The sequence below is a fragment of the Mirounga angustirostris genome, unplaced genomic scaffold (genome assembly GCF_029215605.1).
Source record: "Mirounga angustirostris isolate CCGP_5_RB_7025 unplaced genomic scaffold, mMirAng1.0.hap1 SCAF_2, whole genome shotgun sequence".
Lineage (NCBI taxonomy): Eukaryota > Metazoa > Chordata > Mammalia > Carnivora > Phocidae > Mirounga > Mirounga angustirostris.
The window spans coordinates 145,637,779-145,709,867 of record NW_026991710.1 but is presented as its reverse complement, the minus strand read 5'-3'; the positions used below and the strand labels follow the sequence as shown (position 1 = coordinate 145,709,867).

The 72,089-nt window shown below is 35.9% G+C and overlaps 1 non-coding gene across 1 annotated transcript; it reads left to right on the top strand.

The window, feature by feature from the left end:
- The first annotated feature begins 43,841 nt into the window (after window positions 1–43,841).
- Window positions 43,842–43,951, top strand: LOC135363714 (U6 spliceosomal RNA). The gene has a single exon (XR_010409782.1). It is a non-coding gene; the product is annotated as a U6 spliceosomal RNA (small nuclear RNA).
- The last annotated feature ends 28,138 nt before the right edge of the window (window positions 43,952–72,089 follow it).

Genomic DNA, 72,089 nt, shown 5'->3' with positions numbered 1-72,089 from the left:
TATTTTGAAAAGATATAATCAACAAACTCTTAGCTAGACTAACTAGCACAAAAGGAGAGAAGCTTCAAATAAATAATATAAAAAATGGAAGACAGACATAAAATGGATGACTCAGAAATAAAAAGGATTATAAAGAATTATATGAACAATTATTCACCAACAAACTAGAAGAAATGGATAAATTCCTAGAAATATACAACCTACTAAAACTGAATCAAGAAGAAACACAAAGCATCAACAGATCAATAATAAATAAGGAGACTGAATCAGTAATCAAAAATATCCCAACAAAGAAAAACCCAGAACCAGATAGCCTCACCGGTTAATTCTACTAAATATTCAAGGAAAAATTAATGCCAATCCTTAAAATCTTCCAAAACATAAAGGAGGGAATAATTCCAAACTCTTTATCAGGTCAGCATCACCTTGACACCAAAGTCAGACACAGACATTACAAGGAAGCAAATAAAATAAAACAAAACAACCCTACCAGCCCATATTCCTGATGAACAGGGATGTAAAAATCCTCTATAAAATACTAGCAAAACTGAATTCAATAGCACATTAAAAGGATTATAAAATCATGACCTAGTGAGATTTGTCCCTGGAATGCAAAGTGGGTTTACCATATGTAAATCAGTCACTGTGATATATTAATGAAAGATAAAAACAACATGATCACCTCAACAGACACAGAAAATGCACTTGAAAAAATTCAACATCCATTCATGACAAAAACTCTCAACAAATTATGTATAGAAGGAAATTCCTTCAACACAATGAAGGCCATATATAACAAGCCTACAGCTAACATCATAATCAATGGAGAAAAACTAAACGCTTTTCCTCTAAGACCTGTACAAGGCAAGGATGCCCCCTCTTGCCATTTCTAGTCAGCACAATACTCGATTCCTAGCCAGAGCAATTAGGTAAGAAAAAGAAATAAAATACATCCAAATAAAAAAAAGAAGTTAAAGCATCTCTGCAGATGACATCATCATATATGTAGAAAACCCTACAGACAACAAAAACTGTTGGAACTAAATAAAAATAATTCAGAAAATTTGCAACAAACTAAGTCATCACAAAAATCAATGGCTTTCCTATATGTAAACAGTGAACTATCCCCAAAAATGAAGAAAACAATTCCATTTACAACTGCAACAAAAAGAATAAAATATTAACCATAGGTAAGAGACTTGTACACTGAAAATAACAAAACATTATTGAAAAAAATTAAAGAAGACAGAGTTATATGGAAAGACATATAATTTTCGTGGATTAATATTGTTAAAATATCCATATGACACAAAGTGATCTATAGACTCAATGCAATTGCTATCAAAATCCTAATGTTATTCTTCACAGAAATAGGAAAAAAGAAAAACAAACTAAAATTCATTAAGAACTACAAAAGACTTCAAGTAACCAAAGAAACTTTGAGGAAAAAGAAGAAAATTGGAGACAAGTATTGCACTTTCTGATTTCAAAATAAATAAAAGCTATAGTAATCAAAATAGTATGATACTGGCATAAAAAGAGACCTACCCACCAATGGAACAGAACAGAGAACCCAGAATAAATCCATGCATTTATAGGCAATTGATATTTGGTAAGAGTGCAAAAAACACATAATAAGAAACGAATAGTCTCTTCAATAAATTGTGTTGGGAAAACTGGATATCCACATGAAGAAGAATGAAATTAGACCCTTAACTCACACCATATACAAAGCTTAACTCAAAATGCATTAAAGACTTAAGCATTAAACCTGAAACCATAAAATTCCCAGAAGAAAACATGGAGAAAAAAACTCCTTGACATCGATCTGGGCAATAATTCTTTTGGAAATTACACCAAAAGTATGGACCAAAAAAGCTAAAATAGAAAAGTAAGATTGCATTAATCTAAAAAATTTCTGCAAGGTAAAGGAAACTACAGAGTGAAACTGTAACCAATGGAAAAGGAAAAAGGATTTGCAAACTATATATCTGACATGTTGTTACTATCCAAATTATATAAGGAATTCATAAAACTCAGTAGTTAAGAAAATAATCACCCAATTAAAAAAATGGGTAAAGAATCTTAATAGAGGAACACCTGGGTGGCTTAGTTGGTTAAGCATCTGCCTTCAGCTCAGGTTATGATCCCAGGGTCTTGGGATGGAGTCCTGCATTGGGCTTCCTGCTTAGCGGGGAGCCTGCTTTTCCCTCTGCCTGCCGCTCCCCCTGCTTATGCTCTTTCTCTCTTTCTCTCTGACAAAAAAATAAATAAAATCTTAAAAAAAAAAAAGAATCTGAACAGAAATTTCTTGAAAGAGACATACAAATGGCCAACAGGTATGTGAAAAAATGCTCAGTGTCACTAATCATCAGTGAAAGATAAATCAAAACCATAAGAGATGTCAACTCAGACCTGTCAGAATGAAAGACAAATAGTAAATGTTGATAAGGATACGGAGAAAATGGTATACTTGTGCACTGTTGGGAATGTAAACTACTACAGCCACTATGGAAAACTCTATGGAGTTTCCTTAAAAACATTAAAAATAGAACTACCATATGATCCAGCAATCCCACTTCTGGATATATATCCAAAATAAATGAAGTCAGTATCTCTAAGAAATATCTGTACTCCCAAGTTCATTGTAGCATTATTAACATTAGCTAATATATGGAAACAATTTAATATCCATTGATCAGTGAATGAATAAAAGAGATGTGGTATATATACACAATGGAATAGTCAGCCTTTTAAAGAAGGAAATCCTGCCATTTGTGACAATATGGGTATGCCTACAGGGCATTATGCTGAGTGAAATAAGCCAGGCACAGAAAGCCAAATACTGGATGACCTCACTTATATGTGGAATCTAAAAAAGTGAACTCATGGAAGCTGAGAGAATGATAGTTCTCAGGTGCAGGATGAATAAGTTCTGGAGATCTAATGGACAGCATGGTTACTATAGTTAATAATACTGGTTTTTTTGTTGTTGTTTTTGTTTTTTTAAAGATTTTATTTATTTATTTGAGAGAGAGAATGAGACAGAGAGCATGAGAGAGGGGAGGGTCAGAGGGAGAAGCAGACTCCCTGCCGAGCAGGGAGCCCAATGCGGGACTTGATCCCGGGACTCCAGGATCATGACCTGAGCCGAAGGCAGTCGCTTAACCAACTGAGCCACCCAGGCGCCCCAATAATACTGTTTTATATAGTTGAAATCCCCCCCACACACAAAATAACTATGAGTTGATGACTATATTAATTAGCTTGACTGTGGTAATAAATTCACAATGTATACATATATCAAAACAGTATCTTGTGCATCTTAAATATATACAATTTTTATTTGGCAAAAAAATAAAATAAAAGACCCTAAAGAAGTTTCTCATTCCAAAGGAAATTACTTAAAGCTAAATTACCTCCATATGTACAAAGGAGCATTAATTAGCAAAATATGTTAGAAATTATTTTTGGTTGTGGAAATAAATAATGTTCACTGGTGTGTCAAATCTTTAAAAATATATCCAGTTATTGTCTCATAGAATAAAATATGTGAGACAGAAGGTACTTTGGAGAGCACATGGTCCCAATCTCTACATTACAGAAAAGAATTCTGAAGCAGAGAAGGTAAATGGATCAATGTCATGCCAATTAAAAGTAGAAGCAGGACTATCATGGCGTACTGAGCTGAGAATATATGTTGTGAATTTAGAGTTGTGTTTATATCCCATTTTGATCACTCAAGATTTGTGACCTTGAGCCAAGCTACTTAATTTACTGTGCTTCATATTTCTCATGTGTAAAAGGAAAATAATGATACTGACTTATTTGGGATGTTGTAAGGAGGAAATATAATTTATAAGCATTTAATGGTATGCTATTTTTTTAAATATTCTGACAAGCAAAGAGACTGATAAATTAAATAAAAATTTAATATTTTATTTTAACCAAACATCAAATACAATAAATCAACTTAGGTTCAGCAAATTTTGATTAAGAGAGATCTGAAATAAATAGGGCTCTAAAATATGTGTCTCAGGGTGCCTGGGTGGCTGTCAGTTAAGCATCTGTTTGGCTCAGGTCATGATCCCAGGATCCTGGGATGGAGCCCCATGAGCCCCATGAGCCCCACATTGGGCTCCCTGCTCAGTGGGACTCTGCTTCTCCCTCTCCCTCTGCCCTTCCCCCCGATTCGTGCTCTCTCTCAAATAAATAAAATCTTTTAAAAAAATAAAATAAAGGGCGCCTGGGTGGCTCAGTTGGTTAAGCATCTGCTTTTGGCTCAGGTCATGATCCCAGGGTCCTGGGATCGAGTCCCACATTGGGCTCCTTGCTAAGCAGGAAGGCTGCTTCTCCCTCTCCCTCTGCTGCTCCCCCTGCTGTGCTTGCTCTCTCTCTCTTTCTGACAAATAAATAAAATCCTTAAAAATAAATAAAATATGTGTCTACTTTATATATTTTTATTTTAATAAAATAACTCAGGTAAATTTATTACAAAGAAATGGAATTTTATAGTTAATAAATTATGTGTCCCAGTCTTACAGCTAATACTTGGAGGAATGGGCTATGATCCTGATACCAGACTTTCAAGTATGACATAATATATTACATAGCCACTGTATTGGAATGAAGACAGGTAAAAGGCATCGTGGTGAGTATAGATACCTAGCTATAATTTAAGCAAAGAGAAAGCCACCAAAAAGTCATGATGTTTGGAGCTAACACATTTCACATGCTGCTTTGGATGGACTATGGACATCTATACTCTGCTACCCAAAATAATAGTGACCAAAAATAAAAAGAAAATTTGATTCTTCTATACTACATAATTCTTATCATGCAGTGCCTAAGGAGATTCAAGTTTTTCCTATATAAATAATAAAACTGTCACAGAATTTAAAAAATCATAAAGGCCACTGGTTTTGAAGCATAAATACTGACTTTTATACTGAACATGAAAGCAAATACCATTGAATCATTAATCTGAAAAGTATTTCAAAGGAACATTTAATCTATCTCTTGCCTCAAGAAAGAGCTTCACCAAAATTCTTTCTATGAGATGCTAAATGCCTCCAGAGAAATATTTAATAAACTCTCCAAATATTTCAAGATTTTATCCAACCTGAGAGAAGGCTACACAATATATATTGTATGTGGATCCTGGTCTACCAACTAAGTGTACAAGCATGATTTTTTTTTCTATAATATAATTTTTATGTCCAGCTCAAACTCACTACTATCAGTATGTTTTCCAGGATTTGTGAACTTATTAGCGCAAAGGCATTTGGGGTTTGGGTTGGAATCTGATCCTGGTCTACCAGTCTGAATAGGAATTTGCTGACATGCTCATTTCACTGATTATCATGACATTTTGGCTTCATGGTTCTCTGTTCTTTCACTTAGCTACTTCACTTTCTGATCTTGTCAGAATAGGGACAGCACAGTCATTTCCTATCTGGGTCCTGCCTCCTCTCTGCTGGAGTGTAGAAAGTGAGTATCTCTTTCTTTCTTTTTTTTTTTTTTTTTTTAAGATTTTACTTATTTGACAGAGAGAGACACAGGGAGAGAGGGAACACAAGCAGGGGGAATGGGAGAGGGAGAAGCAGGCTTCCCACGGAGCAGGGAGTCCGATGTGGGGCTCAATCCCAGGACCCTGGGATCATGACCTGAGCCGAAGGCAGACGCTTAAAGACTGAGCCACCCAGGCGCCCCGAGTATCTCTTTCATAGGCATGAATGGATCAGACAATCCTACCAGGATTGAAACTCTTTCCTTTGACATCTCAGATCTGTTTTTCTCTAATTTGCATTCATCCACAGGCAAATTCTTTCCTCATTATCTTCCCTGAAGTTACTGTGGTAGAAAAATCCTCTTTCACAACTGGTTTTCTTCCCCCAGCTTTGTTGGGGTAAAACTGACAAAGAAAAATGATATATATATGGTATACAATATGATGTTTTGATTTATATATACATTGTAGAATTACCACAATCAGGCGGAATAACATATCTCACTTCAGATAGGTTTTTTTGTTGTATTTTTTTTTGTTTGTTTTGGTGACAGCATCTAAGATCTACTCTCTTAGCAAATTCCAAGTATACAGTATTGTTAACTACAGTAAACATTCTATGTTAGATCTCCAGAACTTATTCATTCTCCATAACTGAAAATTTGTACCCTTGACCAACATCTCCCCATTTTCCTCACTCCTCAGCCTGTGGCAACCATCATTCTACTCTTTGTGTCTATAAGTTAAAATCTTTTAGATTCCACTTCTAAGTGAAGTCATGCAGTATTTGCCTTTCTGCAACTGGCTTATTTCACTTAGCATATGTCTTCCAGGTTCAACCATATTGCTACAAATGGCATAATTTAATACTTTTTAGGGCTGAATAGTATCCCATTGTTTGTATGCGTGTGTGTGCGTGTGTGTTTGCATCTGTGTGTATTCTTCAAAAAAAAAAAAAAAAAAAAGAGTAGAACTACTATACCATATGATCCAGCAGTCTCATTTCTGGTTATATATCCAAAGAAAATGAAAGCAGGATCTCAAGAAATATCTGCACTCCCATGTTCTTTGCAACATTATTTGCAATAGCCAAGATATGGAATCAGCCTAAGTTTCCATCAGTAGATGGATAAGGAAAACTTGAAATGGATAAAACATGTAAAGAAAATTAATAAAGACTATAGATATATGGGGCACCTGGGTGGCTCAGTCGATTAAATGTTTGACTCTGGATTTCAGCTCAGGTCATAATCTCAAGGTCATGAGATCCAGTCCTATGTGTGGTTCTGAACTAAGTGAGGAGCCTGCTTAAGATTCTCTCTCTCCCAGTGAGCCTGGGTGGCTCAGTTAGTTAAGCTTCTGCCTTGGGCTCAGGTCAGGATCTCCAGGCCCTGGGATAGAGCCCTGCGTCAGGCTCCCTGTTCAGCGGGGAGTCGGCTTCTCTCTCTCTCAATCTCTCTCTCTCTCTCTCTCGCCCTCTGCCCCTCCTCCCTGGTCATTATCTCTCTCAAGTGAATAAATAAGGTCTTAAAAAAACCCAAAACAATAGATTCTCTCTCTCCCCCTCTCTCTCTGCCCCTCCCCCTGCACTTACGCTCTCTTTCTCTCTCTGAGGGAAAAAAAAAAAAAGAATGAAATCCTGCCCATATGCAACAAAATGATGGACCTTGAGAGGATTAAGTGAAGTCAGACAAAGACAAATAATATAGATCTCACTTACACACAGAATCAAAAAAAAAAACAAAAAACCTCAATTGAGTTGTATGTGCTGCTAGTCTCTCTGGCTTTTGAGTTCTGAAAGCATTTGTCTGTTGGAATACTACTACTGATTATTTAAATAAAATCTAATTCAGTGTTACTTATTAAGTACATAGGCCACTTTTAGTTAAATTTGTTGGAGACAGTTCCTCCAAGTTTATAATTTTTCCTTGAAAGCTTATTTATTTAGCATCAAATATATTTATTTTCATTTTATTATTTTAATATTGGATTTTATAAATATAACTAATACATAAAAATATTTTTAAACTTTACATCTGAACTGGATAATATAAACATTTATAATAGGGAAAGAAAACCTGAAAGTGATGAAGTGAGCATCTACTTTCTAACTGGGTTCAAATTTCTTGACTCTGAAGAATTTTATCCCAAATCTCCAAAGAAAATTGAAATTAACACAATTAATTAATCAAATACCAGTAATCTCAATGAATCCTAGAGAAAAAAGATAAATCAGGCTATTAAATGTAGAAAAATAAATGAGGAAATTAGATAAAAGAGCCATATCCTATAGTAAAGGGAATAAGGAACATCAAACGTACCTTAGTCCACCGTCATCTCTTTCTATGAGAATCTCTGGGAAAATGCAAGCACAAAACAGCTGCTAAGTTAACCAAAGTGTTATTTTATTGCTAAGTGTGGGTTTTGCTTGATTTCTCACTGCAGACAACTCTTGCACACTAGGTTGGGACAAGAAGGACAACATTTGGGCACCTGGGTGGCTCAGATGGTTGAGCGTCTGCCTTCGGCTCAGGTCATGATCTCAGGGTCCTGGGATCGAGTCCCGCATCGGGCTCCCTGCTCCTTGGGAGCCTGCTTCTCCCTCTGCCTCTCTCTCTCTCTCTCTCTGTCTGTCATGAATAAATAAATAAAATCTTAAAAAAAAAAAAGAAGGACATCATTTGCCATATTAAGCTTCTAACAAAATAGTGAGCACAGGACCTTCTCTTTTTCTCCATCCCTCTTTCCCTGTGCTGGAATCTGAGGCCAGAACTGTTTTGCGCTCAAACTGCTTGAATCAGATACAATAGTAAGACCAAAAGAACAGACAAGCAAAATGCAAGGTAAAGGCCAAGCTGAAAAGGCATTCTATCACTCCCTGTCAATGGAAGAAGGGGAATTAAGAGAGAGAAAAATAGTTGTGTTTGTACCCTGTAGGGAGGATTTAAAGAATCTCTGGGGGAGGACATATCAGCAGTGGTGACTTTTATATACATTGTAACTTAGATTTATGAAAACATTGTAATATTTCAAGAAAAACTGAAATAACAAGAAAATATCAGACATAGGAATTGTGTGAGACTGCAAGAGCTTGGATCTTGATAAAAATAGAAGAAAAAAACAAAAAATACTGAGAACTTCCTCTGTACAGAGTTTGTCCTAATTTAGCACTTTATAGGTTGTATCTTTTAATCCTCAAAGCAACCTGAGGTCACTGATACTATTATTGCTTTTATAGATGGAAAACCTGAGGTAACAGAACATGCTATTAAGCAGCTAGTATAGTAATGGTTGCCAAATTAAAGATCAGAGAATTCACTTCAATAAATCTGACTCCCTCTTTTTAAAAAAATTAATGTACAGGTTATTTCTTTTTTTTTTTTCTAGTCATATTTTTGGTAAGGAAGATCTCTGTTTTCCTATCTTAAAGTATTTCTTTTACCACAAGATACAATCCAATGCCTTTATTTTTAAAATAGAAATACTTTCACTTCATGGTGTTATAACTTTTTTTCTGTCTATCTCTGCCTTTCTTTCCCTTTCAATTAATCAATCTTTCTCTCTCACTCCAGCACACTCACATACACATTCACAACGAAAGAAAACTGCTCAGTTACTTAAAATGAAATGATTGCCTTCTAATTGTGAATTATTTTTTAGTCTGAATAATGTGTTTGCTAAAACTCTTCAACCTGTATTTAGTTTAGATGAGCAAAAATACAGGTGAAATAAAATTAAAATTTCTCATTTCACATTTGGATGCAGAAAAATGTTGTTTTAGAAATAGCTACTTTATAATTGATGTCAAATATAAGAATGGATCCTCAAAAGGCAAAAAATAAAGAAAAAAATAAAACAGTTCTTTTCAATGTGATTTATTCTTGTTCCTGTGGCTGAAAGAAAGGAGAGCAAATGCTATTTAACCGACAGTTCAGTAAGTATCCTGGAGTATATTTGTAATAAGCCCATCTCACTCATGTCTGGGACCTAGAAAATTGGAGCAAGTCTTAAGTCTTTTATTAAATTCATCAATTGCTGTGTTAACCTCATTTCTAAAGTAACCATGTGTGAAATGACCAAAACTTAAAGGTGAAAATGAATCATTCCATTGAAAAAATTCACAACGTTATAACAATAATGTGCAATTGTCTTCAAATAACCTCAAATACTTGTTTACAAAGAGATTTCAGTATTTATTTGCAATTGTATTTCTAGCTTTTGGAAGTTTTTCTAAAACAAATACCTGAAAATATTATACCAAAAATAAACTGTAAAGATATTCTTATGAGCACTGTATAAAATAACAATATTATTATCAAACAATACAGTAAGCTCTAGGAGCTTGGTAAAGTAAATTGAGGCTCATCCAAACAATAAAATATACTAATTCAATAAAAATTATGGCCTACAGATATTTATGGGCCTAAAAGATGTCTCTATTATCTTGTTAAATGTACAACGTTTAAATGTACTAGTTACAAACTTAAAGCCAATTTTGCCATAAGTAATGTGTCTGTATGTGTAGGAAAAAATGTTTACACACCAAATTATCAACTACAATTTTCCCTAGATGCAGGTATTAAAGATTATTTTTATTTATTTTATTGACAAGTATTCTTCATTTTTTTCCTCAATCCAATTGTTTGAGGTGTGATAAAGGCTAAATACAGTCACAAGGTTTAGCCTTACAATTGAACACCCCAAGCAGGACTTCACAGTCTTATTTTTTTTATTTACTTTTAATTTAAATTCAATTAAATAACATATATAATGTATTATTTGTTTCAGGGTTACAATTCTGTGATTCACCAGTCTTACACAACACCCTGCACTCACCACAACACACACCCTCCCCGAAGTCACAGTCTTATTTTGAAGACCACAAGAACCCAACTCAAAAATAAATGTCCTTTACCTAGATTAGCTGTTGGTGCTTAAGATTATATCACTGATTTTTCATTCTTCTGAGCATTTGTGAAATCCCACATTAAACCTCAAAAGGGCAATGCTATTAATGAAGTAGAATATAGCATGGGGATATAGGAATTAGGTCTCAGGAAATAGGCATGAACTATGGAAATGAGATAGAAGGAGAAAAAGATAAACTTCATTTTCTTCCAATTTTGCTTAGGCCTTGCAATGACAAAATCACCACTAAAATTTACCTAGGGTCTATTTGTCAGAAAGCATCGTAAAATAGGCATGATATCCACACAGATAACTTTTCAACTCAATTTAGGAATGAATAATTTATATTTCTAAGCAAAGTTTAGAAGCACATTTCAATTGGAAGCCTCAATTTAAAGTTATGATTCTCAAAGATTTAAAAAGTGAATAAGACAGTTCACTGGGCAAATATCAAAACAATCAGCTTTTCTTTTTCTTTGCTGAAGACACAGTGAGATTGAAAGAGAAGACATTTTCTTTGTAAGATAAGTGCATACGCTCATCAAGGAAAGCCTGTAAGATTGATTTAAAAAACATCAATCCTCATACCTATCAAATATATATATATGTGTGTGTGTATATATATATATATATATACACAATTATAAATTCCATTAAAATCAACTTATATTATCTAGAAGCCCATTCACTATTATAGACATTTTAAAGTACTTCTTGTGCTGAGGTACCACATTCATAGATTGCATTCAAGTATTTACAAGTGAACAATAAAGTGAACTATTTATTTTTATTTATTTTAGTTTCCCAACCATTCCCATGGAGTTAACTAGGTTTTACCACTCAGTTCAAAAAATTTTATTCAAATTCATTGCTTCTACCCTATCTATATTTGCTATACCTGTATATCATATCTAGATATGGGGAGAAGTGAGGGGTTTTTGTCAGGAAATTGCATAGTAATTGAAATCAAGTGTGAAATATAAAAAAGCAATGGGGTGGGGTGCCTGGTGGCTCAGTCGTTAAGTCTCTGCCTTCTGCTCATGTCATGATCCCAGGGTCCTGGGATCGAGTCCCACATCGGGCTCCCTGCTCTGCAGGGAGCATGCTTCTCAGTCTCCCACTCCCCCTGCTGTGTTCCCGCTCTCACTGTGTCTCTGTCTGTCAAATAATAAATAAAATCTTAAAAAAAAAAGCAGTGGGGTGCATAATTGTCCCAGAGTGTCTCATTCACAGGGAAGAAATATAATTAGTAGACTGGAATGCCTGAGCTAAAGTGATGTGTAAGACTACATATTTGATAACTTATGCAACAATAGAGTCAACAACAAAAGAAATCCTGCATTTATATGGCAATAACTATATGTCCAATTTAAATGTAACATATTAAATTGAATAACTCAATGTTCATATGCAAGTGTAATACCTCAGCTTTATTTTTTTAAGAAGATAATTCCCTTTGGAATAGAATTTCACATTTTCAGCAATGGGCATACGATTAATAAATCAATAAATGGAGTGTTAGAATTGCTTGCTTACTGGGGCGCGGAGCAAGATGGCGGAGGAGTAGGAGACCTGGATTTCATCTGGTCTCAGGAATTCAGCTAGATAGGGATCAAACCATTCTGAACACCTACAAACTCAACAGGAGATCAAGAAAAGAATAGCAACAACTCTCTGAACAGAAAAGCGACCACTTTCTGGAAGGTAGGACGTGCGGAGAAGTGAATCCAAGGTGATATTCGGGAGGATAGATGGCAGGGGAGGGGGCTTCTGTTGGCCGCTATGGGCAAGTGATGGAGCCGCGGAGCACAAAATCGAAACTTTTAGAAGTCTGCCCCGCTGATGGACATCGCTCCGGTGGCTAAGCAGGGGGTAGAACCGTCATGGGACAGTGCAGTCTCAGGACCCTCAGGGTCACAGAAACACCGGGGGTGCCTGAGTGCGGCAGAGCTCCCAGGTATCGGAGCCGGGAAGCTGGCTGCAGAGACAGAGCAGAGGCGCGGGCTCTCAGCTCGGGGTTGCCATAAACCGTGATCCGTGGCACAGTCAGGCCACTGCTCCTCCATCAGGGACCCAAAAAGCGGCAGATCTGGGGAGACTCGCCTTCCTCCCCAGGGAGGAGCGGCATGGGAGCACACTGCAGGGATCTGCTGGGTTTGGAGACTCCACACTGAGTCGGGTGCCAGAGATAGAAACGCTCGGTCACGGGCCAGGTGAGCACGGAGTGCGGCCGGAGACCGGGGAGACGGGAGTGATTGACTGCTTTTCTCTGGGGGTGCACTGAGGAGCGGGCCCCGAGTTCTCGGCTCTTCTGGGGCGGAGATTGGGAGGCCACCATTTTCACTCTCAGCCTCCAAAGCTGTACCGAAAGCTTGCAGGAAACAAAAGCTCCCAAGAGCAAACCCGAGCAGATTACTTGGCCCTGATGGGGCAAGTGCAGGGCAATTCCACCTCCAGCAAAGACATTTGAGAACCACTGCAACAGGCCCCTCCCCAGCAGATCAGCAAGAACAGCCAGCCAAGACCAAATATACCGATCAATGAAAATGGCAGAACTCCAGCACTAGGGGAATACAGCACACAGAATTCATGGCTTTTTCCCCATGATTCTTTAGTCTTTCAAAGTTAATTTTTTTTAACTTTTTTTTTTGAATTTTTCTTTATCCCTTTTTCAACCAACATCTTATCAATCCCTTTTTTAAAAAAACATATTTGTTTTTCATTTTTGGAGTCATATTCTATCCCTTCATAGTAGTTACCCTTATTTTTGGCATATACATATAAGTAGTTCTCTCTTTAAAATCTTGAGATAGTTTCTTCTAACAGATCAAAATATACCCTAAATCTCTAGTGTATGGTTTTGTTCTACTCTCCTGCCTGATCACATTCTCTCCCTTTTTTTTCCTTTTTTTTTAAATCCTCTTCTTTCTTTTTTCAAACAACTTCTTATCAATTCCTTTTATAAAATTTTTTATAATTTTCATCTTTACAGTCATATTCCATCCCTTCATCATAACAACCCTTATTTTTGTACACATATAAGTTTTTCTTTCTTTAAAACTTTGGGAGGCACTTTCTTCTAACACTGATCTATGCCCCAGCCTGATCATATTTGATCATATTCTGTTTTATTTTTTGTTTTGTCCTGTTTTTGTTTGTTTTTATCTTTTTCTTTTTCTTTTTTCTTTCTTTCCCTTTTTTTCCCACTGCTTCAGGTCTTTTCTGATTTGTTTAGAGTATATTTTCTGGGGACGTTACACTGTTAGCATTTTGTTCTCTCATTAATCTATTCTCCTCTGCACAAAATGACAAGACGGAAGAAATCACCTCAACAAAAAGAACAAGAGGTAGTATTGACTGCCCAGGACCTACTCAATATGGACATTAGTACGATGTGGAATCTAGAGTTCAGAATCATCACTTTAAAGATACTAGCTGGGCTTGAAAAAAGCATGGAAGTTATTAGAGAAACACTTTCTGGAGAAATAAAAGAACTAAAATCTAACCAAGTCGAAATCAAAAAGGCTATTAACAAGATGCAATCAAAAATGGGGCGCTAACTGCTAGGATAAATTAGGCAGAGAGAGAATCAGTGATATAGAAGACCAACTGATGGAAAATAAAGAAGCTGAGAAAAAGAGAGATAAACAACTACTGGATCAGAGGGCAGAACTTGAAAGATAAGCGATACCATAGGACGAAACAACATTAGAATAATTGGGATCCCAGAAGAAGAAGAAAGAGAGAGAGGGGCAGAAGGTATATTGGAGCAAATTATAGCAGAGAACTTCCCTAATTTGGGGAAGGAAACAGGCATCAAAATCCAGGAAGCACAGAGAACCCCTCTCAAAATCAATAAAAATAAGTCAACACCCCGACATCTAATAGTAAAACTTACGAGTCTCAGAGACAAAGAGAAAATCCTGAAAGCAGCTCAGGAGAAGAGATATGTACCTACAATGGTAGAAACATTAGATTGGCAACAGACCTATCCACAGAGACCTGGCAGGCCAGAAAGGACTGGCATGATATATTCAGAGCACTAAATGAGAAAAACATGCAGCCAAGAATACTATATCCAGCTAGGCTGTCACTGAAAATAGAAGGAGAGATAAAAAGCTTCCAGGACAAACAAAAACTAAAGGAATTTGCAAACACGAAAAGAGGTCTACAAGAACTATTGAAAGGGGTCCTCTAAGAAAAGAGAGACCCTAAAAGCAACATACCAGAAAGGAACACAGACAATATGCAGTAACAGTCACTTTACAGGCAATACAATGGCACTAAATTCCTATCTTTCAATAATTACCTTGAATGTAAATGGGCTAAATGGCCCAATCAAAAGACAGGCTATCAGATTGGATTAAAAAACAAGATCCATCAATATGCTGTCTGGAAGAGACTCATTTTAGACACAAAAACACCCGCAGATTGAAAGTGAGGGGGTAGAAAACAATTTACCATGCTAATGGACACCAAAAGAAAGCTGGGGTGGCAATCCTTATATCAGACAAATTAGATTTTAAACCAAAGACTGTAATAAGAGATGAGGAAGGACACTATATCCTACTTAAAGGGTCTATCCAACAAGAAGATCTAACAATTGTAAATATCTATGCCCGTAACATGGGAGCAGCAATTATATAAGGCAATTAATAAGAAAAGCAAAGAAACACATTGACAACAATACAATAATAGTGGGGGACTTTAACACCCCCCTCACTGAAATGGACAGATCATCTAAGCAAAAGATCAACAAGGAAATAAAGACTTTAAATGACACACTGGATCAAATGGACTTCACAGACATATTCAGAACATTCCATCCCAAAGCAATGGAATACACATTCTTCTCCAGTGCCCATGGAACATTCTCCAGAATCGATCACATCCTAGGTCATAAATCAGGTGTCAACCAGTACCAAAAGATTGGGATCATTCCCTGAATATTTTCAGATGACAATGCTTCGAAACTAGAACTCAATCACAAAAGGAAAGTCAGAAAGCACTCAAATACATGGAGGCTAAAGAGCAACCTACTAAAGAATGAATGGGTCAACCAGGAAATTAAAGAAGAATTTAAAAAAAATTCATGGAAACCAATGAAAATGAAAACACAACTGTTCAAAATCTTTGGAATGCAGCAAAGGCAGTCCTAAGAGGAAAGTATATAGTAATACAAGCCTTTCTCAAGAAACAAGAAAGGTCTCAAGTACACAACCTAACCCTACACCTAAAGGAGCTGGAGAAAGAACAGCAAATAAAGCCTAAACTCAGCAGGAGAAGAGAGAGCATAAAGATCAGAGCAGAAATCAATGAAATAGAAACCAAAAGAACAGTAGAACAGATCAACAAAACTAGGAGCTGGTTCTCTGAAAGAATTAACAAGATTGATAAACCCTTGGCCAGACTTATCAAAAAGAAAAGAGAAATGACCCAAATCAACTACACCATGAATGAAAGAGGAGAGATCACAACCAACACCAAAGAAATACAAACAATTACAAGAACATATTATGAGCAACTCTATGCCAGCAAATTAGATAATCTGGAAGAAATGGGTGCATTCCTAGAGATGCATCAACTACCAAAACTGAACCAGGAAGAAATAGAAAACCTGAACAGACCTATAACCACTAAGGAAATTGAAGCAGTCATCAAAAATCTCCCAACAAACCCTGGGCCAGATGGCTTCCCAGGGGAATTCTACCAAACATTTAAAGAAGAATTAATACCTATTCTTCTGAAACTGTTCCAAAAAACAGAAATGGAATGAAAACTTCCAAACTCATTTTATGAGGCCACCATTACCTTGATCCCAAAACCAAAGACCCCATCAAAAGGAGAATTACAGACCAATATCCTTGATGAACATGGGTGCAAAAATTCTCACCAAAATACTAGCCAATAGGACACAACAGTACATTAAAAGGATTATTCACCACGACCAAGTGGGATTTATCCCTGGGCGGCAAGGTTGATTCAACATCCACCAATCAATCAACATGATACAATACATTAACAAAAGAAAGAACAAGAATCATATGATCCTCTCAGTAGATGCAGAAAAAGCATTTGACAAAGTACAGCATCCTTTCTTGATCAAAACTCTTCAGAGTATAGGGATAGAGGGGACATACCTCAATATCATAAAAGCCATCTATGAAAAACCTACAGCGAATATCATTCTCAATGGGGAAAAACTGAGAGCTTTCCCCCTAAGGTCAGGAATGTGGCAGGGATGTCCACTTTTACCACTGCTATTCAACATAGTATTAGAAGTCCTAGCCACAGCAATCTGAAAACAAAAAGAAATAAAAGGCATCCAAATCAACAAAGGAGAAGTCAAATTCTCACTCTTTGTAGATGATATGATACTTTATGTGGAAAACCCCAAAGACTCCACCCCAAAACTGCTAGAACTCATACAGGAATTCAGTCAAGTGGCAGGATATAAAATCAATGCACAGAAATCAGTGGCATTCCTGTACACCAACACAAGACAGAAGAAAGAGAAATGAAGGAGTCGATCCCATTTACAATTGCACACAAAACCATAAGATACCTAGGAATAAATTTAACCAAAGAGGCAAAAAATCTGTACTCAGAAAACTATAAAATACTCATGAAAGAAATTGAGGAACACAAAGAAATGGAAAAACGTTCCATGCTCATGGATTGGAAGAACAAATATTGTGAAGATGTCAATGCTACCTAGAGCAATCTACACATTCAATGCAATCCCTATCAAAATACCATCCACTTTTTTCAAAGAAATGGAACAAATAATCTTAAAATTTGTATGGAACCAGAAAATACCCCCAAATAGCTAGAGGAATGTTGAAAAAGGAAAGCAAAGCTGGCGGCATCACAATTCTGGACTTGAACCTCTATTACAAAGCTGTCATCATTAAGACAGTATGGTACTGGCACAAAAACAGACACACAGATCAATGGAACAGAATAGAGAGCCCAGAAATGGACCCTCAACTCTATGGTCAACTAATCTTTGACAAAGCAGGAAAGAATGTCCAATGGACAAAAGACAGTCTCTTCAACAAATGGTGTTGGGAAAATTGGACAGCCACATGCGGAAGAATGAAACTGGACCATTTTCTTACACCACACACAAAAATAGACTCAAAATGGTTGAAAGACCTAAATTTGAGACAGGAGTCCATCAACATCCTAAAGGAGAACACAGGCAGCAACCTCTTCGACCTCAGCCGAAGCAACTTCTTCCTAGAAACATCGCCAAAGGAAAGGGAAGCAAGGGCTAAAATGAACTACTGGGACTTCATCAAGATAAAAAGCTTTTAAAGGCACAGCAAAAGAAACAGTCAACAAAACCAAAAGAGAACTGACAGAATGGGAGAATATGTTTGCAAATGACATATCAGATAAAGGGCTAGTACCCAAAATCTATAAAGAACTCATCAAACTCAACACCCAAAGAACAAAGAATCCAATCAAGAAATGGGCAGAAGACATGAACAGACATTTTTCCAAAGAAGACATCCAAATGGCCAACAGACACATGAGAAAGTGCTCAACACACTCAGCATCAGGGAAATCCAAATCAAAACCTCAATGAGATACCACCTCAGACCAGTCAGAATGGTTAAAATTAACAAGTCAGGAAATGACAGATGTTGGCGAGGATGCGGAGAAAGGGGAACCCTCCTCCACTGTTGGTGGAAAGGCAAGCTGGTGAAACCACTCTGGAAAATAGTATGGAGGTTCTTCAAAAAGTTGAAAATAGAGCTACCCTACAACCCAGCAATTGCACTACTGGGTATTTACCCCAAAGATACAAATGTAGGGATCCGAAGGGGTACATGCACCCTGTTGTTTATAACAGCAATGTCCACAATAGCCAAACTGTGGAAAGAGCCAAGATGTCCATCAACAGATGAATGGATAAAGAAGAAGTGGTATATATATACAATGGAATATTATGCAGCCATCAAAAGGAATGAGATCTTGCCATTTGCAATGACGTGGATAGAACTGGAGGGTGTTATGCTGAGCGAAATAAGTCAATCAGAGAAAGACATGTATCATATGATTTCACTGATATGAGGAATTCTTAATCTCAGGAAACAAACTGATGGTTGCTGGAGTGGGGGGGGGGTGGGAGGGATGGGGTGGCTGGGTGATAGACACTGGGGAGGGTATGTGCTATGGTGAGCGCTATGAATTGTGCAAGACTGTTGAATCACAGATCTGTACCTCTGAAACAAACAATGCAATATATGTTAAGAAAAAAAAAAAAAAGCAGGAGGGGAAGAATGAAGGGGGGGAATTTGGAGGGGGAGATGAACCATGAGAGGCGATGGACTCTGAAAAACAAACTGAGGGTTCTAGAGGGGAGGGGGGTGGGAGGATGGGTTAGCCTGGTGATGGGTATTAAAGAGGGCACGTTCTGCATGGAGCACTGGGTGTTATGCACAAACAATGAATCATGGAACACTACATCAAAAACTAATGATGTAATGTATGGTGATTAACAATAAAAAATTAAAAAATTAAAAAAAAATAATTGCTTCCTTACTCTTCTAAGTAGTGAAAGAAAGAAAGAAAGAAAGAAAGAAAGAAAGAAAGAAAGAAAGAAAGAGAAAAAGAAAGAAAGGAAAAAAAAAGAAAAGAAAAGAAAAGAAAAGAAAAGAAAAGAGGAAAAAATGGAAGGGGGGGAGGAAGGGTTCCCAATTATCACACTATTTAAGGAGATGCTTAATTTAAATGTTTGAAATATCCTTATGGGTAAAGACATAGATTTTTAAAATGGGAAAATGAGGACTACAACAAATTTAAAAGCTTTTCGCACAGCAAAAGGAACCATCAACAAAACAAAAAGGCAATGTACTGAATAGGAGAACATATTTGCAAATGATAAATCCAATAAGGGGTTAATATCCAAAATACATAAAGAACTTATACAACTTAACACCAAAAACCCCCCAAATGATCCAATTAAAAATAGGCAGATGACCTGATTAAACATTTTTCCAAAGAAGACATGCAGATGACAAACAGACACATGAAAAGATGCTCAACATTACTAATTATCAGGGAAATGCAATTTAAAACTATAATGAGATATCACCTGACATGTGTCAGAAGGGCTAGAATCAAAAAGACAAGAAATAACAAGTGTTGGTGAGAATGTAGAGATAAAGGAACTCTTGTGCAGTACTAGAGGGAATGCAAACTAGTGCAGCCACTGTGGAAAACTGTATGGAGTTTCCTCAAAAAATTAAAAATAGAATTACCATATGATCCAGTAATTTCACCACTGGGTATTTATCCAAATATGAAAACACTAATTCAAAAAGGTATACATACCCCTATGTGTACTGCAGTGTTATTTACAATAGCCAAGATATGGAAGCAATTCAAATGTCCATCAATACCTGAGTGGATAAAGAACATGTGTGTGCTCTTTCAATCACACACACACACATATATACATATGTATATATATAATGGAATATCACTCAGCCATAAAAAACAATGAAATCTTGCCATTTGTGACAACACGGAAAGCCTAAAGGGTATTATGCTAAGTGAAATAAGTGAGACAGAGAAAGACAAATGCCATATGATTTCCCTTATATGTGAAATCTAAGAAAACAAAATAAGTGAATAAACAAACCAAAAAGCAGACACACACCCATAAATCCAGAGAATAAACTGATAGTTGCCAGAGGAGAGTGTGGGGGGGTGGCATTTCTACATTTAAAATGTAGAAAAGGAGAGAGATACAGGTTTCTAGTTATGAAATGAATAAGTCACAGGGATAAAAGGTACAGCAATGAGAATATAGTCAATGGTATATAGTCAATGGTGACAGATGGTAGCTACACTTGTGAGCATAGCATAACATATAGACTTGTCAAATCACTATATTGTACACCTGAAACTTAAGTAACATTGTGTGTTAACTATACTTCCATTAAAAAATTGGGAAAGATGAATAAGAACCTTAAGGAAAAATGTTAGTAAATCCCACTCAATTTAATTTAAATAAACTAACTTAAATCAATTTAATTTAAATAGGTCTTCAAAAATTAAAATATATTCATGCTGCTCATTAGTTAGAAAAATTCTTTTTTTTTTTTTTAAAGATTTTATTTATTTATTTGACAGAGAGAGACACAGCGAGAGAGGGAACACAAGCAGGGGGAGTGGGAGAGGGAGAAGCAGGCCTCCCACGGAGCAGGGAGCCCGATGTGGGGCTCGATCCCAGGACCCTGGGATCATGACCTGAGCCGAAGGCAGACGCTTAACGACTGAGCCACCCAGGCGCCCCGAAAAATTCTCTCTTTGACCCAACTCTAGTTAGACTTTTCCTGAGCTTTTCAGCTAGACCTTGACTTTAGGCCTCTGTGTTTGTATCTTCATTGTCCAATTTTTGCAAGAATCCTGCTAAGCTGTTGTAACCAGCATCTCCCATCCTTGATATTTGATCATCATTGATATTTGATCAGGTTCCTTATTCTCCAGCATGCCCTGGGTGCTGTCTGATCACCTTGGCTATAGCAAGAATCCTGTTAGGCATGGTTAGCCAGAGTTCTCCTTTCCTCCTGATGTTTCCTCTAAGTAATTTTCCATCCCCTGACTCTCACTCTGTTCATTGGCTGTAAATTCCTACTTGTCCTGGCTGTATTTGGAGTTAAACTCTCTCTCTCCCACTACAAAACTCCACTGTAGTAATCCCTACATCTATTGTAGTGGTCCTGAATAGGGTCTGCCTTAACCACTCTTCAACAAGTATCAGATGAATACTTTCTTCTTTAACAGTTAAGGTGCCATAACTAGGACAGAATCATTTTCATCACTGAACCCCTGTACCTCTTATCTAATATCATCAGTGCATGCCTTTGAAGCCTTTGTCTTCATTCCTAACTAATTGGTCAGGAATCCATTAGTGAGTGACTCTGAAGCCATTGCTGTGTACAAACGTCCATTAAAGCTGGTAAGGACGGATTTTAATTCTTAAGATCTAAGTATACTCTAGAAGCTGAGTTAGAGTTCCAGACAAAAAGAAGCTGGTCGAATCCTCGGTTTTTCTCTTTGTAAAACTCTTGGTTAAAGTCCCATGGAAGTAGCTGATTGTAAGAAGCTGAGTCAGAGGCCCAGGCTTCTCTTTTAGAAAGGCACCCGCTGGCCTAGAAGTTCTATCTGGCTGTCTGCCTCAAGTGGGGATTATTCCCTGACTCTTTGACTGGAAGTTCTTCTCCTTGACTCCTTGTTCTGAATGGAGATCCACTCCTAGACTCCTGGGCTGAAAAATGTTTCCTGTTTATAAGGCCTCTTTATTCTCTCTTTGGTCCTCTTCCTGCCATGGGAACTTTTCAATCACTGGCATCCCATTCTTGAACCCTGCTGACTACATGTTCCATCAACTCTGTCCACCTCTTTCTTGTTGGTATGATTTACTAAGGATAATTTGATCTTCAGTATCCTCTCTGGGAAACTTAAAATCTCCCAAATAATTTCCTCTAAGACCTCTCCTTTCTCATCACCTCTACTCTTCCCTCCTCCTTCTACCACCTTCAGTTTTTCCTTTAGTTCACTTAAATCCTTTGATATGCCCCCTTCAGAACCCTACCTCTTCCATCACCTCTCTTCACCCCTGCCAGGCCTTTCTTTTCCTGCTCCAGCAACTCAACTCTAATGTTACTGGAACCTTAGGCCTCCTGCTGCCATCAGGGCTCTCAAAGGACTCTCAGTTCTCTTAAAGCAACTACTTGAGGCTGAAAAGGAAAAGGGCTAATTAGAAATAGAATGAGTATTTTGTTGGCTCAGATGGCTTTGCAGACATTCAGATAGTCACTTCATGTTTCCTCAGTCATGCATTTAAAATGTAGTCAACAGCCTCCATGAGAATTCACACCAGGACAAAAGAAAATGTTAAAAGTCTTCTTCACAAACATTGGTTAAAAAAACAAAACAAAACAAAAAAAGCTTAGTACTTATTGACTAGGTAACCTCAACTTGTTCTGTTTTTGTCAGAGACAAAACAGATAAAAAGGTAAAGATGAGCCAGTGAGTTTTGTATTATTGTACTGACTGATTCATGACTAAAATTTTATAATGGAAAGCTAGAAGATGTCTGTTTGCATCTATATGTATATTTATACATGTATGTTTATGTATGTATGTAATGTATATGTGATGTTTTTCTACCTCTGGATGGTATTATCAAATTAATTTATAAAATACCTTAAAGGAGTTCTATTCAAATTGACTTAGAGATAAGTGAGTGAATATATAAATTAAATCTTCCTAAAACTCTCAGAAAAACAGGAACCAATTCAAATGTTTCTCAAGTTCAGAGATTTGGATAAGTATTTGAAAAATACAGTTATTTAAAGATTTCTGGTTTGCTAAAAACAGCTGTGTCTTCTACATATCAGCATTAAGTATAATAGGAACATGCATTCTTATTCTACTTGGGTTTACTAATCAAGTAAGGTTAAAAATTGTTAACAGGGAAATAACTTGAGATGATCGCTAGCTTGGTTTGGTGTTATAGTATGTCTGCTTAAAAGAAATTTCCAAAATCTTTTTGGTATCTTGCAAAGTAAGTTAAGCAACCTAAGTGATAAACATTCATTATACATCTAAATCATTCCTAAAGAGATAAAATACTCTAGAATAAGATAGAGATGAAATAGTGAAACATTCATTTATGGATACAAATTTAAGTTTATATATTTATGCATCTTGTTTTCATACAGTACAGAGAAGTTAAATATATTTGGGTCTGTTAATAAACATGAGAAATTTCACTATGAGGAAACCATATTATGAGCACATACCTGTAAGGGTGAGATGATATATTCATAAAATTTGCTACATTGCTCGTATAGAATCCTGGTATGTGACAAACAAGTCACCATTGTCTATTTTTAGTTTTCTTTGTAAAAGAAAGATTACTAATGGTTAAAAATTATAATATATGTAAATGAAACTATTGGAAATCATAAAAGTGAAGAGAACTTTTCATGAAAAGTATGTATGTAGGATATATCTATGGTTTTGTATCTATGTATCTAAGTATGTATCTACGGTTTTGACAACAAAAAAGAAATGCATTTTATTCTAAAGGGGAATGGCTGGTTGTTACTGAATTAGAAAGGAGAAAATATAGGAAAAAACCTGAATGTATATAAAAAAGTTGGAAATGCTTTGCAGAAAAGAGATCATATCTCATGTAGTTAAGCTGGCTAAGACCTAAATGAATTTTTTTATTAAAAAATGCACCTTCATATAAAAATGTACTGCTATAAAACTACAACAACAAAGTTTTGTTGCATTATCAGTCTGCTCTTATGTTGTAAAAGGTTTTTACCTTGAGTAATCTACATAGTAAACCAAAATTCTGTGTATTATCAGAATAGTTTCTTGAGTTTTATGTTACCTTTTATCATGTTCTTGATTACTTAAGAGAACCTAAGTATTGTTTCATAATCATCAGTAAGCCTATTTAATTAAATGTTAAAATCTTGCTACATTTTTGACAATTTTGCTTTCCCAAAATCTAATACTAAATGAAATCTTCTTGTTCTCACACTGACTTTGAGATTTCCAGAGGGCTCCTGGAAAATCTTATAGGATTTGTTCTTTCCCCGTGTTAGGCCCCATGTCAGGCCCTGTGCTCAGCATGGAGTCTGCTTGAGATTCTCTCCCTCTGCCCCTTCCTCTGCTCTCTCTCTCAAATAAATAAAAAATCTTTAAAAAATAAGTAGTGATGAATTTAAGCTTAAGTAAAGGTATAAGGTAAGAGTTATAGAAAAGAATAACCCCTATTTGATAAAACTTTTGGCATATTTTACTTTGTAATTACTTAAAAGTAGGCAAAATTCTCTGTAATACCCTAGCCATCTCTAATGCAAGAGAGAGAGAGTTGGACAGCAAATTAGCTGTTCTGTTGCAATATGGTCTGAGCAACCATGTAAACAAAGAAACCTGCTAATCAAAAGCAATTTCTCATGAAACAAAGACAGCAGCTAATTGAGAGCATCTGAGGCTAAAATAAGATTAACTTCAAAATGAAAACCCTTGCAGCTTCTTGTAGTAAAGCTATTGGGATAACATGAAAGCTGATAGCAGTTTATAAGTGGAAATGTTGGTAGAAATGTTACTTCTCACTTTGGCAAAATATTTTTACAAAACCCATAATTAACTTTCTCTCTAGTAAAAGTGCTTGATGTTTGATAACACACAAGAAAATTACAAAAGTGGATCTGTGAGGTCCATAATAAAAGAGTGGATGGTGCTGATGTACCATAAAGTGAGGCTACCACGGTCTGCTCAGTGTGCCTCGCTCAGCTGCTATCCGTGCCTCGAGAGTAGAGATGGAACGTGTTCAAGCCAGCTGAACCTCTTTTTCTTCAGGGTAGAAACACTACTGGCAGCAGACTGCTAGATGAGAAAATGTACAGAGTGGAAGATGGGCCTGAGTGTGTGGAAGAATGAGAATGAGAAGGGCTGAAAAAGGGGTGAGTGGCAGAAAACCATAGGCATATATTTTGCTGCGTAAAGATTACACATTATAGTGTTTCTTGGAGCCACAATTTACTAGGTAAAAGTAGTAAAAAGGGTTCTAAGATGGAGTTTCATTTAAAAGATGCATAGAAGTCAGCTACTTTCACCATGGAGCAGAGGGAGGTAGAAAAAGGATTCTAATGTAAAAGAAATAGACACCTACTGAAATAGGACAGAGCCCAATCACACAAATAGTCTCAGAGCATTCTGTTTATTTGCTGTCAAAAATGATATGTTGCATCAACTGTTTTTAGAGGTATTTGTGTGTATGTGTGTGTGTATGAAGTGTCTCGGAACATATATAATAAAACGTTTAGGGATGTACATTAATGAATATGTAATATACATATATACAGATATAATACACTGCATAGAGACATATGATATATAATGTATCTATCCCTATTATATAATTGCTACTATTATTCATCATTTATTAATGACAAAATCAAGTATATATTATATCCCTAATTATGCATATAATTATATGTAGAACAGAACATAATACTGAGCTAAATTATGTACATATATATGAATGTATGCCATAAATACAAAGGGAAAGTAGGAAGAAAGAAAGAAAGAAAGAAAGAAAGAAAGAAAGAAAGAAAGAAAGAAAGAAAGAAAAGAAAGAAAGAAAACAAGCCATTTTTCATATTAGGGAAATTTTTAATATAGAACAAAAGTTGCATATAAATAAAGATGGAAGCTACTTTATTTTTCCATTTCCAGAAATGGCAACCCAAAATTCATTCTTACTATTAAAGCACTTTAGTTTTAAATTCATTCTCTTTTGTTTAACCCCCTAATTAAATATCCTTTCACCTCCTTTCCTCTCTTATCAGAGATGGTATGTGTTGAAGGACCTTATATATCATTCTAGTATTATGGGAGAGATATCAGTTCTTTTCCCCCCTGGCTTTTGGATGTTGGTGGCCTTTCTCATCACCTGTTCTCTTAGCACAAACAATGCAGAGTGGGTGCTTTAGGGGAAGCTAGTGGTCTTCTCCTGATGACTCAGCCCTGCCAAAGATCTCATTGTTCCACTGATCTTCAGATTCTTCCTCCAGCTTTCCCTAACCTGGTCTGTCCATAATGCAGCCTCTTGCTGAGATTTCCCTGCTTGTACCACAGTAACCATGGAAGAGACACATAGGTTCTTAATTCTTGACTACCTTTGGAATCTCTAGAGATATTGCCTATAGGTGAATCTTCTCTCTTCCACATTTATTGCTCTGAGGACAATCATGATGAAGACCACATAAACTTTCTATCTATGTAGATTTGCTATGCAATTACTCCTACTCTAATGCAGCTATCTGTCCCATGTTGGCAAAGGGCACTCATCTAGGTTGCCTTCTCTGTGATTTTCCAATAAGTAGGGCAAAAATCTCCTCTTTCTTGAGATTCCCAGTCTTAATTAGCTAGAGCTTTTAGTCACCTCCAATATACATTTCACCCCTAAAAGGAGAAGCAGCAATCAGACCCCCCACTTTCACCACAATTCTCAATTCTCTGTTTACAAATATCCCAACTCACTGCCCCTGCCCAATAAAAAGCATTAGCTCCTTTTTTCTGTGTTAAGAACACTACTGTGGGGCGCCTGGGGGGCTCAGTTGGTTAAGCAACTGCCTTCGGCTCAGGTCATGATCCTGGAGTCCCAGGATCGAGTCCTGCATCGGGCTCCCTGCTCGGCAGGGAGTCTGCTTCTCCCTCTGACCCTCCCCCCTCTCATGCTCTCTCTCTCTCATTCTCTCTCTCAAATAAATAAATAAAATCTTTAAAAAAAAAAAGAACACTACTGTGTTATTACTAAGAAGTTTTTCCTGTTACTGTGATAAACTGTACGCCTAGAGACCACTGAGAAGTATTTCTTGATTTGCAAAGCCTTTTTTTTTTTTTCTTCAGAACAAAAATAAACAAACAAAAACAAGTAAGTCTGGAGAAAACATTCTGGGAAAATGGTGGTATAGAAAGTACCAGGAATCAGTCTCTCCACCTAGGCAACAACTGACTAGCAGAATCTGTCTGATTTAATTATTTTGGGATTCTTGAGTCTACTGAGGGCTTGCAAGTTCCAGGAGAAAGCTTGGATGATAAATGGCAGTTAGTTTTGGTCAATTTCAGGTCCTAGCTCAGCAGCAGCTACCCAGCTTCCAACACCCAGCCACATGTCAGGAAGCCTGCAAGTGTTCATAGAGCAATTTTTATGCAATTTGTGGGATGGAGTGGACAATAAGGATGCTATTCTCAAAATCTTGGGAATCTATGCTCTGATCACTGACTGCTGATTCTGATGATGGAGATAGAGACGGAGAAGTGAGCAGCCACAGTTGCACCCATTCATTGTAGCAAGACCTTCCCTTTCTGACAACATCTATGGGATTTAAAATGCTGGTGGTCCTCCTAACCTTCATTTTTCTCTTTTTCCCCTTCCAGGAGTCAGGTATTAAATATGAGTATATTCAAAAGTATCTGCATAAATAGGAAAAATTGCAAATGCCCAGAAAAAGGCACAGGTTTGCAGAAAATCTGAGAAGTTTAAGTTTACATCTCAGGCCAATATTTACCAGGCAGACAGCCTACAACAATCAAAAGCAAAAAATAAATGAATGAATGAATAAATAAATAAATATAAACAAACTGATTTCCAGTTGCCACAATATTAGTTTCAAATATCCAGTTTTCAATAAAAAGTCATAAGGCATATAAAGAAACAAGGATGTATGGCTAATTCAAAGGAAAAACAAAACAAAACAAAACAAAAACAAGAACTGTCCCTGAAAAGACAGCAGACCTACTAGAAATAAACTGTAAAACAACTGTCTTAAAGATGCTCAAAGAACTAAAGAAAGATGTAGAGAAAGTCAAGACAGCTATGTATGGACAGAATGTAAATTTCAATACAGAGATAATCTAAAAAAGAAATATGAATTCTAGAGCTAAAAAGTACAATAACTGAAATGAAAAATTTTTAAGGAAGATTCAAAGGCAGATTTGAGCAAGTGGAAGAAAGAATCTGTGAACTTAAAGATAGGACAACTGATTGTGTGGACAGAAAAAAAGAAATTAAAGAAAAATGAACAGGGGCATCTGGGTGGCTCAGTCATTAAGCTTCTGCCTTCAGCTCAGGTCATGATCCCAGGGTGCTGGGATCGAGACCTGCATTGGGCTCCCCGCTTGGTGGGGAGCCTGCTTCTCCTTCTCCCTCTGCCTGCCGCTCCCCCTACTTGTGCTCTCTCTCTGTCAAATAAATAAATAAAATCTTAAAAAAAAAAAGAAAAAAGAAAAATGAACAGAACTTAAAGGACCTGTCAGACACCATCAGGCTAACAAACTTACACATTGTAAAAGTCCCAAAAATAGAAGAGAAAAAGAGGTGAAATACTTTTTAAAGAAATAATGTGAGGGGCGCCTGGGTGGCTCAGCCGTTAAGCGTCTGCCTTCAGCTCAGGTCATGATCCCAGGGTCCTGGGGTCGACTCCTGCATGGGGCTCCCTGCTTATCGGGAAGCCTGCTTCTCCTTCCCCCACTCCCCCTGCTTGTGTTCCTGCTCTCACTATCTCTCTCTCTGTGTCAAATAAATAAATAAAATCTTTAAAAAAAAGAAAAAAAAAAGAAATAATGTGAAAATGGCCCAATTTTGATGAAAGACATGAATATAAACATCTAAGAATCTCAACAAAATCCAAGTAGGATGAATCAAAGAGACCCACAAAAAGCCACATTATAATTAAATCAACAAAAGCTAAAGATAAAGAGACTCTTGAAAGCAACAAGAGGATAGTAACTTGTCACATAAGAGGGATCATCAATAGGATCATCAGCAGATTTCTCATCAGACACGTTGAAGGCCAGACAGCAGAGGGTGGATACAGTCCAAGTGATAAAAGAAAAAAAACTGTCAACCAATAATCCAATACCTGCTAAAATTTTCCTTCAAAAGTGAAGGAGAAATTAAGATATTCCCAGATAAACAAAAGCTTGAAGGAGTTCATTACCACTAGATCTGCCCTGCATGAAATCCTAAAGGAAGTCCTATAGGTTGAAGTTGAAGGATACTAGACAGTAACTAGTAGCTACATGAAGAAATAAAAGATCTCAGTAAATATAAATACATGAGCAATTATAAAAGCCAGCATTATTGTAATTGTGCCTTATAACTCTACATTTTGGTTTCTACATATTTTAAGATACAAATATACTAAAAAACAATTATTAATTTAACTTTTTGGACATGTATTGTACAATGATGTAATTTTATGACATCAATAACTGAAAAGGGTGGGGACAGAGTTGAATAAATGAGTGGATATTTTAAATATTATCAAAGTTACTGATATAAACTCAAATTGTAGTGGTATAATTTTAGGATGAAAAAATATAATCCCCATGATAACCACAAAGGGAATAGTTATAGGATATATACCAAAAACAAACGAGAAGGTAACTAAAATGTTTCATTAAAAAAAAAAAAATCAGTTAAACACAAAAGAGACAGTAATGGAGGAAATGAGTGACAAAAAAGCTAAAATGGATTATCTTAGTCAGTTGGCCTGTTATAGCAAAGTACTATAGACTGGGTGGTTTATAAACAACAGAAATTTATTTTTCATGGTTCTAGAGAATGAAAGTTCGATGTCAGGGTGTCATCACGGTCAGATTCTCTTGACAGCTTTCTTTGCAGACTGCCAACTTCTTGTACCCTCACATACCAGAAAGAGGAAGAGAAGGCAAGCTCTCCCATGATGTAAAAGAGCATGAATCCTATTCATGAGGGCTCCACTCTCATGATCTCATCTAATTCTAAATACTTCCCAAAGACCCCACCTCCAAATACTATCACATTGGGGCACAGGATTTCAATGTATAATTTTGCAAGGACACATTCATTACATAGGAGGCATGCAGAGAAAAAAAAAAAAAAAGTAGCAAAATGAAAGAGATCGGTCCCTCCTTACCAGTAATTACTTTAAATGTAATGGATTAAACTCTCTATCCAAAAGACAAAGATTGGCAGAATATATTTAAATACATGGCCCAACTATATGCTGTCCAAAAGAGACTCACTTTAGATACAAAGACATAACGAGTTTGAAAGTGAAAGGATGGAAAAAAGCAGCAACAAAAAAAGAGTAGGGGTGGCTCTACATTACTAACCATTAAGGAAATGAAAATCAAAACCACAATAAGACACCATTCACATCCATTAGAATTGTTACTATCAAACACACACACACACACACACACACACACACACATAGAAAATAAGTGTTGGTGAAGATGTGGAGAAACTGAAATCCCTATACATGGTTGATGAGAATGCAAAATAATATACCCTCTGTGGAAAACAGTACGGTGGCTCCCCCAAAAATAAAAAATAGAATTATCAAATGATCCAGCAATTCCACTTCTAGGTGTATACATAAAAGGATTCAAAGCAGGATCTCAACAAGATATTTGTACACCCATGTTCATAGCATCATTGTTCAAAACAGCTAAAATGTGGAAGTGATTCAACTATCCATTTTAAGATGAATAGGTAAGTAAAATATAGTATATACATACCATGGAATATTATTTAGCCTTAAAAAGGAAGGAAATTCTGACATATGCTACAACATATCAGGATATTTTGCCAAGTGAAATGAACCAGTCACCAAAAGACAACTACTATATCCCACTTATATAAGGTATCTAAAGTCGCCAAAATCAGAGACAGAAAATAGAATGGTGGTTTCCAGGGGCAAAGGGGAGGGGTACTGGGGAATTATTGTTTAATAATTATAAGGTTTCAGTTTTGCAAGATGAAGAGTTCTAGAGATGGATGGTAGTGATGACTATATAACAGTATGAATGTAATTAATATCACTGAACTGTTCCCTTACCAAAGGTTAAGATGGTATATTTTTTGTTATGGTTATTTTACCACAACAAAAAAACAATTAAAAAAACCATTAAATTTGTTACACTTGCTTCTTCTTCCAACTCTTGACTCTATACCTGCAACGGAATTTTACATCCATACGTTTTATCATGTGAGACTGCAGTGCCCTCCTACTTTTATCCATTGGGACACTCATAATGCAAGCAAAGTTTCCAAGGGTGCTTGGGCAACTGAGCTTGCTCTTTGATACTGTCATCACCATAAGAACATGGATGGATAAGCTTGGTGGCCCTAGGAAATATAAGAGAAACATGGACCAAAGGTGCATCACGTAAGTGCCTCCAGCTATGTCCAGCCTAGGTCTGTTGGCCCCCATTTAACAATGAGAATACTTAGAAATATGAACTAAATAAATGCCTTTTGTTACACATCACTGAAATTGTGTGTGTGTGTGTGTGTGCATGCACACAGTTACTATGGTCAGCCTAGAAAGGCTGATCCCCATCTAATTTGAAGATGTATGGGTGAGTTTAACTGCGTGCAGCAGAGCCATCAAGCCCAAAAGCATTTTCAATCCACCAGTGTCCAGCAAATCTACTGATGTCTGGGCAAACTAATGTTTATTGTTTTACACTACTGATTGTTTGCACATAGAAGTATTGTGGCAAAACAGATTCACAAATACAAAAGAAAAATAAATATCTTCCCTCTCTAAAGTGTCTAGCTCTTATAAATAAAAGTAACATGAATTTTAAATTACATTCTCTTTAGTATGGCTTAAAATATCAATTCAAAACAACTTTATTGTGAAACCTAAAGTAAGCCATGTCTTCTCTCCTCTTGGTCACACATGCTTTCTCTCTTAGCGGACACCACAGGTTGAATGGTTGAAAGCAGCAGGGCACAGAGAAAAAATGTAGACCCTAGATTTCTTGCTTTAATTAACTCACCTTATTTTAGATCCACATCTAAACATAATGACAGATTGGTATAATAATTCCAGAAGACTTCACATTAAAGAAATGCGAGAAGAAAATAAGAGAGCATGTAGAATAAATGAAAGAATGAATGAATGAAGATAGACTTAAGGAGTCTTTTAATGGGTATACAGACCACTGAGAAGCCTTAAGAACCAACGCAATTTGGAGATCTGCTATCACTGTACTTTGTTACATTTCTATCTGCAAACTACTGCAGGCCACGGGCAGTAAAGCCTCTATGTGTGCTTTGTGCTTCAGCTGCCTTTACCTAGGAAAATCCCACTTCATCTTCAGTACAGATATAACCTAAGGAATCCTGTGTACATAATGCTGATAAATACTATTATTATAGCATTATGTATTTTACTTGTAGAGTATTACTCTCAATTACATTAGTCTGTAGTCTTTGCTTACTGTCTGTTCTCTTGTTAGAAAATAACCTTTATGAATGCAGGAACAATTTTTCTTTTGGGTACCTAATTCAGCGCCTTGCAGAGTAATCTTTTGTTGTTGTTGTCCTTGTTATGTGAATGAATTTATGAATGAATGAATGTTTAAACATTTCAAGACTCAAGAAAAGTTATGATACTCTGTTATACCCAAATGGTCACTGGTTTCTATCTGTAATTATTCTCAGAGACATATTCTGGTCAGAGAAGATGAACTGACTCTCCACTTTTATTAATATTATTTTAATGTGCTTACGAAGGGGGCCCATCTGAACTACTAAACTGCCACTACTACTCTGTACCAAATTTTATTCAAACTTGAAAAAGACCTTTTTAAGTCAGATAAATAGATATAAGCTATGCACATTACCAAGTCTCTATATCTTTCTCTAATTGAAAGCCATAGTTTTGGGGATTTCATTCTTGTCATGTTTTACTATCCTTCTTATAAATAACAACCCAACTGCTCACTAGAACTTAGAATGATAACTTGGTGACATTAATCTTTGATCACTATGTGATGTCATCATTAAAATACAAATATCATTCAATGATTGATATTTTATTTAAATTCAATTAGTTAACATATAGTGTATTATTAGTTTCAGAGGTAGAGTTCAATATTGATATTTTAAACTCTACTACTTCTCTCATTTATACCTAATTTGTTACTTAGCTTAATCCATTATTCATAAAGAAAACCTTTAGGAAAAGTGTTACTTATTTCATAAGTCAATGTTATCATGAGCTAATGGATACTGCCTACTGCTGTTTAAATTTTGAATAGTTCCCTAAGAACACGTTTTCAGGTGGAGGCAAAAAGAGAGATCATGAATGCACAAGCAACTGGAAGGTGAAGGGGATTCCTCCATGGTGGTTGTTCAGGGGAGTAAGCATGCAGAAAGGAAAGTGCTAAAATCATGAAACTTTGGTTGTAATTTTCCACTCCAGTTCTACTCAAAAGTGTCCCTTCAATGCCCAGAAAGCACTTAGAATTAAAAGGGCTCATGTGCTCAATCCAAGGGTTTCATTAAAATATAATACCACATTTAACGGACATGTGAGATCAAGAGAGGCCTAGTTTCCTGTGGAATGAAGTTTAATACTGGAAATTCTCTGGCAAGGAATTGCCTACAAAGCCCACAGATACGCTCTGTGAACCAGAAGGGCAAACCAATACACTCAGATGACTTTTTAAAATAGAGAAAATGAATTCTAAGTGCTTAAAACCATCTAGAAACAAGTGAGAGAAAAAAAAAAATGGGAATAACTAATGTTAATCCATCCTCTTACCAGAAATTGATTAACAATCATATTACTGGAAAAGAGACTCAGTATCTTACATAATTTTAATAACACAGCCTTATTTTCTACAGTGAGAAATTGTTTCCTTAAATGACTATTTCTTAGTACTATACTTCATTATATGTTGAAGCTTCTTAGGGTACAAAGAAAATGCCCTCACCTCAATCCATTATTGTAATCAATAAGAAACTCATCACTTGTAAAATAACTGTAATTATTTTAATACTTCATACTGCTGGTATTTCTGTGGTTTCTGCAAACCACCGAAGTAATATTTTTCAACTTCAGTAGGTATAAAATAAGTTACTTTTGTTCTGAATACAATTTCATAAATTTTCCATATGGGTAAGATAGGCTATTCATATAAAACATAAGAATTTAAAAAATCATAATGAATTTTCTTTTAGCTTCCCAGTGGCCCAAAAGATATACAGAGGGAACAATCTGGGAGGAGTGGCAGAATATTAATGAGAACTTTAAGAAAATTCCAACTTGGATTTAACAAAGATGATTTTTGAACTGTATCAGGCTGAAATTAAAGAATAATTTTTATCATTCATTCTAATGGGCAATATATAAGCACGATATATTACTTTTTTATAAGACTTAATATGCCAAATACATATTTATATAGTAAAGGTTTACCTGAACAACAGGAATATAGCTGCTTCATCAAATCCAACAGTATATTAAAAGAATCATTCACCACGGCCAAGTGGGATTTATTCCTGGGCTGCAAGGGTGGTTCAATATTCACAAATCAATCAATGTGATACACCACATTAATAAAGAAAGGATAAGAACCATACTATCCTCCCAACAGATGTAGAAAAAGCATTTGACAAAATCGAGCATCCATTCTTGATAAAAACCCTCAGCAAAGCAGGGATAGAAGGAACATACCTCAACATCATAAAGGATATTAAAAAGATCCACAGCTAATATCAATGGGGAAAAACTGAGAGCTTTTCCTCTAAGGTCAAGAACAAGACAGGGATGTCTACTCTCACCATTGTTATTTAACATAGTACAGTACTGGAAGTCCTAGCTTCAGCAATCAGACAACAAAAAGAAATAAAAGGCATCCAAATGAGCAAGGAAGAAGTCAAATTTTCACTATTTACAAATGACATGATACTCTATGTAGAAAATCCAAAAGACTCCACCAAAAAATTGCTAGAATTGATACATGAATTCAGTAAAGCTGCAGGATACAAAATCAATGTACAGAAATTTGTTGCATTTCTATACACCAATAATGAAGCAGCAGAAAAAGAAATCAAGGAATCAATTCCATTTACAATTGCACCAAAAACAGTAAGATACCTAGGAATAAACCTAACCAAAGAGATAAAAGATCTGTAGTCTGAAAACTAAAGAACACTGATAAAAAAAAAAAATGAAGATGACACAAAGAAATGGAAAAACATTCCATGCTCATGGATTGGAAGAACAAATATTGTTAAAAATGTCTATACTATCCAAAGCTATCTACACATTTAATGCAATCCCTATCAAAATACCACTGGCATTTTTCACAGGGCTAGAACAAATAATCCTAAAATTTGTATGGAACCACAAAGACCCCAAATAACAAAGCAATCTTGAAAAACAAAGGAAAAGCTGGAGGCCTCACAACTCTTGACTTCAAAGGTATATTACAAAGCTCTAGTCATCAAGACAGTATGGTAGTGGCATAAAAATAGACATGTAGATCAAAGAAACAGAATAGAAAACCCAGAAATGGACCCACAACTGTATGGTTGACTAATCCTTGACTAAGCAGGAAAAAATGTCTCATGGAAAAAAAACAGTCTCTTCAACAAATGGTGTTGGGAAAACCGTACAGCAACATATAGAAGAATGAAACTGGATCACTTCCTTACACCATACACAAAAATAAATTCAAAGTGGATGAAAGACCTAATGAAGGATCTAATGTGAGACAGGAAACCATTAAAATCCTAGAGGAGAATACAGGCAGCAACCTCTTTGGCCTCAGCTATAGCAACTTCTTACTAGACACGTCTCCAGAGACAAGGGAAACAAAAGCAAAAATGAACTGTTAGGACTTCATCAAGATAAAAAGCTTCTGCACAGCCAAGGAAACAATCAACAAAACTAAAAGGCAACCTACAGAATGGGAGAAGATATTTGCAAATGACATATCTGATAAAGGGTTAGTATCCAAAATCCATAAAGAACTTACCAAATGCAACACCTTTAAAACAAATAATCCAGTTTAAAAAATGGGAAAAAGATATGAACATACATTTTTCTAAAGAAGACATCCAGACAGATGAAAAGATGTTCAGTATCACTTACCATCAGGCAAATGCAAATTAAAATTACATTGAGGGGCACCTGGGTGGCTCAGTTGGTTAAGCGTCTGCCTTCGGCTCAGGTCATAATCCCAGGGTCCTGGAATTGAGCCTTATGTCAGGTTCTCTGCTCAGTGGGGAGCCTGCTTCTCCCTCTGCCTTCTACTATACCTTCTTGTGCGCACCCTCTCTCTTTGTCTCTGTGTGTCAAATAGATAAATAAAATCTTTAAAAAAAACTACATTAATATAACACCTCACACCTGTCAGAATGGCTAAAATTAACAACACAGGAACAGAAGATGTTGGTGACAATGTGGAGAAATGGGAACCTTCTTAAACTGTTAGCGGGAATGCAAACTGGTGCAGACACTCTGGCAAATAGTACGGATGTTCCACAAAAAGTTAAAAATAGAACTACCCTATGACCCAGCAATTGCACTACTAGGTGCTTACCCAAAAGATACAAAAATACTAATTCGAAGGAAGATGTGCATCCAGCTATTTATAGTAGTAGCATTATTAACAATAGCCAAATTATAGAAAGAGGCCAAATGTCCACTGACTGATGAATGGATACAGAAGAGGTGGTATATATATATATAAATATATGTGTGTGTGTGTGTAATGGAATATTACTCAGCCACAAAAAAGAACGAAATCTTGCCATTTGCAACAATGTGGATGGAGCTAGAGAGTATTATGCTAAGTGAAATAAGTCAGAGAGAGATAAATACCATAAGATTTCATTCATATGTGGAATTTAGGAAACAAAACAGATGAGCATAGGGGAAGGAAGAAAAGAGAGAGAGAGGGAAGCAAACCATAAGAGACTCTTGAACTACAGAGAACAAACTGAAGGTTCATGGAGAGAGCTGGGCAGGGGATGGGCTAAATGCATGATGGGTACTAGGGAAGGCACTTGGGATGAGCACTGGGTGTTATAAGTAATGAATCACTAAATTCTACTCCTGAAACTAATAGTACACTGTATGTTAACTAGCCAGAATTTGAATAAAAACTTAAAACATAAAAAAAAAAAATGAAGTAGCTGCCTCAGGGGCAGTAAATATAGAGGCTACACTGGCCTGTTCAAACTTCAACTAAATTAGGAATTTCAAAATTTGTAAGTTCCTGCATACTCTTGCCTTGTGTCAATCACAATATCCTGCTCATGGTGAGACAATTATTATTTCATTTTAGAAGAGATGCTATAGTCAGCTTTCACACATACAGAAATACAATATTGACAATTAGATTTTCCCAACTCTAATCTAATCTCACTTCAGTAGACAGAAGGAAAAGTTCAACTCAGAGATTAAAAGTGGGGAATAAAAGAATAGTTAGAAGACAAATAAATACCTCAGGGAAGCCATTACAAAAACATGTAATACACATTTTTTTCTGGTTGAATCTAGTGATTTTCTTTCTCTTTCTTCTAATTCTTCCCTAGACTACCACAAAAATTTAACAGAAGATGTTATATGTAATTATGCATGTGCAAGGATTCTGAAATGTCATTGGCCTTTCATGATTGCAGGTGGAATAGAAATCAAAAACCCTGAAATTCATGCTCTTAAGAATGTCTTTGAGAATCCTTCTGCCTGGGAAGCACCCAGCATGCAGCCATCCTCTTTCCTATATCCTTATTCCCCTGTTCTCTTGCCAATAATGTTTCCATTCCTCCTCTAAAAGCCTCAAGAAAGCCAAATTTACAAATCATCTCCTTTTTGCGTGATATTCTTGGCTCTTTCAAACTATAGTTTCCTGAATTTAGACTTTACTGTACACGCCTTTTTATGGTGTTTGGGTCCTACTCTCTCTCTCACTCACACACACCCACACACATACACGCAGGCGTGTGCACACACACACACACCCATATTCTTGGCTTTGACCAAAGAATCATCTGTCCTCGATTTTGCTCATTTAGCTCTGACCCAAAGCTTCCCCTGTTGTCATTGTTTTCTTTTGTTTCTTCTTGCGCTATTACTAGATGGCTTTTACTTGAAATTATAGCTAATTCCCTAGTATAGCATACACTATGGCATGCAGTCTTCAAATGATCCTCATTGTTTTGAGAAGGTTTTGGGGGTTGGGTTTTTTGTTTTTTGGTTTTTTTTTTGCTGTTTTTTGTTTTGTTTTGTTTTGTTGTGGGGGGAACAAAGCTTAATAATCAGATTGTATTCTACTCTCTTCAAGTTAATTGTGTCCTTTGCCAAGGGATGGAGTGGGGGGGGGTGCTGGTGCTGGGACGGCCAACCATATGACTATGAAATTTGATGGTTATCATTGCCTAAACATAATATTGTAATGCTTTCGCCATGTGGCTGAGGACTGGGGAGCAGCTTTTTTACTGTGAGCTGAAGTGGGTCAACCAGTAGTATGCGTAAGAAAAAAAGGGACACCCTGAAGCACAGCTTCCAATAATGTGTCCCTGCTGGGAAATCAGAACATTAACTATAGAGCCCTGGCTACTGCAATCAGAGATAAAATGAATATTTTTGATCTATGGCCATAGGCTGATTGTGAGGGAAAAAAGCAGGATTTCAAAGACTGTCAGGTTCTACCAACACTGGCTGCAATTTCAAATCTAAGAAAAATCTTTGGAACTAATACTATAATTGTGTTAGCAATTTTTGTGCACAAAGGCCACTATAATATTCAAAAGTGGAATCTTAAAACAAAAAAATTAATATACATTCCTCAGCTATATTCACTTTTTGATTGTTCAAAGTAAGGAAAATAAATCTATTTCTGCTACACTTTCTGCTACAATAAGCTATAATTCTATTAATTTGGCTGTACACCACAGGCACAGATTCGTATATACACAAAGCAGGATGAAATTTTTTAAAAGTTTAATAGGAATTTTAAAAACCCTTTTAGTACTTAATATTTGATGTATCTGATAATGATTGACAGAGTTTAAAATGACCAGTATCTCTTCATTGATTTAACTTTATCTAGTTTTATTGATTTCTCCATTAAAGCTTTCTTCCTCAATGCAACCATTTCTGAAAAATAAATCCATAATATGCCACAAAACCACAGATTCAAAGCATGCAGTATAGTATGGAGCACTGAAAAAGGAAAATTCTCATCTATAAAAAATCTTTGTGGCAAGGGCACCTGGGTGGCTCAGTTGGTTAAGCGACTGCCTTCGGCTCAGGTCATGATCCTGGAGTCCCGGGATCGAGTCCCACATCGGGCTCCCTGCTCAGCAGGGAGTCTGCTTCTCCCTCTGACCATCCCCCCTCTCATGCTCTCTCTATCTCATTCTCTCTCTCAAATAAATAAATAAAATCTTTAAAAAAAAAATCTTTGTGGCAATTGTCTCCCATATAAGATTTTCCCAAATGACACAGTATTTTCCAAAGAGGCACAAAGAGCAGCACCCCACCTCAAGTCCCACTGCAAGATGTCTTTAGGGCCATTAAGCACAAATGCTTTGCCTGGAAGGACTAGAATGCTATTCTGTTTCCTCTGAATTTTGAGCACTACTGGTTGATTGAATCTCACATAATTAGGGACATGCATATTATAAAGGCAAAGATTTGAATCAAACACAAAATTCCTGTTCTTTTTACTAATTCTCAGATATGTCAACATGCCAATGTGACAAGTAGTTAATATACTTCTCTTTCAAAGTTAATTACAAATAACCAGCCCACAAAAATATATTTTAATGGAAGATATAGATAATGTAAATTCAATCAGGCTTTCACTGATTTTATTTTCTACTGAGAGACAGAAGATAAAATAGACTCACTGATACCAAAAGTCGGGACCTCATAACTGGCATTATCCAAAGAAAAATTTAAGGCACATCTCTGTTGAAAAATAAATAAAATCTTTAAAAAAAAAAATGGGGCGCCTGGGTGGCTCAGTCGTTAAGCGTCTGCCTTCGGCTCAGGTCATGATCCCAGAGTCCTGGGATCGAGCCCCGCATCGGGCTCCCTGCTCAGCGGGAAGCCTGTTTCTCCCTCTCTCACTCCCCCTGCTTGTGTTCCCTCTCTCACTCTCTCTCTCTGTTGAAAAATAAATAAAATCTTTAAAAAAAAAAAAAAGAAAAATTTAAGGCACCTAGACTCCAATAAGTGACATAAAAACATCAGCATTAAGTAAATCTTTTGTAAAAAAATTTTTAAACGAAGTATAATATATCTACATAAAAGTACTCAATGAATTATCATGAAGGCTACTCATAAAACGAGGAACTACATCTAGAAAAAGAATATTTACATATTTTTATACAGAGACCTCTCCCAGTAATCATTGACTCTTTTTTTCCAAGATAACTAACTACTCTCCAGACTTATAATCCATGTATTGGTAGGACCTATTTTTTCCATTTATGTACATGGCATTATATAGTCAGAATTGGCTGCATAATTTGAGAGGCTCAGTGAAAAATGAAAAGGCTGGGGCACTTGTTCAAAATGCACTAAGAATTTCAAGGTGGTGACACTAGAACATTAAGCCAAGCGTGGGCCCTGCACAACTGCAGTGGTCGCACACTCAGGAAGCCAACTCGGTATACATCACGTATTTTTATATATGTATAGTCTTCTCCTCTCATTTTATTGGTGAAATTCATCATTGTTGTTCTAAATTCTGTGGTCTTGTTTCTTCACTGACATTATAGCATAGTTTGCCATCACATGAAAATAATTCATCTCTCATCTCTAGGAAAATTTGTGTTGTTTCCAATAAGAGTGATTATGAATATGCTGATATTGTTCAATAATTAAACATTTAGGGGCCCCTGGGTGGTGCAGTCAGGTAAGCATCGACTCTTGGTTTAAGCTCAGGTCAGATCTCAGGGTCATAAGATCAAGCCCCCACACTGGGCTCCAAGTTCAGTGAGGAGGCTGCTAAAGTTTCTCTCTCCCTCTCCCTCCACCCCTCCCTGTGCTCTCTCTCTCTCTCTGTCTGTCAAATAAATGAATAAATCTTTAAAAATAAATAAACATTTCCTTTAAAAATAATTAAAAATTTAAACAATTTAAATACTGTCAGGGTAATTAAAGAAGCCATTAGACTGAGGTCCCTCTAATTCCATAGCAACCTAAATAAGCATAACAAAATCTAAGCATGTAAATATGTCAAGTTTAAGCAATCAAAACCTAAGGACAACCAATCATAAACAGCCAACTAGGCTTTCCCAAAAAAGGGTAATACTTAAGGTATAGTCAATTAAATAAGTTCCTTGTTTTGCCTCCACATCTTCTTTATAAATGTTTTTCCCTATTGCCTATGGGTGGAGTGCTCCTAACCACTTCCAGTTTGGTGATGCCCAATTTAAATCTTTGTTTAGTCAAATAAACTCAAAAATTCTAATATTCCTCAAATTATCTTTAACAACAGTCTTGTGCATATCTTTTGGTGGATATTTGCATTCATTTCCATTGGGCTTTTACTACAGAGTGAAATTTCTGTACATAGTGATCCTGTAAATAATATCTACTAAATTCGTATTTAGTAGATATTGCCAAACAGATTTCCATGGCTGTGGAATAAGTTCAAACTCTCATTAAGGTAGTTCCCTTCTATTCCTAATTTGGCAGTTGATTTTATAATGAATTAATTATTTAGCTTTATCCTGCTTTTCCTGCAAATGTCGAATTAATCATATTATTTTGTTCATTTATTAATGTTAAAATATCATTCTATATATCAATTTTACACTAAACTTGCATTCTTGGAATTAACCCTAATTGGTCATGATGTATTACCTTTTTTACGTAACACTGTACTTATTTAGCTAAAATATTGCTTAGGATTTTTGAATCTATGTTTATGGATAGAACTGACTAATAAGCCAATTTTCTTGTAACTTCCTTGCCAGGTTTTATAATAATGTAGTCATGTACTCATAAAAAACATTGTATGATGGTCTTCAAGTAAAGAATGTTGTAATGTTTGGTATTTTATTTTGCTTTGTTAATTTAACAAGTGAAACCTTCTGGATCTAGATTTTTATTTTGAGAAAATTTCTGATACAAATTCAATTTCTTTACTAGATATTGGATTACTTGGATTTTTAATTTCTTTTTTAGTCAGTCACAATATGATGTGTTTTTCCTAAAAGTTTGACACTTATGTTCCAGATTTTGGTCTTTCTTTTCCTGACACTTTCCAGGGGTCTATCACTTTTATTAGCTATTTCAAATAACTATCCTTCTGCTTTGTTGAGCCTATCTCAAGTAAATTTAATTTTAATTGTATTAATTGATGCTCATTTTCCCTTTTACTTTATGAAATTAATTAGTTCTACTTTCCCATATGTTTTCAGATATAGGATGAGGTCATTAAATGTATTTTTAATATATGCATTTAAAACACAGTTCTACTTATTGCCCACGAGTTTTGATTATCATTTATAATCATTCAGTTGCAAATATTTTGTAATTTCTATGATTGTTCTTTGATCTATGAATCATTTCAAATCTTGATTGATTTCTAAACAACTAAGGATTTCAAGTTTCATTTCACTCTTATTTAAGAACATACTCTGAGTGTTCCTTGAAATTTTTTGAGGCTTTAGCTATGGTGCAGTGTATAGTCAATTTTGATAAATAATTCACATGCATTTGAACACAATGTGCATGCTTTTAATGTTGGTTGAATGTCTGTTGTTGTCAGGCTTGCTAATTTTTTCAGGCTTATTTTGTCCTTCATATTTTCTATATTCTTATTGATTATTTCTTTGCTTTATGAACTTTGAAAAAAAGCTATGTGAAAAAAAAGGTGTTCTAGTTCGAGTAGGATATAATATTTAATTATTAATTATAGGTTAAATATATAATATATAATATATATTAAAACAACTATTTAAAACAATTGGAGAGGACCCAAGAGACGGGAGAAACTAGGGAGGATTCAATCTTTGAATGATGGTAATTTATTGGATTCAATCCAACTTTATATCACCTTTTCTCCTTCAGTCTATATAGTGTAGAGCACTTAAAAAAACAGAAGAAAGATGAGCTTATTGATATATCAAATAACAAAATTCAGAGACCCCAAATCAGATATAAATTGAGAAACAAAGTCCTAGAATATGAAGAGGATTGTGCCTGACATCTGGATACAAACACCCCTCAAAACTGACTGCCCCATGAACAGTGCTTGGTTTGGTAAGACTACCAGTATTCCAATGGAAAGCAAGTGGTAGAAGGTTTAAAGAGCTGATATTTCTGCTGACCCCTAGTGCAGTAAAAAAAGAGTTTGGAGTTTGAACATCACAAGTTAGAGAGACAAAGTACATATGCTGATCTGTCATTTAAAATTCCAAAAGGTCCATGTTTAGAAGAAAGACTGTGTCCAAGAATTAGGGCATTCATCGAGAGCTAAGACAAAACTGAAACAGTTATCTGACATATCTCCATACAAAAAGGATCAGTTCTTAATTTATCTGCTTTCTAGAACAAAATTAAACACTGTTAAAAGACAGATAACAAAATTCAGAGTCTTTATAATGTATAATCACTGATGAGCAAAGTAAATCGAAACTTTTTTAACACATGAAGACACAGGAAAATGACAGCCATTGCTCAAGATCAAAGGCAGTCAAACAAAACAAAACAAAATTTAAAAAACAAGCCTGCAGATGACTCCAATATTGAAATTAACAGATAAAAACTTTATATTAGCTGTTGTAAATACAATCAATGACATAAGTGAAACCAAGATAAGAATAATTGAATAGAGTTGGAATCTAAACATTGATATGGTAAGGGTAAAAATAATTATGTTGAAATTCTAGAAGGGAATATAATAGTGCTTGAAATGAAAAATTCATTAGATAGGCTTAATAGAAGATGAGAGAGGATGACAAGATGGTCAGTGAAATTGCAGACAGAATAATAGAAATTATCCAATTTAAATAATGGGGAAAAGATTTATTTTAAGTAGTTCTGTTTTTGTGCTCACTTCAGCAGCCCATATACTAAATCTAGAATGATACAAAGATTAAAGATTAGCATGGCCTCTGTGCAGGATGACATGCAAATTCATGAAGCATCCCATATTTTGAAAGGAAGGAAGGAAGGAAGGAAGGAAGGAAGGAAGGAAGGAAGGAAGGAAGGAAAGAAAGAAAGAAAGAAAGAAAGAAAGAAAGAAAGAAAGAACGAAGAAAGGAAGGAAGGAAGGAAGAAAGAAAGAAAGAAAGAAAGAAAGAAAGAAAGAAAGAAAGAAAAAGAAAAAGAAAAAAAGAAAAAGAAAGAAAGAAAGAAAGAAAGAAAGAAAGAAAGAAAGAAAGAAAGAAAGAAAGAAAGAAAGAAAGAAAGAAAGAAAGAAAGAAAGAAAGGTTGGTTCTGTTTTGACAAGTGAGGCAACATAAAGTGGTCCAACATACATGTAATAGAAACCAAGAAGTAACTCTTTGTAAACAGACTGATGATTTTTACTACAGAAATATAATGGAGAGTCCTTGCTTTAAAATTGCTTTTTAGGAAAACAAATCTGGTCTGTCCTCATTTCTTATTGAAAAAAATAAAAACAAAGCCAAAATAATAAAATAACAAAAACAACAACACTTGGTTCACGGATTAAGTGGATTTGGAAGAATGGGAAGTAGTCATATAAACCTTTCTGGGTAGCTTTTAACAAAGTATAAAACTGAGGAGAATCAAAATGGAAATGGCTTCCTTTGAGAACAATATTGCTTTATACATCATGGCAACACATATGTTACCCAAACCAAAGTTTCAAAGTGAGTGAAGGAATAGTTCTAACCTCTTTTAGAAAGAAATGCAATGTCTTTGCTTTGTTCTTTCCGGCATCTTTTGGATTATTCATAAAATTTGGTGATTGGTCAGATCCATGATTCATTAAAGTCTGCTTTGAAAGTTCAACCTTTGTGTTAACACAGTTACTTACCTTGAACAGGAGCAATCATGAGAGTCTAATATGACTCACATGGTGATTAGTGTCTGTCATGGAGGAAAACGAGAGAAATTAGAGGTTGAAGAAGTTAAAAATACATTTTGCAATGTGCACATTTATGACTGGTTTTGGTTGAAGAGACCAGCAACATAATATATAGTACTTCATCCTGGGTGAGCTTTAAGAGTTCATCTTCTAAGATAAATATAAAAAAATAATTTGGCTATTGCAACATGTATTTCAAAGATCTCTTTCCCCAGTCATACCTAAATTATCTTACTGGCATTATACAAACAATCTGGCAGTCAGAATCCCAAAGGTAAATAATTTCTATTCCCAACAATGCATATTATTTATATGTATTTCTTCTAAGGATATCAAAATAGCTTATGAACATAATGTTCACAGCATCCTTGAGGGGCAAACAGACTTAAGTTGACTGTCATAATTCAAAGATATGCATTGCAGTTCTGTTTTTAAGAAGCCATCCCAATGGTATACAGTAGTTACACATGGGAATAAATTTATTGTACATTTGTTTATTGTTTGGAATATTATAATCAGTTGCCAGGCAACTGGATTTTTTGTATATTTAAATTGCTCCTGGGTGCCTGGGTGGCTCAGTAGGTTAAGCGTCTGCCTTCAGCTCAGATCGTGATCCCAGGGTCCTGAGATTGAGTTCTACGTCGAGGTCCCTGCTCAGCAGGGAGTCTGCTTCTCCCACTCCCTCTCCCCTTCTCCCCCTCTCTCTCCCTCTCCCCTTCTCCCCCTCCCCCCGCTCATGCTCTCTCTCTCTCAAATAAATAAAATCTAAAAGAATTAAAAATAAATTGCTTCTATGATAGTTGCTTTAAAAATCAATGGTTATATTGATTACATCTCTACTACACAAATTTCACCCAATTTGCAGTGACATATATATTTCTCTTTCATAATCTCCATAGTAATACTCATTGGGATTTTTAAATGATCATCTTATTTCCAGTCATATAATTTTACATGTAAATTGAAAGACTGGGCAAAGCAAATATGAGTAGGAAATTTAATGTTTGCATCTGGAGAGTTGTTAAAGTTTTTTTTTTTTTTTCCTTACATGACTTCAGCTGTAATGGTTGACATTTCCCATTTTATAAGCTAACATGGAGATTAAGAAAGGTAATAACTAAGGTGAGCACATCCTTTAGTATCTAAGCCAGGATAGCTTTAGAGTAAAAGTAGGTGCTATTAACATATAACACACAAAAACTAAGACTGTTAGGATACATGGTCATCCTATTATAGTACTCATAATATAATTAATGTATTTTTGTTCACAAAACAAAGTTCCTAAATATGCTACACTCATCTATCACAATAATTCTAAATATTTTAAAGATTAAAGTTTACCTCATTGGATTCATAGTGAGTTTTCACATCCAATTAGGATTGCTTATAAATGTTCTTCTGGTAGTCAATTAGACATGTTATCTCATATACACTGTCAGTTAATACATACAGGTAGCACTCTATACCAGGCACTGTTTCTAATGCTTTAGTTACATTAATTAATTTAATCTTTTCAACAATCCAGTGTTTAAGTATTATTACTAAGCCATTTTCCAGATGAGAAAACTAAAGTATTAAGTGACTGTTTGCTATGGTTCCACTGGACTAATCCATAATTTGAACCCAGGCTTTCTATTTACCCAAAGGTCTTTTTTTTTTTTTTTTGTATCGAACTTTATTTACTCATCTTGTAGAATTGTTATAAGAATTTGGGGGGGGATACATAAGCCATCTACCATATAAAATTCATAGCATATGGCAGGTACTCAGATGGTGATGATGATGTTGATGATGATGATGATGATGATGATGATGATGATTGTGAATGACTTGACATAAATCATTCTAACTCAGACTCTATTGATTCTAAAAGGGCAATTAGTTCGAAATAAGATACTAATCTTGGTCAGACCTATGCCAAAAGCACTTTGGCAGGTGATTTCATTAAGTTCATTTACAGTGCTACTCCCAAAAGACTGACTGAATGACTGATTTTTTATTTAAATTCTATCAATTAACATACAACATATAATTAGGTTCAGAGGTAGAGGTCAGTGATTCATGAGCACCCAGTGCTCATTACATCACATGTCCTCCTTAATGTCCATCACCCAATTACCCCATTCCCACCCCTCCCCTCCAGCAACCTTCAGTTTGTGTCCTATGATTAAGAGTCTCTTATGGTTTGTCTCCCTCTCTGACATCCATCTGGTTTTATTTTTTCCTTTCTTCCCCTATGATCTTCTGTTTTGCTTCTTAGATTCCACATATGAGTGAGATCATATAATTGTCTTTCTCTGATTGACTTATTTCACTTAGCATAATACCCCCTAGTTCCATCTACATCATTGCAAATTGCAAGATTTCATTTTTTGAAGGCGGAGTAGTATTCCATCACACACACACACATATATACACACACCACATCTTCTTTATCCATTCATCTGTCGAAGGACATCTGGGCTCTTTCCATAGTTTGGCTATTATGGACATCGTTGCTATAAACACTGGGGTGCAGGTGCCCCTTCAGATCACTACATTTGTATCATTGGGGTAAATACCCAGTAGTGCAACTGCTGGGTCACAGGGTAGCTCTATTTTCAACTTTTTGAGGAATTTCCATACTGTCGTCCAGAGTGGCTGCATAGGCTTGCATTCCCACCAACAGTGTAAGAGGGTTGCACTTTCTCTGAATCCTCACCAACATCTGTTGTTTCTAGTCTTGTTAATTTTAGCCATTCTGACTGGTGTGAGGTGCTATCTCATTGTGGTTTTGATTTGTATTTCCCTGATGCCGAGTGATGTGGGCATTTTTTCCATGTGTCTGTTGGCCATCTGTAGGTCTTCTTTGCAGAAATGTCTTGTTCCTGTCTTCTCCCATTTTTTGATTGGATTATTTGTTCTTTGGGTGTTGAGTTTGATAAGTTCTTTATAGATTTTAGATACTAGCCCTTTGTCTAACAAGACATTTGCAAATATCTTCTCCCATTCTATCAGTTGTCTTTTAGTTTTGTTGACTGTTTCCTTTGCTGTGAGAAAGCTTTTTATCTTGATGAAGTCCCAATAGTTCATTTTTGCCTTTGTTTCCCTTGCTTTTGGAGATATGTATAGCAAGAAGTTGCTATGGCCGCAGTCAAAGAGGTTGCTGCTTGTATTCTCCTCCAGGATTTTGATAGATTTCTGTCTCACATTTAGGGCTTTCATTCACTTTGAATCTATTTTTGTGTATGATGTAAGGAAATTGTTCAGTTTCATACTCCTGCATGTGGCTGTCCAATTTTCCCAACACTATTTGTCGAAGAGACTGTTTTTTTTTTTTTTTTCCATTGGATATTCTTTCCTGATTTGTCAAAGATTAGTTGACCATAGAGTTGAGGGTCCATTTCTGGGCTCTCTATTCTGTTCCATTGATCTATGTGTCTGTTTTTGTGCCAATACCACACTGTAATGATGATTACAGCTTTGTAATAAAGCTTGAAGTCCGGCATTGTGGTGCCACCAGCTTTGCTTTTCTTTTTCAACATTCCTTTTGCTATTTGAGTCTTTTCTGGTTCCATACATTTTTAGGATTATTTTTTGCAACTCTGTGAAAAATGTCAATGGTATTTTGATAGGGATTGCACTTAAATGTAGATTGCTCTATGTGGTATAGGCATTCTTTGTTTCTTCCTCAATTTCTTTCATGAGTGTTCTATACTTTTCTGAGTACATATCCTTTGCCTCTTTAGTTAGGTTTATTCCCAAGTACCTTGTGGTTTTTGGTATAACTGTAAATGGGATCAATTCCTCAATTTCTTTTGCTTCTTATTGTTAGTGTATAGAAATGCAACAAATTTCTGTGCATTGATTTTATATCCTGCCAATTTGCTTAATGCCTGTATGAATTCTAACAATTTTGGGGTGGGGCATTTTAGGTTTTCTACACAGAGTATCATGTCATCTGAGAAGAGTGAGAGTTTGACTTCTTTGCTGATTCGGATGCCTTTTATTTCTTTTTGTTGTCTGATAACTGAGGCAAGGATTCCTAGTACTGTGTCGAACAACAGTGGTAAGAATGAACATCACTGCTGTGTTCCTGACCTTAGGGGAAAAGATCTCAGTTTTTCCCCACAGAGAATGACATTCACTGTGGGCTTTTCATAGATGGCTTTATGATATTGAGGTATGTTCCCTCTCTCCCTACACTGTGAAGAGTTTTAATCAAGAAACAATGCTGTATTTTGTCAAATGCTTTTTCTCCATCTATTGAGAAGATCAGATGATTCTTGTCCTTTCTTTTATTAAGGTAGTGTATCACGTTGATTGATTTGTGAATGTTGAACCACCCTTGTAGTCCAGGAATAAATCCCTCTTGGTCATGGCAAATAATCCTTTCATTGTCCTCTTGGATCATATTGGCTAGTATCTTGGTGAGAATTATTGCATCTGTGTTGGGGATATTTGTCTGTAATTCTCCTTTTTGCAGGGGGGTTTGTCTGGTCTTGGGATCAAGGTAATGCTGGCCTCATAGAAAGAGTTTGGAAGTTTTCCTTCCCTTTCTATTTTTTGAAACAGCTTCAGAACGCATTAGTTTTTTCTTTAAAGGTTTGGTAGAATTCCCATGGGAAGTCATCTGGCCTTGGACTCTTGTTTGTTCGGAGATTTTTGATTACTGCTTCAATTTCCTTGCTGATTATGGGTCTGTTCAGGTTTTCTATTTCTTCCTGTTTCAGTTCTGGTAGTTTCTAAATTTTCAGGAATGCATCCATTTCTTCCAGATTGCTTAATTTCTTGGCATAGAGTTGTTCATGATATGTTCTTAAAACTGTTTGTATTTCCTTGGTGTTGGTCATGATCTCTCACCTTTCATTTATGATTTTATTAATTTAGGTCCTTTATCATTTCTTTTTGATAAGTTGGCTCAGGGTTTATCGATCTTATTAATTCTTTCATAAACCAGCTTCTAGTGCTATTGATCAGTTCTACTGTTCTTTTGGTTTCTATTTCATTAATTTCTGCTCTAATCTTTATTAATTCCCTTCTCCTGCTAGGTGTAGACTTCATTTGCTGTCCCTTCCAGGTCCTTTAGATGTAAAGTTAGATCGTGTATTTGAGACCTTTGTTGTTTCTTGAGAAAGGCTTGTATTGCTATATACTTCCCTCTTAGAACCACCTTTGCTGCATCCTAAAGGTTTTGAACAGTTGTGTTTTCATTTTCATTTGTTTCCATGGTTTTTTTTTAATTCTTCTTTAATTTCTTGGTGACCCACTCATTCTTTAGTAGGATTGTCTTTAACCTGCATGTATTTGAGTTCCTTCCAAATTTCTTCTTGTGATTGAGTTTCAGTTTCAAAGCATTGTGGTCTGAAAATATGCAGGGAATAATCCCAATTTTTGATATCAGATGAGACCTGATTTGTGACCCAGTATGTGATCTATTTTGGAGAATGTTCCAGCTGCACGCAAGAATAATGTGTATTTTGTTGATTTAGGATGGAATACTCTGTATACATATGTGAATGGTGCAGTGTGTCATTCAAAGCCCTTGTTTCTTTGTTGATCTTCTACTTAGATGATCTGTCCATTGCAGTGAGAGGGGTGTTAAAGGCTTCTGCTATTATTGTATTATTATCAATGTGTTACTTTAATATTATTAATTGGTTTATAGAATTGGCTGCTCCTATGTTTGGGGCATTAATATTTATAATTGTTAGATCTTCTTGTTGGATTTACCCTTTAATTATGATATAGTGTTCTTTCTCATGTCTTAATACATTCTTCGTGTTAAAATCTAATTTGTCTGATATAAGAATTGTTATCCCAGCTTTCTTTTGATGTTCTTTACCATGATAAATGGTTTTCCACCTCCTTCACTTTCAATCTGGAGGTGTCTTTGGGTCTAAAATGAGTCTCTTACAGACAGCATATTGATGGGTCTTGCTTTTTTATCCAACCTGATACCCTGTGTCTTTTGATTGGGGCATTTGGCCCATTTACATTCAGAGTAACTATTGAAAGATATGAATTTAGTGCCATTTTGTTACCTGCAAAGTCACCGTTTCTGTAGATTGTCTCTGTTTCTTTCTGGTCTATGTTAGTTTTAGGCTCCTTCTTTGCTTAGAGGACCCCTTTCAATATTTCATATAGGACTAGTTTGGTGTTCACAAATTATTTTAGTTTTTGTTTGTCCTGCAAGCTTTTTATATCTCCTATTTTCAATGACAACCTAGCTGGATATAGTATTCTTGACTGCATATTCTTCTCATTTAGTACCCTGAAATATCATGACAGTCCCTTCTGGCCTACCATGTTTCTGTGGATAGGTCTTCTGCCAGTCTAATGTTTCTACCCTTGTAGGTTATGGTTCTCTTGTCCAAGCTGCTTTCAGGAATTTTTCTTTGTCTCTGAGATTTGCAAGCTTCCTATTATATGTCAGGGTGTTGACCTATTTATATTGATTTTGAAGGGGTTTCTCTGTGGCTCCCGAATTGAATTCTTGTTTCCTTCTCCAGATTAGGGACGTTCTCTGCTACGATTTGCTCCAATATACCTTCTGCCCCCCTCTCTCTTTCCTCTTCTTCTGGGATCTCAAATGTTCTAATATTGTTTTGCCTTATGGTATCACTTATTTATCTTGGTGATCCAGTAGTTATTTCTTTTTCTCAGCTTCTTTATTCCCCATCTTTTGTCTTCTACATCACTAATTCTCTCTTCTGCCTCATCTATCCTAACAGTCAGAGCCCCCATTTTTTATTGCATCTCATTAATAGCTTTTTTTATTTCAACTTGATTAGATTTTAGTTCTTTCATTTCTCCAGAAAGAGATTCTCTAGTGTCTTCTATGCTTTTTTGAAGACCAGTGAGTATCTTTATAATCGTTATTCTGAACTCTAGTTACAACACCTTACTTATATCCATGCAGATCATGTCCCTGGCAGTCAGTACTGCCTCTTGTTCTCTTTTTTGAGGTGAGTTTTTCATCTTGTCATTCTGTCCACAGAAGAATAGATGAACGAGAGAACAAAATACTAAAATGGCAACAACAACCCTAGAGAAATATACACTAAACAAATCAGAAGAGATCCAAAACTGGAAAAAAAAAAAAAACATAAAAATAAGAATTAAAAAAGAGAGAATATAAGCTGACAGGTGAACAGAACAGTGCAATACACTGGATCCTTGTGTGTTTTGGTCTATTTGTTAGAAAACTAGATCTCAAAATTGTAAAGAAAGAAAAACTTATATATATACAAAAATAAATTTATATACAAGACAGGTTAGAATGTAACTAGAATGTAAAAATGAGAATTAAAAGGCAAAAAATAAGAAGGAATATAAACAGCCAGGTGAACATAACAGAGCAATACCCTATATCCTGAGTGTATTTTAGTCAACTTGATAGAAAAAACTACATCTCAAAATTGTAAGGAAAGAAAAAATTATTTATTTATATATATATAGCCAGACAGACAGGTGGCAGCTGCCGTGATTGCGTTTTCTGACAAGGTGCCAGGGGAGTGCCCGTGCCCCGGGCTCTGGGGTTATGCCGCCCACCGCCCGGCACAGGTGGCATGGTGATTCTCAGGCCCGGTTCCCGTAGCTGGTCTCTTGGCCCCGCCCTCCCCAACCAGCGGTGTCACCCGGGGAAGGCCTTCCCGTCTCTGGCCTCTGCTCTGAGCCTGTGCATGAGGCAGCCATAGTGGAGCAAGGCGACCGCCAGGCCTAGATGGGAGGTTCGTGGGCCAAGGTTAAAATCCCTGCCCTGCTGCCGCTTCCTGGCTCCTCCCTCACCCATCAAGTGAGGTGTTGGGAGGATTAAATGTGATGAGTGTGTAAAGATATAATTAAATACATTGAAAGGATAGCATGTAACTGTAAAAGAGAAAATTAAAAAAGACTTTAACAAAAAAAGAAAAAAAGAGAGATACTATGATCAGACAGGTGAAGGGAACAGAGCCATACACTAGATTCTGGGTGTATTTTGGTCTGTTTGTTAGAAGAAACTGCATCCCAAAATTGTGAAGAAAGAATAACATATATGCACAAGAATAAAATTAAATACAATGAAGGATAGAATGTAATTGTAAAAATGAAAATTAAAAAAAAGATTTTAAAAAGAGAGCTGATAATATAAGAAATTGGCTGGAAAAGGAAAGAGAAAGTCAATTAAAATTGAAAGACTAAAGAATCATGGGAAAACAAAAACAAAAACATGAATTCAATATACTATTTTCCCCTAACTCTGGACTTTTGCAGTTCTCTATAATCAGAAAACTTGGTCTTGGCTGGATGTTCTTGCTGATCTGGGAGAGGGACCTGCATTGATTCTCAAGTGTCTTTGCCCGGGGTGGGGGTGGGGGGGCAGAACTGCACCACCCTTGCCAGGGGGCCAGGCTAAGTAAGAGGTTCCGGATTGCTCTCTGTGGCATTTGTTCCCTACAGGCTATCTGCACCGCTTTAGAGGATTAGAATGAAAATGGCAGCCTCCCAAACTCCAGCCCCAAGCTGAAAGCTCTGGGCTCCACTCCTCAGTGTGCCCTTAGGGAAAAGCAGTCAGTCACTCCTGTCTCCCTGGTCTCTGTCTGTACTCTGTGCTCACCCAGCCTGTGACTGAGCATTTCTATCTCAGGCATGGGACCCTCTTTCAAGTCTCCAATCCCTGTAGACTCCTTCGGTGCATTCCTCCTGGAGAAGGAAGAAGGGGTCTCACCATGGTTCTGCCGATTGCTGGGCCTCTGATCAGACAGCAGTTGCCTGACTATGCTATGGTTCATGGTATATGGCAACCCTGAGCTGAGAGACCACTCCAGGGCTTGCTGATTGTAGGCAGCTTCCCTGATCCAATGCCTGAACTCTGCCACACTCAGACATCCCCGTATTCCAGTGACCCTGGGGATCCTGAGACTACACTGTCCCACCTAGAAATCTGCCCTGCTTCACCACCTGAGCATATTTCAGGCAGGGACGGCCCTAACCTGAGCAGACTTCTAAAAGTTCTGATTTTGTGCTCCACTGCTATATCACTTTCCGGTGCTGGCTTATGGAAGCTCCCTACCCCTGTGGCTTATCTTCCCATGTATCACCTCAGATTCTCTTCTCTGCACCTCCTACCTTGCAGAAAGTGGTCACTTTTCTATTTGTAGAGTTGCAGCTATTCTTTTCTTAGATCTCTGGTTGAGTTCACAGGTATTCAGAATGATTTGATAGCTATCTAGCTGAATTCCTGGGCCCAGATGAAACTAAGGTCTCCTACTCCTCTGCCATCTTGGACTATCTCTATTTACCCAAAGGTCTTGCCTCTTCATTACCAGTACAATACTCTCTATCCATCAAAGATGCAGCATGGTCTTTGACATTTTATTCCTCTCTGAGCATCAATTTCAATTTTGTTTTTATTTATTTAGTTTTATTTATTTTTAAAGATTTTATTTATTTATTTGAGAGAGAGAGAGCACACAAGCAGGATGAGGGGTAGAGGGACAGGTGAAGCAGACTCCCCGCTGAGCAGGGAGCCCAACACAGGGCTCGATCCCAGGACCCTGGGATCATGACCTAAGCTGAAGGCAGACACTCAACCAACTGAGCCACCAGGAGGCCCTTTATTTATTTTCAAAGATTTTATTTTTAAGTAATCTCTACACCCAATGTGGGGACTTGAATTCACAACCCTGAGATCAAGAATCTCACACTGCACTAACTGGGTCAGCCAGGCACCCCTCAACTTTGTTTTTAGAAGTAACAGACCATAATACAAGTTTGCAATGCATGACCTACAGCAGAAACATTGTAGTTCATTAGAGTCAATGGCTATGTAACATGTTTTAGTATACTGAAAGGCAATTTAAGGAATTTATTAAAAATGTGTCTTCTAGAGTCTAATCTCCTGCTTTGATTCTTGCCTTTTCCACTTATTAACTGTATACTTTTGAAAAAATATCACTTAACATTTCTATATACTGGTTTGATTTTTTGTAAAATAGGAATATTCTCTGTACCTATTTCATTGTGTTGTCATATGGCTTAATTACATTAGCAAATGACTGAGAATAATGGTTGATAAACACCATTATCAAATAATGGTTGATAAATCTTCAATAAATGTTAACTATTAATATTAGAAAATATTTTTAGAGTTTAATTTAATGTGATTTTACAAATATTTAGACTGTGGTTATTAGACATTAGATATTATACTAGACCCCAGCTATTTATAATGATTTTTAAGATGTCATCCTTATTTTAAAGGAAGTCATAGTGTCAAAATATCTAATTTTTTAGAATTAATAATTTTGTAAGTTTAGTTTTTATCGCTAAGCCATCTATAATGCTATTTTCATTGACAAAACCCAGATCCTAAATTATCTAATAACTGTTGGTGAAAAATAGTTTGCCAAATAAAATTATAAAATGTTTGCCCAAATTCTAAAATGATGTGAATAAAGAGAGCTAACTGGTAATAATTTTGTTTCAATAAAAACCTTGAAAATATACACAAGCACAAAAACTCAATTATTTCTCAAACCAGATTGTTTGACCATTGTTAAAATATTTTTATATAGTCTTTTCCCTTATCTCTATCATACAGTATGGATATGGACATAGACAAATATATTAGGTATATATATATACACACATACATATATACACATATATATTATATATCATTATATATATGTATATATTAAACATACGGTTTTTTTACCCTGGTTGCATTTAATACTTCATCATGAAATTTATCCACGTTATCATTAGATTTTTGTCTAATATTCAAATATTTTGTCTAATATCAAACTGACATATTATAATTTATTTCATCTTGTCTAACTTTAAATATTCCTTATTTATAGGTAGGACAAATAAAGCTAATGTTAAAATACCTGCATTTTGCAGAGAACCCTGGTTAATTTCATGAAATGTATTTCTACACTGAAAGTACGATTTAAATAATTTTAAAATGACACTAAGCACATATTGCCGAACTACTTTTTCCATATTGTCATTCCAACTTATGTTTTTTTTTTTTTTCCCTAAGTGAACAAGATGATTTTGAATTTGAGACACTTAAAAACTTGGCACATACGCTCTATTCATAAATGATATAGAGAAATTATAAAGCAAATGTGACAATGTTAAAAGGTACTGGACCTGAGAAAGTTTTAATAGACTTTTTCACACACTCCTTGTAACTTCTCTGATAAAAGTCAACAAATGTGCAAGAAAAACAATAGCATACATAGATATGTGGGGTTAAAAATATATGCACAAGTTTTATATATGACAAAAATTGCACAAAATATGAAAGGTGGAAGCAGAATTATACTGTTTCAATCCCTTCAGCAACCATTAAAAATAATATAAAGATACATAGCTAAAAAAGCCAATAAAGGAGAAAGAACTGATTATAAAATAATAATAATATTACTCACCAATAAAAGAGGCATTTATAAAGAAAATGCATTTATAAAGAAATAATAAATGGAATAGGTTAACAAAATACAGAGCAAGAGCTAAACCTATTTAAAAAAATAGATTAACTATAAGTGGACCCAATACTTCTGATTCAAGGAAGAGACTGGGAGACTGAATACAAATGCAGGAACCAAAGGTATGTTTTTTTTTAATTAATTAATTAATTAATTAATTTTACCAATGGTATGCTTTTAAAAGAAAAGCACATTAATTATTAAGGGAAAAAGAAGGAGAGGATGAAAGAATTTTACAGTGCAAAACACAATCATGTGAAAGTGGGTGTGGCTATTATCATTAAGGAAACAGTATGATATATTTCATTATATTGAAAGTTTTAATTCATCAAGAAGATTGTGTGTGTGTGTGTGTGTATGAATGACTTTCAAATATATGAAAAAAACTAAACAGAAAATTAAGATAAATTTGCAATCACAGTGGGGAAATTTATCAACTATCTCTCAGTAATTCATAGAACAGCTAAAAATTGATTATTATATAGAAGACCTAAACAACACAATGAACAAAACCCAATTAAAGATCTCTACATCTTATAGCTCTAAAATACACACTTTAAAAAAAAATTATACACTGACTCATCAATGTAGACCATATGCGGGGCAATGGAAACATATTACACTGCAAAAGATCAAATTTTTAAGACTGCAATCAAAGCTTTAAATTAGGGGCACCTGGGTGGCTCAGTTGGTTAAGCATCTGCATTCGGCTCAGGTCATGATCCCAGGGTCCTGGGATCGAGCCCCGCGTCAGGCTCTCTGCTCAGCAAGGAGCCTGGTTCTCCCTCTCCCTCTGCCTGCTGCCCTACCTATGTGTGCTCTCTCTGTCAAATAAATAAATAAAATCTTAAAAAAAAAAAAGCTTTAAATTAGAAATCAATAAATACAGTATGAGGAAAAGCCTCAATATTTGCAATTTCATTAAAATATTTCTTCCTAATCATGTCACAAAACATGTATCAATTAACACTAGAATAAATTGCCAAATGAAAGATTATGAAAATACTGTATGGACATATGTGTGATTTAGCAAAAGTAATGTTTAGAAAGAAAAGCTTTAATATCTTGGAAGAGGAAAAAGGTTTAAATGCTGATGGTCTGGAGGACTTACTGTTTCAGTCCCAATATGTAAAGAGCTTGAAAGTTGTAATTTCCAATGTATCAACAAGAAAAAGCCATTCAAACGTAACCTACATTATTGTTTGACCCATGCGAACTAAAGTTGCAGAACAAATCACAACTCCAAAATCTGAAGACACAGGCACATCAAGAGAGCCACAGACAAGATCTGCTTACCTGGAGCAGAAGCTGCTTAAGCCATAAACTAGTAGAGAAATTTAAATGGTCATTTTGACAAACTGCTGGAGGTTGAATGAGTATTAGTTTAAGAGTAAGAAACTCCTTGGAGCAGAAGGTTCAGTGGTGTCCCCCACATTTTCACAGACTTTACCTCTAGGAATTTCACCAGGTCTGATGGTAGAAATCTGAGAAAGATACCCACTAGACTCTGACAGGGGAAGAGGAAAAGTGATTATTGTGGATTTCTTCTAAGCTTCTCCATAACAAAGGCATGGCTTTCAGGGACATCAATTTTATTAGAGCCTGATCCCAGTGTGGAAGAGGTAGTCCTCCCAATCTATCCCCTTCTAGCATTTTTTGTCTCAGCAAGGGGCAGGGTGGGTGGGAAGAAATCTATACTAATGGAAAATAGTTTGAATGTCATAATCTTGATGCAGAGGGCAACTAAAAGAATGAGTTTAATTATAAGACTACAGAAAACTAAAAAAAAAAAAAAAAAAGACTATAGAAAACTTTCCCTCCTCCACACATGACCACCACATAAAAAAAGACCTTGGTATAAAAACAGTGGTACACAGCTGAAAGAGCTGTAACATGCAGTCTCTCTTAGGAGGAAGGTCTACAAAAGCCCAAAGTCAGAAGAGAAGGATGTTAAAGAAATCTGAAGCCTGTAACCTACAAATACAACAAATATTAAACAGTACTCAACTTCTATCTAGGTTAACATAAACTGTCACACTAAAGGCCTCACACCTCAGTTTCTGTTACCTGAAACATCATGTTTAGATTTCATTGAAAAATAATAAGATATTCCAAAAAGTGAGAAAATACTATCTGAAGAGACAAAGCAAGAATAAGAATCAGATTCAGATATGACAAAGATTTTGGAATTATCAGACATGGAATTTTAAACACCTATGATTGGTATGTTTGTTTGTTTAAATAGATTTTTTTTTATAATGTATTATTTGTTTCAGGGGTACAGGTTTGTGATTCATCAGTCTTAACACAACACACAGCGCTCACTACAACACATACTCTCCCCAATTTATTTGAGAGAGAGAGCAGAGGGAGGACTAGAAGGAGAGGGAGAGAGAATCTCAAGCAGAGTGTCAAGTGTGGAGCCCAAGGCGGAGCTGGATCTCATGACTCTCAGATCATGACCTGAGCTGAAATCAAGAGTCAGACACTTAACTGACCCACCCTGGTGCCCCTATGATTGGTATGTTATTGGAGAAAGTAGACAGCATATAAGAATAAACATAACATCTAGGCAGAGAGACAGAAACTCTAAAAAATAATCTAAAGTAAATGCTAGAAATTAAGACACTGTAACAGAAATGAAGAATGTCTCTGGTAGGTTCATCTGTAGAATGGACATGACCAAGGAAAGAATTAATGAGCTTGAAAATGTCAGTAGAACTTCTCCAGCAAAATTAAAAAAATAAATAAAAAGTAAAAATAAAATAAATCCCAGAAAATCCAAGAGCTGTGGAGCAAATGCAAAAGGCATAACAAAAATTTTTGAATATCAGAAAGAGAAGAAAGTAAGTAACAGAAGAAATATTTAAATTACTAATGGTAATTTGGAACTTCCCAAATTAATGAGATAACCAACCACAGACCCAGGAAGATCAGAGAACAATAGGATAAATAGCAATAACAACAAAAGAACTGTACCTAGGCATGCCATATTAGAAAGTGTGCACGAAAGAAGATATTGGAGTGAAATATTTTAAAATGTCAAAATTAAAAACACCAATCTAGAATTCTACAGCAGATAAAACTATCTTTCAAAAATGAGAATAATCACTTTATCAGAAAAAGTAAAAATGAGGGAATTCATGATTAGTAGACCTACTGTGGAATAAGTATTAAAAGAAGTGCTTCAGGGGGAAAAGAAGTGATAGAGGGCAGAAATGGGGAACTAAAAGATATAATGACCAGAAACAAAGAAATAAGAGTCTTTTTTCTGCAGAGAACATGATTGTCTATATAGACATACTAACAAAGGAACTAAACATGTTCTTACCATAGGGGCCAGCAGTTATGCTCCTAGGTATTTACCTAACAGATTTGAAACTTATATTCACAAGATATTGCAGGTTAATATTTATAGTAGCCTATTCATAATTGCAAAACTGAAAACAACCAACACAGCCTTTAATAGGTGAATGAATAAGCAAACTGTAGTACATCCACACAAGAGAGTACTGTTCATTAATAAAATGGAAGGACTAATAAGACACAAAAAGACATACTCGAATCTTAAATGCATATTGCTAAACAAAAGAAGCCAGTCTGAAAAGCTATATACTGGATGATTCTAATTACGATATTCTGTAAAAAGGAAAACTATAGAGATGATACAAATGCTCAGTGGTTGTAAGCTGTTCAGAGAGAAGGGTGAATAGGTGAAACACAGGATTCTTTTAGGCTAATAAAGCTTTTTGTATGATATGGTAATAGTTTATATCTTATACTATATATTTGTCAAAACCAGTAAAACTTTACAACCCAAAGAGTGAACAATAATGTATGTCAATTTTAAAATCATTTAATAGATTGGGGAGTCCTCTGATGGAATGCAAAATGTGAGAAAATCATCTAACTTATTACAGTTATATTAAGCAACTTTACTAGAGGAGGCAGGGTAAAAATGCTTTGGAAATGAGAGAACTCTGTAAGACTAAGGCATAAGCAAGTATATACAAGCAATGTACTCTAGTTAATAAAATTATTTCCCACGGAAATGCAAATTAACAATTCTAATAGTGCTATACATGCATAGTAGATACTCTAATTGATAAAGGTATTTCCTATGGAAATACAAGTTGACAATTCTAATAGTGCTATACATATATACTGGAATTGAAAAATTAAGGAAATGTATAATGGCTGGTAGGAGTCAGGTTTCTTACTTTGTAATGGGAAATTTGTTTTTTGGGTTTTTTTTTGTTTTTTTTTTAAGATTTATTTATTTGAGAGAGCGAGAATGGAGAGAGAGAGTACATGAGAGGGGGTAGGGTTAGAGGGAGAAGCAGGCTCCTCGCTGAGCAGGGAACCTGATGCGGGACTCGATCCAGGGACTCCAGGATCATGACCTGAGCCGAAGGCAGTTGCTTAACTAACTGAGCCACTCAGGCGCCCCATGTAATGGGAAATTTGTAAATAAACAAGGTGAGGAGGCTAGAATGATCCATATGGTAATAGATTAGAATTGGAGACACCAGAATAAACTCATGTGCAGCTCTATATTGAGACAAAGTTATATACAGAAGTATTTATAGATATGTGTTTATACACAAGTATGGATATGCACATATATTTCCTTACTGTAAACTGAATACAGAAGATCCCACCCCCCCCGCCCCCCAAGTAACAAACATGCCTAGCATCCAGAGCTCAAAGTCTAACTTCCTAATTTAAAGAAAACTATAGGGCCTATTGGATAATGGCTGATTCTAGGACTAGGACAGAAAATAAACAAAATGAGACAGTAGTACATGTAGTGCAAAAAAGGAAGGAATTACTTTAAAAAATGATGGAGAAATGTCAAGTTCTCACAATGACCAACACTGTAACCCTTGAGAAAGAGAATAAAAGAGTATTGAATTAAAAGTACAAAATAAATATCCAGGAGTCCATACTGATATAAATAAATGATTAAAATAAATGGAAGACATCTCCTATGCAGAAAAATTCTTAATAACTTATGTAGATACCCTTTCCTGAAGTCGGTAGAGCATAATTCCCCACTCCGTAAGTGTGGGATTCTCATGAGTTCCTTCTAAATAATGTATTACGTAAAGAGGAAAAAAAGAAAAAGAATAACTTCACAGTGGAGAAATCTGACTAACCTGACAAAAGCCAGGTATTACCAAGCTTAGCATCAACAGTGATAAGTCATCTTAGAATAGTATGTATTCTTGATGTAATGAAATGGCACTTCAGCTCTATGGTCTTCCTCCCATAAGGACATAACTCCCATCTAACTGTGAGGAAAAGATGAGACATATCCATATATAGAGATAATATACAAAATACCTGATTAGTACTCCTAAACACTGTCAAGACCATCAAAACGAAGAAAAGTCTAAGGAAGTGGCACAAGCAAGAGGAGACTAATGAAATATGGTACCCATATATAATGTAGTACCTAAGCAGGTTCCTGGAACATAAAAAACATTTTTTAAAACAAGTAAATTTTAGGGGAGGGAGGCAAGATGGTGGAAGAGTAAGGGACCTCATTTCATCTGGTCCCTTGAATTTAGCTAGATAACTATCAAATCATTCTGAACATCTATGAATTCAACCTGAGATGTAAGAAAAGAATTGCTGGAATTCTACAAATAGAAAAGCGGCCACCTTATGCAAGGTAGGAGGTGTGGAGAAGCAAATTGGAGGGGATATATCGAACGATAAATGGCAGGGGTTGGGAGCCTCCTTAAGCCGGCTACTGGAAAGTGATAGAGCCCCAGAGTGCAAAATCAGAATTTTTAGAAGTCTGCTCCCGTGAGAGACATCCCTGCCTAAAAGGTGCTTAGGTGGCAAAGTGGGGCAGAATCCTAGGTGGGATGGTGTGGCCTCAAGATTCCCAGGGTCACAGAAAGAATGGGGGTGCCTTAGCCAGCAGAGTTCCCAAGCATTGGAGCAGGGAAACCGGCTACAGTCAGTGAGCCCAGGAGTGGGCTCTCAGCTAGGTTTGCCATAAACTGCGAACCACAGTGCAATTAGGTGACTGCTCTCTGTGTGAAGGGCTTGCAAGCAGCAGGCTATGGCTGCCCTCCTCCCTCCCCAGGGAGGATCAGCATGGGTGTACACCGCAGGACTTTGCAGGACTTGGTGCACACAAAAGTGAAGACTGCTTTCTCCTGAGGGTTTTCTGAAGAGGGGGCTGAGATCTTTCAGCTCCTGGGCTGGAGATCGGGGTGTGGCCATTATTATTTTCATCTCTAGAGCTGTTCAGAAAGCCTTCAGGGAACTAAAGCCACACAGAACAACCTGAAGTAGCTACACTGAACCTGGCCCCGTGGCAGGGCAGTGCAACTCTGCCCAAGCAAAGACACCTGATAATCAGTGCAGCAGGCCCCTCTCCCAAAAGACCAGCTGAACATCCGGGAATACCAAATTTACTGAGCGCATGGAACTGCAAAACTCCAACGATAGCGGAAAACAGTGTATAGAATTCAAGGTTTCTTTTCATGATTCTTTTTTCATTCAGTTTAAAATTTTCCTTTTCTTTTTTGCTTTTTTTCCTTTTCAACTAGTTTCTTATAAACTCTTTGATTTTAGGTATTTTTTTAACTTTCATTTTTACATTTACATTTTATAGATATATTCCTCATAATATATCTCTGATGAACATGGATACAATAATTCTCACCAAAATACTGGCCAATATGATCCAACAGAACAGTAAAAGGATTATTCACCATGGCCAAGCGGGATTTATTCCTGGGCTACAAGGGTGGTTCGACATTCACAAATCAATCAATGTGATACAATACATTAATGGAAGAAAGAACAAGAACCATATGATCCTCTCAATAGATGCAGAAAAAGCATTTGACAAAATACAGCATTTCTTGATTAAAACTCTTCACAGCGTAGAGGGAACAATCCTCAATATCATAAAAGCCATCTAGAAAAGCCCACAGCAAATATCATTCTCAAAGGGGAAATACAAATCAAAACCACAATGAGATACCACCTTTAACCAGTCAGAATGGCTAAAACTAACAAGACAGGGTACAACAAATGTTGGTGAGGATGCAGAGAAAGGGGAACCTTCTTACACTGCTGCTGGGAATGCAAGCTGGTACAGTCACTCTGGAAAATGGTATGGAGGTTCTTCAAGAAGTTAAAAATAGAGCTACCTTACAATCCAGCAATTGCACTACTAGGTATTTACCCCAAAGATACAAATGTAGTAATGCAAAGGAGCACCTGCACCCCAATGTTCATAGCAGCAATGTCCACAATAGCCAAACTGTGGAAAGAGTCGAGATATCCATCAACAGATGAATGGATAAAGACTGTGTGTGTGTGTGTGTGTGTGTGTACAGAAATATTACTCAGCCAGCAGAAAGGATGACTACTTCCCATTTACATTGACATGGATGGAACTGGAGGGTATTATACTGAGTGAAATAAGTCAATAAGAGAAAGACAATTATATGGTTTCACTCATATGTGGAATATAAGAACCAGGTCAGAGGTTAATAAGGGAAGGGAGGGAAAATTGGATGGGAAGTCATCAGAGAGGGAGAAAAACCATGAGAAACTCTTAATCATAGGAAACAAACTGAGGGTTGCTGGAGGGGAGGTGGATGGGGGGATGGGGTAATTGGGTGATGGACATTAAGGAGGGCACATATTGTGAGGAGCACTGGGTGTTATAGGCAACAGATGAATTATTAAACACTACATCTGAAACTAATGATGTACTATATGTTGTCTAACTGAATTTAAATAAAAAATAAGTAAATTTTAATAAGGTTATGTGAGAAATAGAGAAAATATATGTAGAAAATATACACAGAAAATATACATATTAGCCTCCAACTCCAGTTCCTAGCAAAGAACTCCTAATCCTTTAGAATTTCCTAAGTAATAGGAGCATTAGGAACATTTTTTTAAAACTCTTGGAATTTTCTGGGTGATAAGACTGTCTTGTGTTCTAACGAGGTGACTCTTACTGGGCTCCTGAGTGGGGCTAATTGCCAGAAAGACAAAACCATGATTGGAAGCTTGGAATTTTCAGCCCCACCCTCCATTCTCTACAGAGGAGAGAAGGGATAGAAATGGAGTTAATAATTGATCATGCCTCTGTGATGAGGCCTCCATAAAAATCTTAATAGTATGGGGTTCAGAAAGATTCCAGGTTGGAAAGTGCGGAGATGCGGGGAGAGTGGTACACTTGGAGAGGGCATGGAAGCTCTATGCCCCTTCTACACACCTTGCCCTATGTATCTCTTCCATGTGGATTTTTATCTGTATCTTTTGTCATATCCTTTTATAATAAACTGATAAAAAGTAAATTGTTTTCCTGAGTTGTGTGAGTCATTCTAGCAAATTAATGAAGCCCAAGAAGGGGGTCTTGGGAACCTCCGATTTATAGCCTACAGGTCAGAAGCACAGGTAACAACTTGGACTTATGATTGACATTGGAGGGTGGAAAGCAGCTTTGTGAGACTGAACCCTTAATCTGTGGGATCTGATGCAATTTCTAGGTAGGCAGTTTCAGAATTCAGTTGCATTGTAGGATACCCAGTTGGTGTTGCAGAATTGCTGGATGTGGGGAAAACAAACAAACAAACAAATTCACACACCTGGTGTCAGAGGTGTCCTAAGTATGTTAGTATTATGAGAGTAAAAAAGTAGCACAGCAGGGAGAGCAAGTTTTTCTGAGTCAGGTTAGTTAACAATAATATACAAATCAAAAGATCAATGATCAAAGGTTCCATTTTCAGAGGCAGAAAAATAACCAATTAAAACCAAATTAAGCAAGAAAAAGGAAACGATGAAGAATAGAAATCATTAAAACAGAAAATCAAAACATAATAGAGAAAATATAAGAAGCTAATATTTGATATTTCTAAGAGATGACTGTGGACTTTTAAATACAACAACCAACAGTAGAAAAATCAAGAAAAAAAACAATTTACCAATATCAGGAAAAATAAAAGAGACACTACAGATACTCAACTTTATAATGATAAAATGTGATCATATGAACAGTGTTTTGGCAAATGAGTGAAGAAATAAGATGACGTAGGAAATACAACTTACCAATGCTGATCCCAAAAGAAATAGAAAATCTAAATAGCCATACATATCTGAAGAAATTGAATTAATATTGGGGCACTTGGGTGACTCAGTTGGTTAAGCAACTGCTTTCAGCTCAGGTCATGATCCTGCTTCTCCCTCCGGCCCTCCCCCCTCTCATGTGCTCTCTCACTCTCTCACTCTCTCTCTCAAATAAACAAATAAAATATTAAAAAAAAGAAACAATTAATATTTAAAAGTCTTTCTGTGTGGAACACTATCGATTTCACAGGTGAGTTCTATATAATGTTTGTGGAAGAAATCAGAACAATAGTGTACAAGGCCTTTTCAGAAATGAGAAGGGAATGATTTTCAATTCATTTTTTTGAAACCAGTATCATCTCCAAACCAGGAAGGAGAACATTACAAGAAAAGAAAATGACTTACAAATATAAACAAGAATAGAAACATTCTGAAGAAAATATTAGCAAATCACATATAGCCCCACTGAAAAAGGATAGCACAAAGTAGGTTTATTGAAAGAATGAATGATGTGTTTAAAATTCAAAAATCAAACAATAACAGATCCTCAATCTTTCCTGGTCTTTTATAACCTTAACACTTGAAGATCATTGATCAGCTATATTTGTTTCATATATCTTACAAACTTTTTAATGGTCAGAAGGCTTTTATTTTAGTATTTTAAAATATTCCTTTCCTTGACTTCCTTGGACTTTATAACCAATTCACAAAAGTATTTTCAAATGCCAGAAGGAGGAACAAGAAAGAAATCAATACAATTTAAATTAAATTAAATTTTAATTTAAAAAATCATTTTTGCCAAATTTTAAGAAATACTGTTTTTCTTTATATTATCCACTATCATTTCATTGATGCAGTTGTTCTAATGATTTCTCTGAGCTGTTAATATTTTAATTTTATATTATTAAATGTATTGACTTATCCTTATTGCTTCTATTAATTAAAGATATATTTAAACTCTAAGTCATTGAGAAGTGACAAACAAAAAATATTCTCCTGTAAAACACATTTACTTTTTCCATTCCTCCCCAAAATTACTCTATAAGGACTTGTTTCTTTCAGAGAAAAGGAAAAAGAAAAAAAAGTAATCCCCACACTCCGCTAGGCACTAAATATTGCTGCTCTAGTAACATCTTTACAGTTGACAGAATCTTATTATCTTCTCATTTTAACACTCTGGTTAATTTTAGATTCACAGGATTTCCCTTGTAGATATTCCTAATCTGAGCAGATTTTCTTGCTTATCAAATTTCACTCTTTAAATTATCCTTTTATAATTTTAATTCAAGAATGTTCATCTTTCCCTGAGACCTTTTTTTGCATTCTAAAAAGGAACTAATCAGTGGGAAATTAAAAAAAAAAAAAAAAGACAATCCTGAAAATAAAAGATGTACTTAGTAAATATGGGACTACTGATTAAGCTATCTTTCATATTATACAATTACAGAAAAAGACACTCTCTGAAATGAAATTTAAGAAAATAAAGACATGACTAGAGATGTTTGGTTATTTGTTGGCACAACTAAAAAACATTAATAATGTGTAAATATGCTACTTATGTTCCATAATATTATCTGTAAAACATTCAATAAGATGGGAATCTCCAAAATTTAATAAAGAAGTTGATGCTTGTTCTCAGAAGAACTTGCTTTGAATAAGACTATTTTTTTTTATTTTTTTTAAGATTTATTTATTTATTTGAGAGAGAGCAGGAGCGGTGGGGAAGAGCAGAGGGAGAGGGAGAAGCGGACTCTCCAATGAGCAGGGAGCCTGAGGCAGGGCTCCATCCCAGGGCCCCGGGCCAAAGGCAGATGCTTAACCAACTGAGACACCCAGGTGCCCCTGAATCTGACTATTAAAACAAATCTGTATTCTCTTCAGATGCCTTGCATTTTGACTGTAGCTATGTAAAGAATCCATGTAGCTTCAGAAGGGCAGGGATGCTGACAGGATTTAAAGATAGAATAAAGTGTAATTTTTTCACTTTATGTTATTCTTTAAGGAAAAAGAAAACATTTGATTCCCCCAAAATAACATTTTTTTTTTTCAGTCAAAACTAGGCAGAATAAACATCTCAATTTAAATAGCTCTTGATAGATTAACCTCCCCCCCCCAACCCCCTGCCCCGGGTCACATCTACAAAATGTTGCATTTCAAATGAGTTGGGAGCTTGAGAACAAACCATAACTAAAGTCATAACAATGACTGGCAGTGGTGGCTAAAATTAGGGCTAAAACTGAATATTAGTAAAATTATCTTATTTAATTTTTACCACAGTACTATATGGTAGTTTCTTTTTTTTTTTCATTTTTCCAACATCAAGAAGTTAAGTAATAGTGATTTTATGTAACCTGTCTTCCCAATATTTTAAGGAATTAATGAAGACTTTGAATCCAATTTCATCTTACTCTAAAACATGCAATCTTTATCACAAAATTTGTTTCTCTACTTCAGTGTGAAAAGTCTAAGTCTTCCTTTCCGTATATGTGGAATCCTCTTTTTTTTTTTTTTTAATGTTTTTAAAATATGTGCACTGTATGGCAAAATGACAGACAATAAAGCTTAGGTTGAACCACCATTTCTGGAACTGCTTAAGCAAAAACAACAACAGTAACAAGTAGACAATAGACCCAAAGTGTGAAATGTCCTAGGATGACTACAAGTTTTCCTCATCACTCAGAATGGGGTTGAACTGAGATTCTTAGTAACTAAAAAGGAGGCTTAGTGTCCTAAACACTAGGTTAGTATTTATTGAGGTATTTATTGCGGTCAGAATACTGGTAGTTGGAAAAAAAACAAAACACACACACATGATTCTATCTATAGAGATTTCCAAAAGTACCACACAATTAGCAAGTATTTCAATTTAAGTGACAAAACTAAATGAAATATTTTATTTGTTACTTCTGTCCTTTCAAAAGAATTCCTCTCTCTCCTGTCCTCATGGCAAATTCCTTCATTCACTGCTGACTATATCTCTTCTCTTTGGCTGGTGTGGAGAAAAAGGAAACCTTGAAAGTCAAACAGAAGTTGAATGCCACATTTACATAATGAAAATTACCATAATAGACTCCGCATTGTGCATTTTTCTAAACTCCAAGTGCTCCACTACTTTCCACTCTATTTCTACTCTATGATTTTCCAAGATCTGAGTTTCCCCTTCCCTCTATTAAACCTTGATCTCCACAAAGGGGATATTAGGGGAAGAAGAGAGTCTTCAATGCCAATTGACTACAGAACTTAGTTAATTCTACACAGAATATCAAATCTGACATGATATATTATAAAAGGAAATAAAATTGATTTGGAAAACATCCACTTGCTATTTCATTTAATGTGTGTGAATTATTAAAAAATGTCCCTAAATGACCTAAATAATCCAAAAATCCCCAAATGATTATTAGCTGCACAACTTTTATTTGAAAATGAATGGAAATAGTGCATAGGAAATATTAGGATTAAATTCTGATATCTGCCCCTGAACAAAGATCTGTTTATGGCATTCACCTGGTTAACAGACAATAGTTATAAAAAAATAAAAAATAAAAAACACACGGAAAAACAGAGAAAGCAGACTGGCTTCCAGAAGGCTGCAGGCTATTGAATCAGACTGACCTTAATATGAGACCCAGGGAACAGTTAACCTACTGATAATGAAATTGAAATCTGCACTTAGTAAGGTTGGCAGCCATCCCCTCACTTTGAGCTTTAACAAGTTGGCTGATAATAAATGTGACCCACACTATGAAGAAAGAGTCTGACTTCACTGAGAAATAGCCTGTCTAGAAAACTGCTAGGGAAGAGACAGCAGTCAAGCAGCCAACATACTTACTATTTAAAGAGGATTTAGACAAAGTCTATAGAAGTTCTGTGTATCACAGCAGTTTACTATTCACATTTCCAATTATCTATGAGGGAGTGTCTACAGAGCTCTGATAAAACTCTCAGCTAGTTTTCATTTCTGAACTAAATTAGGGGTGAAGTAGGAACTACTCTTAAAAGGAAAACAATTAAAGGCCTAGGTATAAGGGAAATAATTCATAAGAAGCCACTTCTTCTAAATGACTACATTTTTATAAGATATTTCTGGGAACAGTTAAGAAAGGATTACAGCTTGAATGTGAACTTAATCTGATCCCAGCACAAAAAAACTGCTTTCTTCATTCCTTTTCCAACCTGAAACACCCTTTGTTCCAAAGGAAATCAGAGTGGGCCAGATTTTCTTTTTAATCGTTCTTACTATCACTTTAGTAATCATGAAAAATGCTTCTACAGCAATGTTTCTGAAGTAATCTAAAGGTCATTTTAAACAAAATGCCATAATTCAAGTGGTTTTGAAGCAAAAATCTTAAAAAACACACACATACAGCTTATTTCTGTATCTTTTTTTCTTCAGTTGTGAAATAAGCTGAGAAAATTTTGCAGCTCCGATTCCTTGGCCCAAAGCTACACTACCAGACTTTAAGTCCCAGAAGGTAACAACAACAAAATCAATTTCTGAAAACATGTCCTCTTTAAAAAAATGTTTTAAAATGCAGGATATAGAAATAATTTAGATTTTCTTTAATTGAATAAATTAAAGTCATGTTTTAAAGTTTTGTGTAACAGCTTTACTGAGGTTCAACTGACATGCAATGCTATTTTTCAAATCTATACTTTGATAAGTTTTGACATTGGAACTTTCACCGCAATTAAGATAATGAATCACCACCAAAAGTTTCTTTGCGCCCTTTGTAATCCCTTACTCTGTTCTTTACCCCTTTCAACTAACAGCACCTCCCACACATACACACCCAATCCTCAGGCAGTCAGATCTGCTTTCTTGCATTATAAATTAGTTTGTATTTTCTAGAATTCTATGTAAATAGAATCATACAGTATGTACTCTTTTTTGAGGGGGACAGAGTTTGGCTTCTTTCATTTAGTGAAGTATTCTGGCATTGATCCATACTGCATGAGTTATTAGTGCATTTTTTAAATTGCTGAGTAGTATTAAATTGTATGGCTGTACCACAGTTTGTATATCCATTCACCTGGTAAGGGACATTTGGGGTGTTTCCCATTTTTGACTTTTAAAAATAAGTGTAGACATATACAAGTCTTTGTATAGACTATATGCTTTTATTTCTTTGGGATAAATACCTAGGAGTGAAATAGCTTGGTCAAACAGAAGGTACATATTGCTCAACTGTTTTCCAAAGTATTTGTACTATTTCGCATTCTCATCAGCAGTATGTGATAGAGTTCTACTTTCTTAGCATCTTTACCAATACTCGGTATGATTAATCTTTTCTAATTTTAGCCATTCTTATAGGTGAAGTGGTATCTCATTATGATTTAATTTGCATGTCCCTATTGACTAATCATGTTAAGCATATTTTCATGTGCTTATTTGCTATCCATATATCTTCTTCGGTAAAGTGCCTGTTTAAATTTTTTGCCCATTTTTAATTTTTAATTTTTTCCCAGATTTATTGATATATAATTGACATAACACTGTGAAGTTTAAGGTGTTCAATGTGATGATTTGGTACACATATATACTGCAAAATGTTTACCACAATAATGTTAGTTAACATAGTCTTCACCTTACATAATTACAATTTTGTTTTTGTTGTTCTGGTGAGAGCATTAAAAGTTCTACTCTTGGGGCACCTGGGTGGCTCAATCATTAGGAAGCTGCCTTCGGCTCTGGTCGTGATCCCAGGGTTCTGGGATCAAGTTCTGCATCAGGCTCCCTGCTCAGCGAGAGGCCTGCTTCTCTCTCTCCCACTCCCCCTGCCTGTGTTCCCTCTCTCGCTGTCTCTCTCTGTCAAATAACAAATAAATAAAATTTTTATTTTATTTTATTTTATTTTATTTTATTTTATTTTATTATGTTATGTTAATCACCATACATTACGTCATTAGTTTTGATGTAGTGTTCCATGATTCATTGTTTGCGTATAACACCCAGTGCTCTATGCAGAACGTGCCCTCTTTAATACCCATCACCAGGCTAACCCATCCCCCCACCGCCCTCCCCTCTAGAACCCTCAGTTTGTTTCTCAGAGTCCATAGTCTCTCATGGTTCGTCTCCTCGTCCGATTTCCCCCCCTTCATTTTCCCTTCCTGCTATCTTCTTCTCTTTTTTTTTTTTTTTTAACATATAATGTATTATTTGTTTCAGAGTACAGGTCTGTGATTCAACAGTCTTAAAACAATTCACAGCGCTCACCATAGCACATACCCTCCCCAATGTCTATCACCCAGCCACCCCATCCCTTCCACCCCCCCTCACTCCAGCAACCCTCAGTTTGTTTCCTGAGATTAAGAATTCCTCATATCAGTGAGGTCATATGATACATGTCTTTCTCTGATTGACTTATTTCACTCAGCATAATACCCTCCACAATGTCCACAATAGCCAAGATGTCCATCAACAGATGAATGGATAAAGAAGATGTGGTATATATATACAATGGACTATTATGCAGCCATCAAAAGGAATGAAATCTTGCCATTTGCAACAATGTGGATGGAACTGGAGGGTATTATGATAAATAAAAATCTTTAAAACAACAAACAAAGTTCTACTCTCATAGCAACTTTCAAGTGTACAGTAAAATATTGTTATGTATAGCTACCACATGTGCCTCAGCCCCTGGAGCTTACTCATTTTATAAATT